Consider the following 72,089-nt stretch of genomic DNA (forward strand, 5'->3'; position numbering starts at 1 on the left):
AGGAAATGTGCCATGCCTGGGTTTGTTAAAAAATTTCTATTGTTCTCAGTCAGGACCAGTGTTAGCTTTGACAAGGTGGTTCCTTAGATTTAGTGGTCTTTTAGTAGTTTGTCTTTGCTGCATTTTGGACTTTTTCGGTGGGTTTGGTGGAGCTCAACAACAAGCAATCATACCATTCCTTGTTTTTGTGTACACAGTACCTGTGCTTGATATACAGTATACTAGAAAAACAAGTAGATTGGGAGTCAATAAAGTGAGTAGTCAAACTGAGGGAGGGCACTATCCAAGGGCAATACTTAAAGGGGTTGGCCATTCCAAATACACAATACACATTTCATCAAGGGCAGATAACGTTTAAGATAAAAATAAAGAAAAATACATACTCACCTTTCCAATGGCCTCCATTACTCAGCCTCACCATTCCGGTCCTTATTGGTCTAATCCTGTTAGTGACTACAGGGGTCATGTGCTGATCATTGACGTGACCACTCAAGCCAACACTGACCTCAGTGGATATGTGCATAAACAGCACATGACCGCTTAGGCTACTGATTGCTTGAGCAGTCATATGAGTGATGAGCAGCATGTAGCCACTGCAGCTGCTTCTGGCGGCGGCAGCACTGGACAGGGTGGGCCCTTGTAAAGGCAAGTGTATGTTTTTTTTCTGTTATTTTATAACATTATCTGCTCTTTGTATGTTTTTTTTTTTAATTTTGGAAAACCTCTTTATATTGTGTACTTAGAGTGGTCAGCCCATTTAAAACTCTTGGGCCTTCCACTTAGCATGTTCTGTTGTGGTGTCTTCTTAAAGAGGTATTGCAAAGATTGGGCAAAATTTTCCACATTTCCACTTATTGCCATCATTTCAAGCATCCATCTAAATTATCAAACTGAACTCCAGCGTGTTCATACTATTCAAGAAAAGTTTTGTTTTCTTCTTTGTGATCTGTACATGGCTATAAGCTTCCACATGTGTTTAGTAGCATCACATACCGTGTTATATTTTTCTCATTCCTCCTGCTAGGTTCTGGAATTAGTTTGACACTGGGAATTTACTGAGAAGACAGAAAAGACAGTAAAGTTTACACCTACTAAAATAGTTCATTATGAGCATTATGGGTTTTTAATTTAAAGCAGACATGCTTTGGTGGTGCCCAAAGTGTTGGTTTCAAAATGTACCCCACCACCCTTGCTCTCAGAAGGTAAGCATGATATCTGTTGAATAGACAATAATTCATTGAATTGCTACTGTTTGACTTATACAGAATTGCTTTTATGCCTCCCCTCTCAATGTTGCCCTACCCAACCTACCAGTCTTCAGACAATTTGAAGAGTACCTATAAAGTAAGAATCCTAATTACCCAAGCAGCTGTCTTTCCTTATAATACCAACTGGATGTCTCCCCATGCTGCCCCTTCTCCCGTCTCACAGCATGCAGACAATTCCTGGAGAACAGAAGTCCCAGAAGACTGGAGAAGGACAAATGTTGTCCCTATATTAAAAAAAAAAAGAAATGAAGTGGATCCAGGACAGATTCAGTTCCCTACCGCAGCTGTCACACATGACAGCTGCAGTAGAGGATCCTGCTGCCGGCTCCCCGTCATTGGATTTCAGGAAAGGGCTTTAAATATAAGCCCTTCCCTGAAAAAGCAGTAAAAGTAGTGTAAAAAACTAAAAAAATACATACTCACCTCACTTCAGCTGCGGGGGCTCAGCCGCGTCTTCTCTGTGCTGTCCCCGACTCTGTAGTGCTGATCTATCAGCAGGTGGGGATTTAAAATCCCTGCCTGCTGAAAGAGCTGATTGTGATTGACTGAGGCGCCTAGCCAATCACAAGCAGCTTTCGACGAATGAATGACAGGTGAGAGCTGCCTGTGATTGGCTGAGCGCCTCAGACAATCACAAACAGCTCTTTCAGCTTAACTGCATTAACGGCATCGGAGTGGTTGATTACATCAAAGGCTGAGGACAGATTGAGAAGAAGGTACACAAAATAATGTTGTGATGTTTTGGCCTTTAGCAGATCATCAGCACGTCTGATTAAGGTGTACCTAACCTTTCAGAATAAGCTATTGTGTATGTACATGAGTAATAGCACAATTTATGAGCATTATATGTAATTTTTCACAAGTTTTTCCCTCTCCAGGCTCTATATATAATTCTCATTCTTTCCTGAGCTGGTTGGTGTAGACTTCTGCTATGATGTTTCTCTACTTCTCTCTTTCACCTGCAGCTCCCTCCTCCTCCATTGCCCTTTCCATAGATGTCTACAGACAGCATGCATGAGCACTAAGCAAAGACCCACCCCACCTCCTGTTATCCATTTTGTTGTCTCTGTTACTAAAGATAGACTTCCCATGAGAACAGGCAAATTACAGAAAATTACAAGGAAGTGAGACGTCTAGTGGTGAGCACTTTAGAGAGTTTTTCTGCTGAAAAATTAATCATTTTGGGTAACTAAGGAGATTTGCAATTTTGCTAGTTATTACATGAGCTATCACATAAGTAGAGGTTTGTTGGAAAGTTAGTGATCATATAAGGCAGTTTTAGCAGAATGCTGGGGATGGAAACCAGGTTGTAGCTGGTCGAAGAGAGTTGAATGAATGGTAGGAGGACATTCGAGGCAGATATGCTGTTCAAGAAGTATTAAGGTAAATTAGAATAATTGGAAGGGGTAAAGAGGATGGTTCGATGGATGGCTTCTTGAAGATGAGTGTGATGGTTGTATGTTTAAGCAAAGATGGTCAGTGAAAGGTTGAGTAGATACTAAGGATGAGCGAGTATACTCGCTAAGGCACTACTCGTTCGAGTAATGTGCCTTAGACGAGTATCTCCCTGCTCGTCCATAAAGATTCGGGGACCGCTGCGGCTGACAGGTGAGTCGCGGCGGGGAGCAGGGGTGAGCGGGCGGGAGAGAGATCTCCCCTCCGTTCCTCCCCGCTCTCCCCCGCAGCTCCCCGCCCGGCGGCGGCCCCCGACTCTTTAAGGACGAGCAGGGAGATACTCGTCTAAGGCACATTACTCGAACGAGTAGTGCCTTAGCGAGTATACTCGCTCATCCCTAGGATACGTTATGGCTGGGATAAACAATGTGGTAAGATTAGGGATGAGGTGGATGGAATTGGGTGAAGTGCACAGGTGGTGGGTGATTTGAAGAGCAGGATGGAAAACTTTTCATTGCTAATGGTTGAGAAACAAACGATGTGGGAAAGGCCTGAGCATCTGAGTAGAGGGGTGGTAGGGGCAGAAAGTTAAAGGTTTGATGGTGTCAATCATGTGTTTAAAATACATGGTAATGTCCTCAACTGAGATAAGCAACATGGGCGAGGGCACTGGAGGATGGGGAAGTAGCTTAAAAGTGTTAAATATTACTTAGGGTTGAGAGGCTGTGAAGCTATGAGAACCGTGACGTATTGCTGTTCTGCCAAAGTTGAGAATTGCTGGTTTGTACCGTTTGTAAGATCTTCCTTGGAATGAGTTTTCTTTTATCATGGCTCTGCAGTCCTGGAAGCTTGCCTCAGTTTTCTTGTCAAATTAGAAAGTCAGGGTTGCTTATTGATTTTTCAATCTCTACTGTGTGTGATGGGTGACTCAGAAGCTAAAGTACTTGTGATGTCGTAGAAAACAGTGGCTGTGTCCGTATCATGAGAAGATACAATAAACACAATCTTATGATTGTAATGACATGGTCAACATAAATGTGTGCCAAAAGCAATCCTATTAGAGCATAGACAACTATGAGACACTTGAGGAACATGTTTTTAAGAAAATAAATTCATCTGAAATTCTGTTATTGTTAAATGTTTTGTTATTTTTTCCCATGCAGTTTTTGCTTTTTTGTGCCCAAATGCCTTGCTTGACCCCTGTAGGAGACATTCATAATACCATTAATCTACCCCAAAACTCTAACTGGAGCTATTTTCCCGATCACAAGAGGCTCCAAAAAAACAATCTGAAACATTCTTGCATCTACCTGCATGAAACAATGACATGACAATGAATTATAGACTGATGGTTGGACCATCCAACCAGAGTATCCTCTAGGGGGCTGAGATTCTGGAACAAAATGGTTACAGAATGGTTCACATCCGTGTCTTGTTTTATGTTTTATTGTTCCGTGCTAAGTGAAGAAAAACAAAAAAAACAAAACCAGATCCAGTAAAAACACTACTGACACTTATTATTTGTTTCAGTTTGTCTGTTCTATTTGGGTCACGCTTTTTGACATCAGTCTTAAGTGCAGGATTTTTTTTAGTCTAAAAGAACAGAAAATGTACAGAATAGAGCTTTGTTTAGTTTTGTTTGGGCTTAATGGATCCGTCAATTTGTACTCCACATGTACAGTTGTAAAAATAAAACTACAAAAGAAGAAAAAAAACATTAAAAATTAATCATTATGCATAGGGAACTGAAGCAGATGGATTCTAACAACCCGTTCTTAATGGATCCATCAAACTATCAGATCTGTTCACTTCCGTTTGTATCATTCTGACATAAGTTTTTTTTAAATTCTGAAAAGGAAAAAAACGTTTCCATTAAGAATGCTTAAAAAACCCCTAGAGTTGCACATAATCTAATGTGTTCTAAAAGTCCAACCAAACAAAGTCCTCCCCCCCACAGCTACGCTATTCTATCCCTTACAAATAACAGAAACTAACAGAAACCTTGTAAACTGAAGCCAAAAGTCGTATTTGCTTGACTAGTGAAAGTGAATGTTTCCCTTCAGGGTATTGTTTGAATATGATTTTTGCCATTTATCATGGAACTCCAAGACAAAAACTCACAGTGTATACACAAACACAATGTGAATTCACCCTAAGGGCCCTTTTAGGCATGCCGATTTATCATTTGAATGAGCGAAATGTCAGAATTCACTGGTTCGCTTGTGCAGCCTGATTATACAGCAAATACGTTGTTGGCTCATTTACATTCGGTGTTTATGTGAATGAAAACAACTAAACAAGCGCTGGTTGAATCGGACGATTAGTGACCGAGCCAACGATGGTTTTTATGCCGGCATAAAATAAACGACAAGCGAAGAGCGAATGATTAACGTTCATCATTCGGTCTTTGGTGCATGTTGAGGTTTAAGGTGTCACGTCAGTGCATTACAACAAGAACTGTGTAATACCCAGTTTCACCTGTGGAGACGTTGCGGGGGCAATGAACACTGACTGCCGGGTTCCCCACAGATAACTAAACAGGTAAGAGCACCTCTAGCAATGATTTCAAAGGCTGTCAAAAAGATAGACAAATGGACCCATTGTAGTTAAAATGATTCATTGGTTCCCTTGATACAAGTGTTTCTTAGACTGGTGTGGCCAAGTTGTTGAGCCCAAACGTATTGTCACCTTGTGGCCAGATTCTTACCTATACAGACATAGAGTCCATTTTCATTCAACATAGCGACAAATCCAGGTTTACAGGCACACGGGAAGGTCTTTCCTTGCACATTACAGAACTCTGGGGGATAAAACATAAGAAAGAGTGAGACAGAAAAATGTGATAGGATTAAAAATAGAGAAAAATACAACAAGATCATTTTTGTTCTTAAAAGGATGTTATTTTGGATCAACTATTTTACATTTAAGGGGTCTCCAACAGACTATACACTGACATGCCAAAAGTCATGGGACAGGCATTAATATCTGTAGGCTCCCCTCTAGCTCTGCAAAGTGCAGTAACTCAACATGGTATTGATTCCACAAGTGGATGGAATAAGTCTGGAGGGGTGTTGACCCATGCAGTCTGGATAGTCACCCATAGCTCTGCGGTATTTGTAGAAGCAGGATCTCTGGTGCGAATAGACTTCCCCACCACATCACATAAATGCTTGATTGGGCTCATAAGAGATTTGGCAGGTCATGGCAGGTCACTCCATTTGTAGGAACTCTACTGGATGCTCATCGAACCAATTACAACTTGGAACGATGGCATGGTTTATTTTCCTGCTGGAGTATTTTATCATTGTGGAGTTACATTAATTCCATGATGGACTGCAAATGGTCACCAAGAAGTGAAACGTAGTGGGCACTGCTCAATGGCTGGTGGATGCAATCCATGCCAGGAGAACACCCACAACAATGTGGAACCACCACTAGCTTGCACAGTGACAATTGGAGTACATGGCTACATGGGGTCTGCACCATGCACAAACCCTACCACCAACCTGAAACAATTGGTATCATGACTTATTGGACCATGCCACATGTTGCCAGTCGACTAGGGTTCAGTTAGCAACCTTATGAGCCCAAGTGAGGCGCTGTGCTTACATACTACTATCCTATGACTTCCGGCATCACAGTGCATAGTGTCAGCTAATCGAGGACAGAGCCAAATTCCACATGTGTGCTCCTGATTGGTTGTCAATGTGCAGTCTACTCCTAGTGGAGGCACAGAATGGATAGGTAGCTGCATGTGCTGTATCAGGGCTCTATATATGGGGGCACTGTGGCTGGCCCAGCTATGGGGCTGTTGGCTATAGCTTGGTATGTGACTAAGGAACTGATTGTATCGTGTAATATTACTAAGGCACAGACTGTGGTTACAAAGGCAGCAATTAAATTTGGGCTCCGCTACCCAATGGTGCCCAAAAGCCCCTCTGCCACATAAGACGACAGCCAGTATTATACATGGCACATGGTAGCTGGGAGTCCTGGAGCACATGGGTATAAGAGTATTTCAGTCACATAAATACTCTGCATGTTTACGTGTCCGAAAATTGTTTCCCCCGCTGCTGCAGGTTTTTGTGCATGCAAATTATGCATAAAGGCCTACGTATTTACAGTGCAAATACGCAGTGAATACAGAGGTTATCTGTGTATTTGTACTGGGCTATTTATTTCAATGACCAATAATACGTAATACGCACCAAAATAGGACATTCCACATATTTTTTCACGCATTCGAATATCATGTGAAGAAACACGCTCATGTGAATGAACCCATTAAAATCACAGAGTACTATTCACTGTCTATTATGTGTGCAAAAAATGGCATACTTAATAAGTGGCACAAATACGCCGGTGGGAACGAGCCCTTAAAGAAAAAAAGAGGTTCCAACTCACTAAACAATGATTGGGCCTTAGAAACAATGCTAATTCAGTGCACACCAATTAAGAGCAGGCATGGGGGTAAGAGGGACCACATTACCAACACACTCTACACCCGGGTACGTGAAGGTCAGCTCGTCCTTGGCATTGTAGAAGTTGGTATGACAGGCACAGTGGAAGCCCTTGTTTGTATTCTTGCAGCAAGAATTAGCTGGACATTGATTCAGAGACGGATCACACTGAGAAAAATGAATCGCTCTGGGAGGCAGGATAAGAATTTCTCCTAGTAGAGAGTATTCAACAAAGTGTTATCTCTAATACCATAGCAAGTATATTGTATATACAGTAGTGGCTGCCTTATAATATCATCTCCCACGTACATAGGCTCATTTTATATTATACCTCTCACATACTGTATTTATACATTGCCTATTTATTACCACCTGCCATCAATCTACGCAATCACTGCCTCTATATTACCTGTCTTTCAGACTATGAACTCCCACTGCCTCTATATTACACCCTCCAGCACTGTATTCATGCACTGCCTCTATATATCACCGCACTTGCATTGTATTCACACACTCTTTATATTATTCCATTTCCCACACTGTATTAATCCACTACATCTTTATACCATCTACAGTGACTGCACTCGTCTCCTCATTGTAATGAATGGAATTAATCATTGGAAGAACTAGAATATCACATTGAGTTGACGATTCTTATGGAATGCCCACCTGGTCGTGGTGCCCTAGATCCTGGTTGAGCGGGAGTTGTCAGCAATGGACTACTGGTGGTAATTGGGGCTTCTGAGAAGAAAGTTTTAGAAAGTCTTAAGTAAGTTCCTTAGGATAGCCCATCAATGTATGATCAGTGAAGGTCTAATCCCTGGGATACCTACCATTCAAAGGAACAAATAGGCAGCAGCATTTTAAAGGACAATGTGGCCCAACTGTCAATTCTGACCGGCATTTAAATCCCCCGAACGATGTTCAGGGGGCCCGTACGGCCCCTTCGCTGTGAGATCGGGGGAGCCGTGCAGGTGTCATGGCAGCCGGAGGCCTTCTGAAAGGCCCTAGGGATGCCTTAGCAGACTGCCTATCAAGCCATCCCCATGGGGTGGCTTGATAGACTGCCTGGCAAAAAACAGTATGACGTAATGCTATAGCATTACGTCATACTGTAGGAGCGATCAAAGCATCGCTGGTTGTGGTTCCCCCTGGGGACTGAAAAAAGTGTAAAAAAAAAAAAACAATAAAGTTTTACTAATTATTTAAAAAAAACAAAGTAATAAAATTAAAAAAGAACCCTTTTGCCATATTTGCAATGAAAAAAATCAAAATAATAAAACCAAAAATACGTGTTTGGTATCGATGCATCCGTAAAAGTCCGATCTATCAAAGTAACACATTATTACCCTGCACGGTGAACGTGGTCCAAAAAAAAAATAAAGAACACCCGAAATGCACTTTTTTGGTCACCCTATCTCTGAGAAAAAATTTAATAAAAAGCGATCAAAAAGTCAATTGTAAGCAAAAATGGTACCAACGGAAACGGCAGGACACACCGCACAAAATAAGCCCTCACATAACTATGTCAATAGAAAAATAAAAAAGTTATTGTGCGCAGAAAATGGACACAGAAAATAATTTTTAAAAATTAAATATCTTAAAAAAAATACAAGTAGTACAGCAAAAAAAAAAACTTTATAAGTTTGGTATCGTAGTAATCGTACTGACCCATAGAATAAAGTTATCGGGTCATTTTTGTTGCAGTTTGTGCGCCGTAGAAACAAGAAGCACTGAAAGATGGCGGAATGTCGTTATTTTTTTTATTTCTCTCCGCTTAGAATTTTTTAAAAGTTTTTCAGTACATTATATGGTACAATAGATAAAACCATTTAAAAAATACAACTCATCCCGCAAAAAGCAAGCCCTCATACAGCGACGTCGATGGATAAATAAAGGAGCTACGATTTTTTTAAAGGGAGGAGGAAAAAACAAAAATGGAAAAAAGCAAAAAAGCTCTGTCACTAAGGGGTTAAACTGCACAGTGAGCGCTCTTAAAAGTAAAGATAAAAAACTTGATTTTGTTAAGCTTACCTCTAGAAAAAAATAGGATTAGAAAGCAATCAAAATGTTATATGTTCCCAAAGATTAGATAACTGAAGACTAGAGATCACCCCACAAAAAACAAACCCTCTTAGAGCTATATCAATGGAAAAATAAAAAATGTTACGGCTCTTGTAATGGAGCGACACAAGAGCAATTCTCTTAAAAATAAGGATTTTTTTGTGTACAAAAGTAGCAAAACATAAAAAAGCTGTATAATCTTGGTATTGTGGGAATCGTGCTGACCCAGAGAATAATGTTATCACATGTTTTATTTTCCACATTGAATACTGGAGAAATGAAATCCATAAAATAAATAGCAGAATTCCTTTTTTTTTTTCTCCAATCCTCCTAAAAAATATTAATAAAAGTAATATAATACACTATATGTACCCCAAAATTATGCCATTAAAAATATAACTTCTCCCGCATAACAGACAAGCCCTCATATGGCTATGTCGACAGGAAAATTACAAAGTCATGGCTCCTGGAATGTGACGATGAAAAAAACTGAAAAAATTAGTTGGTAATTAAGTCACAAACTGGCTTCATCAATTAAATGGTTAAATGGATTACTTATAAGCGGTTAATAAAGGGCTGCTGTAGCCACTAAACCCGGTCACACAGTTCTTTATAAGGCTTCAACAACCCCGTTAGCCATGTAATTCACTGATCCAAGGGTTTCTTACACTGGGGCGGCCAATATTACTGAGGCCAACCTTATTGTCACCTTGTCATGCTTACCTGTACAGACATAGCGTGCATTTTGATTCACCCCAAGGACAAGTCCACCTCTGCAGGCACATGGCGAGATGTTCTCTTTTGCGCTACAAAACTCTAGGGGATAAAACATAAGGATCGGTGAGAGTCGCGGAGAAACATGATGGGATTAAATACACAGAGAAAAACAATAAGATCATTTTTTGTCCTCTTACAGTCTTGCCTCGTAATGTAACTACAGCCCATACCGTGACTGGCCCTGTGATGGGGGTACTGAATGGTAATGGCCATGTTATGGAGTCATTGAGTGCGTCTTGCAATGTTATGAGGGAACTGATTGCGCTTGGCGCGTTTCTTTAAGCCCTTGGTGAGACGTAGGTGTATGTCTCTTGTGAGATGTTGGTTTTATTATGAAGACAGCCTTTCTAGGTATTAAAAAGAAACTAATACCCAAATGTATAATATCTCCTGTAGGGGTGTAAGTCTAGAAGTGCAGAAGTTGAAGTTGCACCTTGGCTCTGCTACCCAAGGATGCCGAAAGATGCCAGTGTTATAAGTGGCACATGGTAAGTGGGAGTTGTCTTACAGCTTTTTCACTATAGCTCAACAAGTGTTCATGGAGACAAAAAGGGGTTCCGAAGCTCCATACAGCGATTGTATCTTAAAAACATCCTAATTCAGTGCAGATGAAATAAATCAAGGCACGGAGTAAGATGGCGCACATTACCAAGACACTGTCCACCCGGGTAAGTGATGGTTGTGTTTTCTATATCGTTGAGGAAGTTGCGGTTACACGCACAGTGATAGCCCTTGTTTGTTTGCAAGCAGACGGAATTGGCTGGACATTCATTCATGGCTGGATCACACCGAGGAAAATTAATGGCTTCAGAAGGCAGGGTAAGAGTTTCTCCTAGTAAAGAGCATTCAACAAAGTGTTATGTATAAATCTATAGTAAGTATATTGTACATACAGTAATGGCCACCTTTATAATATCATCTCCCACATACATAGATCAATTTTATATTAAGTCTCTCCCATACTATACGGTACTTATACATTGCCTATTACCACTTGCCATCAATGTATTCATATGCTGCCTCTATATTATCCCTTATCCACACTGCATGCATCCACTGCCACTATATTACCCATCCTCTACATTGTATTCATCCACTGTCTCTATATTTCCCATTATCTATATTGTATTCATCTACTGCCTCTATATTGCCCCCTCTTGCACTGTGCTCATCCACTCCCTCTATATTGCCCCCCTCCAGCACTGTATTCACACACTCTTTATATTTTTCCATTTCCCACACTGTATTAATCCACTACATCTTTATCTTCATCTACAGTGACTGCACCCATCTTCTCATTCTAATCAAATCTAATCAAATTAATCTTTGGAAGAACTAGAATATCACCTTGAGTTGACGATTTTTATGAAATGCCCACCTGTTCGTGGTGTCCCAGTTGCTGGTTGAGTGGGAGTTGTCAGCAATGGACTAGTGGTGGTAACTGGGGCTTCTGAGAAGAAAGTTTTAGAAAGTCTTAAGTAAGTTCCTTAGGATAGCCCATCAATGTATGATCAGTGGAGGTCCAATCCCTGGGATATCTACCATTTAAAGGAACAAATAGTCGGCAGCATTTTACCGGACAATGTGGCCCAACCATTGTGCTGATTGGTTGGGGGTCTCAGACCTCCACTGATGATGATGGGTTGCATGGTAGCAGTTGATTATATATGTCATGGCAGCTGGATGAGAAATGTAGTTATGAGGGGTATTGACAACAAAATGGAGGTATTAACATACTGATGGTGGTGGACTGGGTTCTCTGGGGAAGTCCGGAGTCAGCTGAATCAATTATTGTCAGATCTATTAGCTCCAGGTGCCCTCGAGGCGGCGAGTGTGTCTGAGGGTAAGTTATGGGCTAACATGGTTGTATTGGTGTTTATGTGATCTCTTGTGGATGGTTGAATGGATTAATATTTACTTATAAGTGGTTAATAACTGGCTGCTGTAGCCATTAAACCCAGCCACGCAGTGGAGTGTTGTTGTTTATAAGGTTTCAACAACCCCGTTGGTCATGCGATTCACTGATCCAAGGGTTTCTTACACTGGGGTGGCCAATATTAATGGACCCAAATTTTTTGTCACCTTGTTATTGTCATTCTTACCTGCACATACATAGCGTCCAATTCCATTCACCCTAAGGACAAGTCCACCTCTGCAGGCACATGGGTAGATGTTCTCTTTTGCACTACAAAACTCTGGAGAATAACACATAAGCATCGGTGAGTCATGGAAAAACATGATAGGATTAAATGTATGGAGAAAAACAATAAGATCTTTTTTTTTTTATCCTCATACAGTCATTGGATTCCAATGCATCAGATCACATGAGCGTATTTGCGAGATGTAAAAAAGGCCAGCCGGCCAATATAGCGCTGGGCGTTTTTACATCGAGCCCAAAACATAGTTCTGGAACTATGTTTGGGCCAGAATACGTCAGGCCGCTGCATGGGCTCCTATGGGAGCCCATGCCAGTGGTCGTAGGTGGGAGGGAGTATAGCAGCGTGGCTGCTAAACTATTTCCCTCTGTTCTCCTCCCCTCTAGGTCTATGCAATGGGAGGGGGCGGGGCCGACCGATGCTTAGCTCCGCCCCCTCCCATTGCACAGACTGAGCAGGGAGGAAGATACGTAAGCCTGCGATGGGGAGGGAGAGGAAATAGGCGATGGCCTGGTGAGGTCGGCGCATTTGTGCTGTCCTCACCAGGCCATATGAACGGGGGCACCAACATTTGATTTGTGCGCCCACTCACCAGGTTTTTCGCCCCCAATGTAGGGTATATAGACCGGCAGTTTTCACGGCTGGCCGATATGCGCTCGTGGGAAAGAATCCTGAAGCACACTCTGTGACTGGCCTTGTGACTGGGGTATTGAATGCTAATGGCTATGTTATGGAGTCACTGAGCGTGCCTTGCAATGTTAAAGGGAACTCATTGTCGTTGGCATGATCTTTAAACCTTGGTGAGACATAGGTGTATGTTTCTTGTAAGACATCATTTTCATAATGAAGAGTTGCTGTAGACATAGTTTCTATATATTAAAAAGAAACTAATCCCTATCGGTGTAAATCTAGAGGTGCAGAATTAGCAGTCGCACCTCGCTCCGCTACCAAATGGTGCCGAAAGATACCAGTATGAAAGTAATCAATTAACTGGGTGAACTTGGTGGAGGCTGCGACGGAGTCAGAGCTTGGGACTGCTCACGTCCTACCCACACCCAGAATAGCAGGTCCTACCTCGGTGCTGATATCTGCAGCATTTTATGCCACCTCCTCCAAACCCTCCGCCTCCTCTGCCACGTCTAACTCTCAATTAAGAAGTGTGAGCACGTTGACAGCAATCAGTAGCGCACGGCAGCACAGCGGTGGGCAAGCGTCAGCAAGCCGTTCTGAAACTAATCAGCTTAAGTGACAAGAGGCACACAGCCCCCGAGCTGTTGCAGTGTCTGACAGAGCAGACCGACCTCTGACTTTCGCCGCTGAGCCTCCAACCGGGCATGGTTGTGTATGACAACGGCCGTAACCTAATGGCGGCTCTGCAGATCAGCAGCCTCACACACATGCCATGCCTGGCCCACGTCTTCAATCTGGTGGTTCAGCGGTTTCTGAAAAACTACCCCCACTTGTCTGACCTGCTCGGCAAGGTGCGCCGCGTCTGCGCACATTTCCGCAAGTCCACCACGGACGCTGCCACCCTGAGGACCCTGCAATGTCGGTATCAGCTGCCAGAGCACTGACTGCTGTGTGACGTGCCCATACGCTGGAATTCTACGCTGCACATGTTGGTTAGGCTGTTCGAGCAGCGTAGAGCAATAGTGGAATACCATCTGCAACATGGGCGGCGGAGTGGTAGTCAGCCTCCGCAATTCTTTACTGAGGAGTGGGCATGGATGGCAGATATCTGCCAGGTCCTCGGAAACTTTAAGGAGTCTACCCAGATGGTGAGCGGCGATGCGGCCATCATTAGCGTTACCAACCTGCTGCATTGCCTGCTGAGAAATTCGCTGCTAAGCATAAAGGCCGACGCTTTGCTGTTGGAACAGGAGAAGGGGGATGACAGTATGTCGCTTGATAGCGAGACCACCCTCATGTCTATATCTCAGCGCATTCTGGAGGGGGAGGGGAAGGAGCAGGAGGAGGAGGGGGAAGAGACAGCTGGCCACACTGCAGAGGGTACCCATGCTGCTTGCCTCTCATCTGTTCAGCGTGTGTGGGCTGAAGAGGACGAGGAGGAGGAGGATCCTGAAAGTCATCTTCCTAGTGAGGACGTGTTGCCTACTGGGACCCTGGCACACATGGCTGACTTCATGTTAGGCTGCCTTTCCCATGACCCTCGCGTTAGGCGCATTCTCGCCAACATGGATTACTGGGTGTACACCCTTCTAGACCCACGGTATAAGGAGAACCTTTCCACTCTCATTCCCGAAGAGGAAAGGGGTTCAAGAGTGATGTAATACCACAGGGCCCTGGTGGAAAAAGGGATGCTAAAGTCCCATCTGACAGCGCTAGTGGCATCAGGCAGCATGTCCAGCGTGTCCAGCGCAGGCAGGGGAACACTCTACAAGGCCTATGCCAGTTTTATGGCTCCCCAGCAAGGCTGTGTCACCACTCCCCAGTCAAGGCTGAGTCGGCGGGAGCACTGTAAAAAGATGGTGAGAGAGTACGCAGCCAATCGTACCACCATCCTCTGTGATGCCTCTGCTCCATAAAATTATTGGGTGTCAAAGCTGGACACGTGGCATGAACCTGCGCTGTATGCCTTGGAGGTGCTAGTCTGCCCTGCCACTAGCATCTTGTCAGAGAGGGTGTTTAGTGCAGCTGGGGGAATCATCACGGATAAGCGTACCTGCCTGTCAACTGACAGCGCCGACATGCTTACACTCATAAAGATGAACAAAGGCTGGATTTCTCTAGACTTCTCTTCTCCACCAGGGGAAAGCAGCAGATCCTAAAGAATCTTTTCGCTCCAACAGGAGAAAAATGCATCCTCTATTACCCCAAAAAAGGAGAATTAGCTTTGTGTATCCCTCTCGGATATTATTACTCCTCCTCCTAAAACAGCATGTCATCACGCTGAACTGCCAATTTCTATGCAGCCCAAAATGCTTTTAAAAGTTTTATCAGTTTTTAAAGTTTTAAAAGTTAAACTTAAACCAATTTTTGTGGAGGGCTGCCTCCAGGCTCTGTTACAAATTAACCAATAATGATTTGTGGGTTTTACTTGCCCTCGCGGTTGAGCAATTTTTCAGGGGTGCAGTAGTACTCTTGGTACACTAATTTTTCAGGCCATAGCCAAAAATGTTAGCAAACTAATTCTTCCAGGCTTCGCCTATACTCTTGCTAAACAAATTTTTACAGGTGTTCGCCTATACTCTTGGTACACCAATGTTACTGGGGTTCGCCTATACTTTTGCTACAGAAATGTTACTGGGGTCCGCCTATACTCTTGCTACAGAAATGTTACTGAGGTCCGCCTATACTTTGGCTACAGAAATGTTACTGGGTACGCCTATACCTTTTCTACTGAATGGTTTGAAGGGTTCGCCTATACTCTTGCTACAGAAAGGTTACTGGGGTTTGCCTATACTTTGGCTACAGAAATGTTACAGGGGTCTGCCTATACTTTTGCTACAGAAATGTTACTGGGGTCCGCCTATACTCTTGCTACAGAAATGTTACTGAGGTCCGCCTATACTTTGGCTACAGAAATGTTACTGGGTACGCCTATACCTTTTCTACTGAATGGTTTGAAGGGTTCGCCTATACTCTTGCTACAGAAAGGTTACTGGGGTTTGCCTATACTTTGGCTACAGAAATGTTACAGGGGTCTGCCTATACTTTTTCTACAGAAATGTTACTGGGGTCCGCCTATACTCTTGCTACAGAAATGTTACTGGGATTTGCCTATACTTTTGCTACAGAAATGTTACTGGGGTCCGCCTATACTTTGGCTACAGAAATGTTTCTAGGGTTCGCCTATACTCTTGCTACAGAAATGTTACTGGGGTTTTCTTATACCTTTTCTACTGAATGGTTTGAGGGGTTCGCCTATACTCTTGCTTCAGAAATGCTACAGGGGTCTGCCTATTCTTTTGCTACAGAAATGTTACTGGGGTCCGCCTATACTCTTGCTACAGAAATGTTACAGGGGTCCGCCTATACTTTGGCTACAGAAATGTTACTAGGGTCTGCCTATACTTCTGCTACAGAAATGTTACTGGGGTCCGCCTATACTCTTGCTACAGAAATGTTACAGGGGTCTGCCTATACCTTTTCTACTGAATGGTGTGAGGGGTTCGCCTATACTTTTGCTACAGAAATGTTACTGGGGTCCACCTATACTTCTGCTACAGACATGTTACTGGGGTCCGCCTATACTTCTGCTACAGAAATGTTACTGGAGTCCGCCTATACTTTGGCTACAGAAAGGTTACTGGGGTTTGCCTATACTTTGGCTACAGAAATGTTACTGGGGTCCGCCTATACTCTTGCTACAGAAATGTTACTGGAATCTGCCTATACTTTTGCTACAGAAATGTTACTGGGGTCCGCCTATACTTTGGCTACAGAAATGTTACTGGGGTCCGCCTATACTTTGGCTACAGAAATGTTTCTAGGGTTCGCCTATACTCTTGCTACAGAAATGTTACTGGGGTTTTCTTATACCTTTTCTACTGAATGGTTTGAGGGGTTCGCCTATACTCTTGCTACAGAAATGCTACAGGGGTCTGCCTATACTTTTGCTACAGAAATGTTACTGGGGTCCGCCTATACTCTTGCTACAGAAATGTTACAGGGGTCTGCCTATACCTTTTCTACTGAATGGTGTGAGGGGTTCGCCTATACTTTTGCTACAGAAATGTTACTGGGGTCCACCTATACTTCTGCTACAGACATGTTACTGGGGTCCGCCTATACTTCTGCTACAGAAATGTTACTGGAGTCCGCCTATACTTTGGCTACAGAAAGGTTACTGGGGTTTGCCTATACTTTGGCTACAGAAATGTTACTGGGGTCCGCCTATACTCTTGCTACAGAAATGTTACTGGAATCTGCCTATACTTTTGCTACAGAAATGTTACTGGGGTCCGCCTATACTTTGGCTACAGAAATGTTACTGGGGTCCGCCTATACTTTGGCTACAGAAATGTTTCTAGGGTTCGCCTATACTCTTGCTACAGAAATGTTACTGGGGTTTTCTTATACCTTTTCTACTGAATGGTTTGAGGGGTTCGCCTATACTCTTGCTACAGAAATGCTACAGGGGTCTGCCTATACTTTTGCTACAGAAATGTTACTGGGGTCCGCCTATACTCTTGCTACAGAAATGTTACTGGGGTCCGCCTATACTTTTGCTACAGAAATGTTACTGGGGTCCACCTATACTTTGGCTACAGAAATGTTACTGGGGTCCGCCTATACTTTGGCTACAGAAATGTTACTGGGGTCCGCCTATACTCTTGCTACAGAAATGTTACAGGGGTTCGCCTATACTCTTACTACAGAAATGTTACTGGGGTTCGCCTATACCTTTGCTATTGAATGGTTTGAGGGGTTTGCCTATACTTTTGCTACAGAAATTTTACTGGGGTCCACCTATACTCTTGCTACAGAAATGATAAAGGGGTCTGCCTATGCTGTGGGTGCACAAAGACTTCCTATCGCAGGGTTTTACCTGGCACAAATACACTAACTTACTAGGGTAGAAATGTGGGCTGAGGTCCTTGGCAGGGTGAAACTCTGCCATGTTTGGGCACTCTGATTTACTCATGTGTAATACCATGTTTGAGTTCCTTGGGCTCGCCTATGCTGTGGGTGCACAAGGACTTCCCATCGCAGTGTTTTACCTGTCTGGCACAAATACACTGACTGAGTAGGGTAGAAATGTGGGCCGAGGCCGAGGTCCTTGGCAGGGTGAAACTCTGCCATGTTTGGGCACTCTGATTTCTTCCTGTGTAATACCATCTTTATGCACCGACAGCATAGGCGAGCCCAAGGAACTCAAAGACTCCCCATTGTGGTGTTGAGCTATCTGACACCTACACGGAATGAATAGTGTGGGGACACATGGATTTCCCATTTCTATGTAAGTCGCGGCACCTTGGGTCACACAAGGTGGAGGCTGGGACCGAGCCTGTCCCTGGGCCCGCTCACGTGCTTCCCACACAGAGTATTGCTGCATTGTAGAGATGTGTAGAAGTGCTGGCATCTGAGTCCCCTTAATGCCCACGTTTGCGGCTTCTGACAATTTTGTGACGGAGGTGGCACGGGATTGGAATGATGATCATATGTCAATTTATCATCAATTCTCAACAGCATTGTGGGCTATCGCCCACACTTTCAAAGAGGGTCGCTGCCTGGCCCTGCCAACCCTCTGCAGTGTGTGCCTCCGGTTCCTGCTCATCCATTACGCACCTATAAATAGACATGAGGGTGGAGTGGCTATGAAGCGAGCGTGTGGCATGAGGACAGCTGAACGCTGCGCAGGGAAAATTTTGTGTGCGCTGTGGTTGCAGGGTCGTCTGGGGGGGTTGGACAGCAATGCCAGCATGTAAGCTAGGAGGAGAGGCAGCGGTGTCACCCGCAGGCAGTGATTGTCCTGGGTTGCAGGTAGTTTGGTGCTTAGCTAAGATGTGCCTTGCTAATGAGGGTTTGTCCCAAGTAAATTGTTACAGGGGTGACGCCAGACTCTTGCCCCTATTTTGGCTTAATAGTGGGACCTGGGAGCCTCAGATGCAGCCATGCATGCTGCCCCTGCCCTTCCCTATCTGTTTCTGTGGTGTTTCCATGACCTTCTGATGTTTTCTGGTGCTTCACAAGTCATCATCTATGCGGAGCATTGGTCCCATACAAAAATGCTCGAGTCGACGATTGACTTCAATGGGGTTCGTTACTCGAAACGAGCTCTCGAGCATTATGAAAAGTTCGACTTGAGCAACGAGCACCTGAGCATTTTGGTGCTCACTTATCTCTAATAATTAAGCCTAATTAATAATGCTATGATACCCGTTGAGTATCACCTAAATCAAGTAATTACCTTAACACCAGTGTTATAAATGCCACATGGTGAGTGGGAGTTCTCTTACAGCTTATGCACTGCACCGCAACAATTGTTTATGGAGACAAAAAGGGGTTCCAACACTCCATACAGCACTTGTGGCCTAGAAACATCTTAGTTCAGTGCAGATTAAATAAAACAAGGCATTGAGTAATATGGCACGAATTACCAAGACACTGTCCACCCGGGTAAGTGATGGTTGTGTTTTCTATATCGTTGAGGAAGTTGCGGTTACACGCACAGTGATAGCCCTTGTTTGTTTGCAAGCAGACGGAATTAGCTGGACATTCATTCATGGCTGGATCACACCGAGGAAAATTAATGGCTTCAGAAGGCAGGGTAAGAATTTCTCCTAGTAAAGAGCATTCAACAAAGTGTTATGTATAAATCTATAGTAAGTATATTGTACATACAGTAATTGCCACATTTATAATATCATCTCCCACATACATAGATTGATTTTATATTATGTCTCTCCCATATTATAATCATACATTGCTTATCTATTACCACCCGCTATCAGTGTATTCATCCACTGCCTCTATATTACCCCTCATCCACACTGTATGCATCCACTACCTCTATTTTACCCCCTCCTGTACTGTGTTTGTACATTTCCTCTATATTTCTCCTATTTCACATAGGCATATATTGGCACAATATTACTCTGGCCCCATGCTGTATTTGTCCTCTGCCCCATATTACCTTTTCCCACACTGTATTCACATATTGCCTCTATTTTGACCACTATAGTCACACACTGGGGTAGATTTAGTATTGAAAATTTGCCAGAAAAATGTCTTACATGATTTGCACCACAGTTGTGTGTTTTGGAGACTTTTTATGACTTATTTGAAAAAGGAACTTCGCTTTGGGAAAAGCGTGGCCTAAATGCAGTATTGTGCGCCAAAAGTTGTGCTGAATTTTAGGCAATTTTTGGAGTAAACTAAGCCAACTCATAGGTAGTATACAGTTACACTAGACAGTCTAAATTTACACCAGATTTAAAATCTCTAATAAACAAGAATAGAAAGTATCTCATGTGTGGGAGCGGTGTAGAAGTTTGCAGGATTCAGTGATTTGAGGTGATGCAGTGTGGTGTCCCAGAGGGCCACTCAGGACACGAGGCCTGCACTGAGGAGCTAGGAGGGTCGAGTTGTCACTTGTCACGGTGGCTCTTACCAGACTCCTCCCCGGAGGGACACACACCACCTTGGCCTAAGTGCCACTAGGCTCTTCCAGACAACCCTGGGACAGGGATGGCCTATAAACATGTGGTGAACTTAGTACTTGTCACGTGACACCACCATTCCTTACTCACTGGAATGAACCTCGGCAGAAAAATGAAGAAAGTCCACACACACAGTAACTTTTTAGTACCTCAGTTCCTGGGAACGGTCAGGAGCTGGCAAAAATTTACTTGCAGCTTTGACAGTATATAGCATAAAACACACCAGTGCAGGTAGAACAGAAGACTTGAGGTCAGGGATATTGGTCCTGCAGTGCAAGTTATCTGTCAGGTACGGTTTCTGGAAGGGGAAACTCTCCTGAAAAGAATGGTGGTAGGGTCATTCCTCAGACACTCACGTGATAAAGACTTGAATCTCTGCATGGTGGACTCTTCACTTCGCTCTCTCTGTCTCACAAATGGTTCCTGGAATTGGGGACCTCAGGACACCTCTCTTTCTCTTTCATCACTCTTCACCACATGAGGGTTGAAGGAACCCCCATGTGGCCGGCACTCTCACTCCTCTCTCTGCCATTGAAGGTGATGGACTTCGATTCCTTGACTGACAAAAAAGCCACACCTTTCTCTCAAACACTCATACTTATAGTCTCTAGCATACCATGTGACAGGACATAAATTGATACTTTTACAGACATATCCCAGCCACAAGCAGACATTAACTCTTCATTTGCTGCAGCTGTGCAATACACATAACAAGAGGCAAGACGGTTTGCACAGTGCATCCACACTAAAGACATGACATGTATGACATTTATGGAGGGACCAGGAATGGGTGTTTCGGGCCACTACAGCAGCATGGAAAGATCCAATAGGGGCTGGTAGCTCTCCATTCCTCACTTATAAAAATGTGTGTCGACAAAGCGGCGGAGATAGAAACCCAGTACAGTGTAGACCCAGAAGATGGTAAGGTAATTATAAAATACTTTATTCCAGCAGATTAAATGTCAGGCTACATGCTTCACTGCCAATGACCGGCGCCTTTGTCAAATATATCATCTTTCAAAAGCAATGTGACAAATCTGACAAAATGTAAGACTGTCTAGTCAAAGTTTGCACTGTCTATTAGATAGTATTAGTAAATCTGACTCAATGTCTATATTTTTCTATTTCCCACACTGTATTCATCCATTGCATCTTTATAATCTTCTTCCACAATGATTGAACCCATCACTTAATTGTTAAAAATGGAAGAACCAGAATCTCACATTCAGTTTATGACTCTTATGAAATGCTCACCTGGTTGTGGTGCCACAGTTCTGGGTTTAGCGCGAGTTGTGGGGAATCTCATGACTGTTGTCAGCAATGGAGTAGTGGTAGGAACCGGGTCTGATGAAGAAGAAGTTTTTAAAAAATAGACATTCCTTATTCCTTAAGGATAGTCCAGCAATATATGATCAGTGTTGGTCAAACCCCCGGGACACCCACCATGCAGCAGAGCAATTGCCTACAGAACTTTTCCTGAAATATGTCACCCCATCATCCTGCTGATCAGTTGCAGTCTTGAGTGTCAGACCTCCACCAATCAGTTGATTATGATTACCAATTATCTTAATTGAAATTGACAGAAAACACCTTAAATTAATATTACAATATTATCATACAGCTGGTTACCTGGACAAACGTCGTCCAATTTCACCAAAGTAATGCAGTTATTTCCTTCCGGTCTACATACTTTACAATAGCATCTTCCCGACGTACAGGTGGCTTCAGAAGGACAATCTGAGTTACTCCTACATGTATCTGCAGAAAAACAATGACAAAATAAATTATGGACTGTTGTGAGTTGTAATTTCACCTGTGATGGTGCTGCAGAAAGAATGAATACTTAGGGCTCCTTGACATTGGCACTGTGATTTTTGGCTGTCCGAATCGCAACTGAAAATCGCTTGAATGAGAGGCAGTCGTGACCAAGTCGTGGCTGCATCTCCGTTTTAACGTCCATTCAGACAGCTGAGCTGCGGTGTATATACACTGTGGCCCAGAATATCATCGGCTGGGGGGGACAGAGAGTTAAGCTGTGCTAAACTCCCTCACCTTATCTGCCTCTTGCCGGCTACCGGCAAAGGGAGAGGGCGGGAGCTTAGCCCAGCTAGTGTGCTATACTCCCTCCTCCTCTGTGCCCCTTGTTGGCTGCCAACAAGAGGAAGGGGTGGGACTGTTTTTTTGACCAAACGCTCGTGTGAATCCAGCCTTATTGCATGATTCCTCACAAATTACCTGGGTGTAACAGCAGTAATATACCCTACAAAATAGGCGTGTTGTCAGGGAGCATTATAAAGGGGTCTTCCAAAAAGAAAAACCCTAACGTTGGCAACTGTCAAGAAGCAACTGCAAGTTAAAGTAGTGAAATATTATGCAAAAGGATAAAATTAGTAAGTGCTAAGAACTCAGAGGGGTACATATCCAAGCTGAACTAAACAGACAGAGGGGCTTTTCTGAAAGGAATAAGATTTTGCCAAAAATTATATTGGAAATCCCATATTGGGTTGTGTTGGCAAATGGGCCCATTTTAAGCCAAGGATTTTCATAGACTGGTGCAGCCAACATTACTGAGCCTGATCTTATTGTCACCTTGTGGCTGGATTCTTACCTCTACATTGATAGAGTCCATTTGCATTTCTCAAAAGGGCAAATCCACGTCTACAGGCACATGGGGAGGCACTTTCTCCCGCACTACAGAGCTCTAGAGAATAAAACATAAGGATGAATGAGGGTCATGGAAAAAAATGACAGAATTAAAGATACACAGAGAAGAACAATAAGAATTTTTGTCCTTTGAGCAACTTCCTCAAATCTAAAGGGTCACCAACAGATTCTTTAATCTGAGAGCAGTACAGACCTGTGATTGGGTAAGTGACAGGCTCTGTATTGGGTCACTATGTATGGGGGCTCTATGGCTGGCCCTGGGATGGGGCATTACATGTTAATGGAAATATTATGGGGATACTGGCTATTACTGGGAATGTTCAAGGATCATTGCTTGTGTCTTGACAATTACTGTGACTGTCCCTATTATGGTGGTATTGAATGTTAATGGCGATGTTATGGGGTCACAGATTGTGTCTTCTAGCGCTATGAGGTAACAGGCGTGCCCTTATCATGAGGTGACCCGAGTCTGATACCTCAGGTAACAGGCTGCAGTACCTCAGAGGGGCAGTGGTGGGTTGCCTCCCAGACAATATATTGGTATGTTACTGGCTAATAAAAAAAGTTGCCAGCTGTAAGCTGGCGGGGCAGCAACCCAACAAGCATTTCATTCACTGGGTCTGTAGCACCACTCCAGCTGCTGCTGTTGTCACCAAGCTGTGACGTCTGACCTTTCCCCCCAGCCTTTGTGTTCCTGTATGCAGTTCAGTTGCTGGGTGGAGAGGTCAGGGGTCACTGACTTATCACAGTAACAGCAGCTGGAGCGGGGCTTCAGATGATGGGAGTAAAACGCTTGTTGGATGGATGCCCAGCTGGAGATCCACTACGAGACACTATTATTACTGGGGCCACCAAAAGGGTCACTGTTACTACTTCGGTCACTAACAAGGTCACTATTACTACTGGGGCCACTAATGAGGACACTATTACTACTGGGGCCACTAACAAGGGTTACTATTAATACAGGGACCACTAACGAGGTCACTATCACTACTGGGACCACTAACAGAGATTCTATTACTACTGGGGCCAATAAGGGGGACACTTACTATTGGGGCCACAACTGGGAGCACTATTACTTTGTCAGTTCAGACAAGACTCAATGGGTCAAATATGTGTTGGATATTTTGTGTATTGGTGTTTTCAATGCCTGTGAAATTAGTTGTTTTTTTTTTGCAGTGGGGGGGGGGTCACCATTTTTCAATGTCTCACTTTGCCTTCGGCAGGAAAAGGGCATTGGACACCCTTGTGAGGAAACTTAATGTGGATGGTATGCTTAAGTCCTAGGTGTGACATAGGTGTATGCCCTGTGTGAGACATTTTCATCCTGATGAGTTTCTTTAGGCAATATTTCTAAAGATTAAAAAGAAACTCAGCACGGGCAGTTATAATGTCTCTTGTAGGGGTGTAAATGCAGAGATTTATAGTATTCTCACTTGGGCACTGCTATCCAAGTGTATGGGGGTACAGTAGTGGTCTGCTATTTTCTGGATGCATCTAATAAGAATGTCTTGTTAATGTGTTGGTGAAACAAACTTTTTTTTTTTAAAGGTTGAGGGAGCGAGGAGCAGCTCTCTGAGCAGGAACCGTATGGGAAGTCAGAGAGGAGTTAATCAGTGCAGTGCAGCTATGCTGCCGTGGAAGGAGCTGGGATACTCCCTGGAAGTAAATGGCTTGGTGTGGCTGTAGCCCTACTGGCTGGTGCTTCTGATGCAGAACTAAGAGCCTACTGAAGTGCTACACAGTGTTGAATATAGAGACACACCGAACCTGTGTTAAAGGAGATTCAGAGACAGAAAGCTGCTACACCTCACTCTCCTCCTATTGATCTGACAACAGTGACAGAGACTGCTGATACAGAGTGAGCCAGACTTGATGCCCGGGTAAGAGACATAAAAGACTAACCTTTGGTTCCGGTCAGCCTGACTTGTTGTGACCAAACAACAGGCTGTAACTAAATAGACAGAGTGCCCCAACCAACGGCCAAGGACTGTAACCCATATCTCCCAACTTGTGAACAACAAAAAAAAGGGTCAACTGCAGCGGCACTCATAGCACACCATGGTGAAATTTTTTGACAGGCCACACCCCTTTTACATAAAACCGCACACTCTATATCCCATAATAGTGTCTTTTACTGACCCACTCACAGTACTAATGTCCCTCTGTGATCCCCTTGCAGTAATAGTTACACCCTTGCAGTAATAGTGATCCCCTCAATGGCCCCAGTAGTAACAGGGACCTTGTTAGTGGGCTAAGTAGTAATACTGACCCTCACAGTGGTGTCAGTAGTAATAAAGATCCCCATATTAGCCCTAATAGGTACAGTGACCCTGCTAGTGGCCAAAGTAGTAACAGTGACCCCCATAGTAGCTCCATAAGTAATAATGATGCCCATAGTGTCCTCCATTACGGCCCCAGTAGTATTAATGACCCCTTACAAACAAGCTAATTCAGTGCATATGTAATAAAAGAAGGCACGGGGCAAGACGCCACACATTACCAAGACACTCTCCACCCGGGTAAGTGATGGTTGTCTTCCCCTTGACGCTGATGAATCTGTGTTTACATGCACAATAGTAGCCTTTGGTTGTTTCCTCGCAGGCGGAATTGGCTGGACATTCATACCGAGATGGAATACACTTAGGAAAATGAGCGGCTTCAGGAGGCAGGTAACGAAGTCCTAGTAAAGAACATTCAACAAAGAGTTATCTGTAAAACCACAGGAAGTACATTATATATACAGTAATGGCCGCCTTTATATCATCTTGCCCATTCATACATGGATTCTGTTTTACCCATCCTCAATACTGTATTCACACGCTGCCTCTATTTGTCCCCCTGCCACACTCCTGCAGATGGAGACTGTCCAGGTGAGTATATGTTACCGTTACTCCTCTTGGTAATGTATGAGTAACTTTACAACCATTCCCTTTGCAATTCCACTTGTATTATACAGCAGACCGCTGCCTGCAATAGCCGGAATAGGACAAAACTCCAATCGCACTTATTTAGTCCCTTAGATGCCACACTCATTAGTAAACCGCAACATCTAACCAGTCAGACAGAGGTAGGGGTCCCTGAGGAGTTTGCAGGGCAGCCAAGTGAAGCCTCCCAGGCTTTAGTATTACAATTACTCATTCTAGAGGCAGGGCTTAATAGAATAACATATACTACATAGGAGAACAGGATATTGTGATGTTTTATACAAGAGACTGTTTGTATAATATAGCACAATGTCCTATTCTCCTGTACCCTAGTGATAATAGAAAAAAAAATGGTTAAATAACATTTTTAAAAAATATTTCTAAAAAAACAAATATTAGAAGGGCAAAAAAAGACTCCCAAAACAAGTTTGCCAAAACTTGCAACTACTGGATTGAGTTTCTAAACTCACAGGAATACAAAAATCTACATTGTCAGTGACCTTTTTGATCCATTGCTTGGGACCCATGTACAGGTTGAATGGATCTTTCACTCCACTCCCCCCCACCCCAACCCAACTAGGCAAAAGGGGTTGGGGCTGTGGGGTTGTCTTGGTCTTCTGTCCACCCCCCCCCCCTTTTTTTTCTTCTTCTTTCCTCGCTTCTGTTTTGCTTTTTTCTCATGTTTTCCCGTGTACCCCTATGCCTCCTGCACCTCCCCTTTATCCACACCCATCCTTGTCACCCTCTCCCTGTCCACCAACCCTCCCAGGTTTAAGTGGACCAACAGTTAATTTTCAAAGTGTTGGAATTCCAGGCACAACATTTCTGTTTGGGAATGGGTTCAATCTCGTTCACCCCCTACAGCAACTTAACCCATATCCTGTTCCTAACGTTTCTTGTTGATAAGGACAAGTTTTTGAAAATATGTGAACCTGTACATCATCGTTGTATTTAACAATGTTAAATTTTAATTAGATTCTTGAAAAAGAAATAAATACAAAAATAAAAAATCAGACAAACACAGTGGCTCAATGGTTTGCAGTGTTGCCTTGCAGCGCAGGGGTCCTAGTTTCAACCTGAAAAGGGTTTGTATGTTCTCTCTGCATGTGTGCAGGTTTCTTCTGTGTACTCTTGTTTCCTCCCACACTCCAAAAACTTACAAATAGATGAATATAGCTTGTGAACCCCAATGGGGACAGAACCCGTAATACCAAGTGATATAAAGTGATGGAAAGTGTTGCATAATATGTATGCACCATATAAGGATAAAAGCCCTTACGTGATGTAAAAAATAAACAGAATCACTATAACTAGAGATGAGCAAGCATCAAAATGCTCGGGTCCGCGTTATTCGAGTCGAGCTTTTCGTAAAATTCGAGAGCTCTACTCGAGTAACGAACCCCATTGACTACAATGGGAGACTTGAGCATTTTTGTATGTAAGACGCAGGGTCACGAGCTTTTTTTTTTTTTTTTTTCTTGGTTCGTGTTCTGTGTTCTCTCACTCTCTCCTTCCAGACCAAAAATTTGCCAATGACGCGCGCTGTGTCGCGGCGGGGAGGGGCTAAAACACACACGTCACAGTGGGGAGGAGCCAAAAGCTGGGGCGGGGTCGAACATGATTTGATGCTCGTTCGAGTAACGAGCACCATCGTGTACACTAATACTCGCACGAGCATCAAGCTCGGCAGAGTATGTTCGCTCAACTCAAGCTATAACCCCTATAATCCAATCTATTATAATATCACTTCATCCCAAATGGTCAATGTCTAAAAGTAAAAAAAAAAAAAACATTGGCAGAATTACTTTTTCGCCATGTCGCTTCCCTAATAAAGCGAAATTAAAATTGATCAGAGAGTCAAATATACCGCACAATAGCACCAATCAATAAAAACTCCAGCTCACTCTGCAAAGAAACAAGGAATCTTACAGCTCCGGTGATGGGAAAAAAGTAATGGCAAGCGAAAGTAAAGGTATTTTCTTTAGCAAAAACATAAAAACGCCGTGACTTTGGTTCTGTATTGCTTTATTCCCTCTGGCCTGTAGAATATGGTAGCATGTCATTTTTTACTCATTCTGTGGACATTGTGAAAATAAAACCGCCAAAATATTGGAATTGCTTTCTTTCTATTCCCATTTCCTTTCCACCACACAAAGTTTTAAAAAAAAATTTTAATACATTTTATGGTACATTAAAAGATGTCCTTAAAAACATTTAACACACACACACAACAAAAACAAGACCTTATAGGGCTAAATTGCTGGAAAACAAAAATTAAACCTGGCTGCAGCGTTGAAGAGCTATGGAGACCTATGGAGACCACATTCCTGTGCAGGTGTGGTCCACCCTATAAAGTGAGGATGATATGAACCTGGAATGGACTCCCTCTCTGCAGGGCCCCCTTAGACGAAGGGATGGTGCAATCACAGCTGGGGCCCCCTCTTTCCAGTTGCATGGTCTGCCTCTATGGTACTTACGCTCTTGATCCAGAGTCACTCCTTATTTATTACTCCATGCACATCCAGTCAACAAATCACCCCCTCCCTCACTTGTGACTTACCTCTCACTGTACAGCAGCTCAAGAATAAGCAGAGACCTGAGGAAGAAACAATCTGTTACATAAGGGTTTCATGTCTCAACAAGCAACCCTCAAGAAATTTTGTCTTTTAGGATAGAGTCAAACATAACGTTTTTAAGAAAAACTCCACTTATTTTGCTGTGCTTTTACTCGCATTTTTTGCTTTTTTTTCCCAAAAAAAGGCCATGGTCACATTAGCTGGAAGTAAAAAGGGAGATATTAAAGAGTTTTTTTTTTTACATTTTGTTTCTACTCTCAATGCTTAAAATTAATAACCAATCGTACTCTCACCTTTCCTGGCTCCTGCGTCGAAGTTCCGGTCTCTCCTCTGATGCTGTTTTGACAAGCTGTAGTCATTCTTTGGGGGGGGACTTTAAAAGATTGCTGCTGCCAATCACAGACCTTTAGCTTTCAAGTACTAAGGCCTGTGATTGGCGACAGCAGTCTGTGGCATCCCATGAACAGACTGACTGTAGGGAGCCACACACGGTCGGCGCAGAGAATGGAACCACAGCGGTAGAGATGAATACATGGTACTGTGGGGGAAACTTGTGATGGTAAGACATGGCTTTAGGGGTTAGATAGATTGTGATGGGGGAGGATGTGGGTCTGTGGGGTAGGGGGCAAATTGGTATGGGAGAGAAATGTCTCTCTGTTGGGGGCAAACATGGCTCCTGGAGGGGAGATTGGGATGAGGAGACATGGTTCTGTAGGGTAAATCTGGGTCCGTACGGAGGTAGATCATGATACAGGAGGATATAGATCAGTGGTGGAAAGATAGTGATGGGGAGACATGGTTTTAGAGGGGGATGAGGTAAAGGGAGTTGATATCCAAAATACTAAAGCAGAGGAAGATGATGCCTCTGAAGAAGAGAGGAAAATGATACTGAGTGGGGCGTAAATACATGGACGTAGCAATTATTAACATGACTGGCACATTGTGAGGTCTTTATATACAGCATTGTGGTTATTGTGACACATTAAATGTCAAGTCACTTGCTATGTCTGTACATTCCCTAAAGTGGCGCTATTAAATATAATAATAACATGAGTAGACTATTAGTGCTTACATTTTATTGCGATCGCTTAACACCTTCCCACTGCAGGATGTAGACATCCGTACTGGCTGGGAAGGAGTTCCCACGAATGGATATAAAATTATGTCCTATGGATGGCGTGGGCTCACACCTTCCACAATGGGTACTGGGTGTGACTGACAAAATACCACTTTTAATGACTACTGCAGTCTTGGAATTAACCAACCCTCTGAATAGAATCGCTCATAAGAGCACACATTTTCAAACCAGGCATTATCTCAAGCACACATGATGCAACTAATCAAGGGCTTCATCAGTTGCATCAGGTGTGCTTGAAATAAAACACATCATATACCTGGACTGGCTAGGGCTTTGTTGACTGTGATGTTTGATTGCTTGTTAGAAATATGGCTAAATCAAGAAAGTGGTGCAAAATAAGTTAAGGGAAGACATAATCACTTTGTACAAACAAAGAGAATGATGCAAGAATATAGCAAAGGCACTGAATGCTTCTAGAGATACAACATAATTCACAAGTTCAAATGTATAGAAACACTGACTACATACATTACCCGGACGTGGCAGAAAGGGGAATCTATAACCATCTGCCATCAGATTCCTGAGGAGGCAGGTGTTCAAATATTCTCGAGTGACTACGAAAGACTTGCAGCAAGATTTTTGGCAGCAGACACATACTAAATGCTGAAGGTCTTACTGTCCGAACTCAAAGACATACACATGTAGTGATCAAAAAGCGCAAGAAAAGTTGTTTCCAATGTGCTCAAAACCATATAAATGAGCTACAGAGGCTTTGGTAGTCCGTTCTGTGGAGCAATGAAACAAAACTGGAACTTTTTAGGCCTATGGGTCAGGAATATGTCTGGAGGAGGAAGAATGAAGCATACACTTAAAGAACACCCTGCCTACAGTGAAGCATTGGTGGCGGCATGGTTATGCTCTGGGGCTGCTTTGCTTCCTCTGCCACTAGTAACCAGCAGAGTGTGGAGGGTAAGATGCATTCAATAAAATATCAAGAATCCTTGGAATTAATGTCTGTCATGACTTCTGTGAGAAAGCTGAAGTTTTGGTGTCATTGGACCTTCCAGCAGGACAGTGATCCCAAGCATACCTCAAAGTTCACTGAAGCTTGGTTTCAGAAGATCTGAGAGATTCTGCAATGGCCGTCACAGTCACCTGACCTGAACCTCATAGAAAATCTTTGGTGGGATTCAAAGGAGATGGAAGGAGTTTTGCATCACGCGAACCAAATAATATTAATGAACTGAAGGTCATCATGAGCAATGGGCTAAGATTCCTCAGGAACGCTGTCAGAAGTTGGTGTTTGGCTATGCAAATATTTGCAGCAGGTCACAATAGGAAAAGGGTCTCCGATAAGTACTAAAGATACTGGTCATGAAAGGGTTGAATAGTTCTGAGACTGCAGCAGCCATTCAATTTGCAATTTGTGGTGAATTGGGAGAAACCACTTGCTATATTAGTTGTCTTGAGCCATCTAAATTGTTCCAGTTTAACTGTTTTTATGAAAACAGCTGAAAGTTTGTAAGTTTGGCAAATAAGCTTACTTTGCAATGAGGGGTGAACAAAGTGGATAGAAAGTGTACATTTAGCAATTTGCTAATATATAGGGAATTGCAGGGAACCCACTGTGCGTGGGTCAAAGTCTCCCAAATCTGTATTTGCCGCCCTCGTTTTTGAAAAAAAAACCAAATGATCCCAATTACTCACCACACAACAGGAGTCTTCCTGAGGTCTGCATTGTGGGCAGAGATGTGTAGAAGTGAAAGTGCCAAACAGAAGTGTTCTCTACACCCATCTCAAGCCTGGTAATAACATCTTGGATTACACAATATGTCCACAGTGTGAAAGCCAATGACTCATAATTAAAAAGAAATTTTATATTGCCAATAGAGGTTTGATTGACATGCATGGCCGGATCACGGCTTAAATGACTTTTCCCACCATATCATTTATCATCTATCCACAGGAACAATGATGAACAGAACAATGATGTGCATGTATGGCCACTGGTCTATTCAATTCCATGGAACTCATCTCATCTCTTGGCCATCTCAGTCATCCCCATAGAAGTGAATGCAACTGTGGCCATGCATGCACACTGCTGCTTCATTCACCAGCACTGTCTTTAAGATTCCTGGGGGCCCTAGCAGTCAAACCCGATCAATCACTTACCATCTAGCCTGTGGATAGGTAATAATTGATTTTGGTGGGATAAAATTGAAGGGGCAAATGCCTAGGGAAGGGGGGAATCACAATGTTCCTTTAAAACTCAGTAAATTATATAGCTCTCCTCATGATCATGGAGACATTGTGATGGGCATTGAGGAGCGCTGTTCTAAGGTAGTAGCCCATCTTCTTATACTAGCTCTATACTAGTATAAACCAGGTTGAATATATACCAGTTTATATATTCTGTATCATGAATTAATTATGGGTATGTAAACTAGTGCTGTTATATGATAACTGGGGCTAATACCAGAGGTAGAATTACACTTGGCCAAGAACATTAGAGGGAGTCCAAGCTCCATTATGGCCATGTTCACATCTTCACTAGAGACTCATTTTGGATATTTTGGCATAGATTGGCACAAAACCCCAGATAAAATAATGTAGCATGCTGTGCCATTTCATTTGGGAAGTTGTCAAGTGGCATGCCAGAAGCCAGACAGACCCATAATAGTCAATTGAGTCCATCTGACGCCCAGCACGTTGGGTCCAGCACGTCCTGTGTCCATAACAGAGCTGAACAGTGAAAATTTTACTGTAGTACTATGGCCGAATGCCCACGGACAGATAATCGCTGCGGGATTCGCGGTCAGAAACCTGCAGCGAATCCCGCAGGAATTGCGGTACATAGACAAGCTATGTTTTGCAGATTCCCCCTGACCGCAAGCGGAAATCAACTATGATTTTCCGCTCGTGGGGGAGAATCGCAGCATGTTCTATTCATCGTGGAAAATCGCATTTTAGTCAATGGAAGCCATCCATTCCACGATACTCCGCACTGTGAGCACAGCAGAAGTATCTCGGGAAATCGTGTCACTGCTCAGCCCGGCGCGCCATGCGCTGCACTGCGCATGCGCGTCGGCTCGTCGACAGAGACTCCCACTGCAGATCCAGAGTGGCAAGTATGGCACAGGGTGGAGGCATCAGTGCATTGACTGGCACAGGGTTGGGGTATTGATGTAGTGACCGGCACAGGGTGGGGGTGTTGGTATAATGACTAGCACAGGGTGAAGGCATCAGTGTAGTGGTGGGATAAAAAGAGTAGTCTGGCTGATGAATTTAGGACAGACTAGAATGGAATGTTTGGAGAGGGGTAGATCAATCAGTAATAGGTTACAGTAGTCAAGAGTGGTCAGAGAGGTAGGACAAAAACCCAGAGAGCTGTGTCCTGAATCCAACACAGTGGAGCATACTGAGAATATCTGCACTATCAAATGCCGCAGAGAGATCCAAGAGAATCAGTAGGATTTTAATGCTGTTAAATTTGGCGCCAGACCCCAACTGATTAGACTTATCTATCCTGTGGATAAGTAATAAACATTGATGCTCATACAACTTCTTTAGCCCCTTAATACTCCAGGATACATTCTCTCTTCTTCCTCCTGTAATATATGTAAAGGTTTCCACAATGTCCTCCTCTCCAATCTCTCCTCCTGTAACATATATAAAGGTTTGCATCATGTGTCCCCTCTCCTTTCTCTCTTCCTGTAACATATATAAAGGTTTCCATCATGTCCCCCTCTCCTCTCCTGTAAAATATATACAGGTTTCCATCATGTCCCTCCTCTCCTCCTGTAACATATATAAAGGTTTCCATTATGCCCTCCTCTCCCTTCTCTCCTCCTGTAACATATATACAGGTTTCCATCATGTCCCTCCTCTCCTCCTGTAACATATATAAAGGTTTCCATCATGTCCTCCTCTCCCTTCTCTCCTCCTGTAACATATATAAAGGTTTCCATCATGTCCCCCTCTCTCTTCTCTCCTCCTGTAACATATATACAGGTTTCCATCATGTCCCTCTCTCCCTTCTTTCCTCTATAAAAATTAAATTCTTTCTTTTCCTGACAAGTTTTGTTCTGGAGACCTTCCATCATTTTTGTAGTCAATATTTGGGCTTGTTCTATTTTATCAATGTATTCTTGTAGAAGAGGTTCCAGAACATAGTATTGCAGATGTGGTCTCACCAGAGCTTTATAGAGTGGGATCACAATCTCCCTCTTTCGACTGGTTATACCTCTCGTTATGCAGCTGAGCATCCTACTTGCTTTCTTTGCTGTCTGACCGCAGTGTGGACTCATTTTGAGGTTGTCAAAAGTCAAAACCTCTAAATCCTTCTCTTCTGAAGTCCCAGATAACACAGAACAGCCAATATGATACTCAGTCCAATAATTTCTTCTCCACAAGTGCATTATTTCACATTTGGAAACATTGAACTGCAGTTTCCATTGTTTTGACCATTTATCCATTACGACTAAATGATTCTCCATGTTCAAGACCCCTCAGGAGTATCAACCCTATTGTACACTTTTGTGTCATCAACAAACAGACAGACCTTACCTGCTTAACCTTCTCATATGTTACTTAGCAAATATTAAAAAGAATAGACCCTTGTGGTCACTACTTGTAACTTGTCCCTGTTCACAATACACTATGTTAACATCAACAATCTGATATTTATCCTTTAAATAACTGCAAATCCACCGAACCATCAAAGCATTAAGTCAAATGTTAAATAACTTATGTATAAGCTCTTTATATGGAACTGTATTAAAGGCTTTATTGAACTCCAGACAGACAATACCCATGGGCACCACATTAATCCACCACTTTTGTGACATAGTCAAAGAAATCATTGAGGTTAGTGTGACATGATCTGACCTCAGTAAAGCCATGTAATAATAAATAGACTGAGGCGTGATTCTGCAAGGGTTATTAAGTAGACTGTGTTGCCAACTGGCAAGCCATTACTGCCAAAGTACTGAAACTGTGAAGCAACATCCTAAAACTCTATGCCAACTTAGATTGAATATGCGTCTGATTCAGCTTCCGTGTAAAGACTATTATTGTTTATTGCAATGTGTGCTCCATCTCTCTTTATCGCTGCTTTCATAAATACCTCGGGGGGTTCATTTTCCTGCTCCGTTATAGGAGCAGAAAAGAGGAATCTTCTCGTCAAACAGATCCGTCTTATGATGGAACCGAACAGCACCGAAGTACCCCATTGACTATAATAGGGTCCATTTGGTTAACGCTGAGCTGTCTGGCATTTTTACGGACGAAAAAGCGTAATTGTGGTGGATATTTGACAAAACCTCTGAACATTCGTTCCAACACAGATGTGAAAGCCGCTTTAATCCACCTGTACTATAGGAAAACACCCTCACTCACTGGTGGCAAAAAATTGTGCCATTCTCTCAATAGTGGGCACGTGGGAATGAGAAGGGGAAGTAAGAGTAGGAAACATGGTGGCAATGGGAGAAGAACAGCAGCAGCATCAACACAAACCGTGAGGGCATAGTATGGGTCTTGCAGAAACTTTAGCACCATAGCTCTTAATTTTGCTCTTGACATATTTTTGTTTTTGGGAGGAGAACAAGAAGAAGGGGAAATAAGAGGAAGAGGAGGAGAAAGCATGGTGGAAGTAGGAGAAGAACAGCACCACCACCACCATCTTGAGCACACAGTGGGGTCTTTGATATAAATCTAAGCTCAGTCATATAGAAGTAAAAATTGCCAACGTGCTAACTAATCAGTGGAATCTGCCATGGTGGTGGCGAAGTCAGGTGAAATCCACACCTGGTTCTTTCTCCTAAATGTCAGGTGATTCACATTGTCCGTGGACAGGCAGATGAGTCAGTCAGTTATCACCCCCACCCCGCTATGCTGAACACCCTTTCTGGCAGCCGGACAGGTATGGCACACTGCAAGCCGGACAGGCACGTACCTCCAAAGCTTGTTGTGCAAGCTCCATCCACTTGTCCAGCTTACACACCCAGAAGTCAAAGGAGCCAATGCCATGTCTGAGTGTATCCACGAGGGAACTGACAAACTCTTGGATCATCATGAATAAGTGCTGCCTGTGATTATCAGTCTAACACTGTACTTTTGCTGCAGGCTGCAATGGGCTCAATAAACTATACCACAGTCTGGTAGACTTTCCCTGCCATCAGTGGTGGTGCTGCTGCGACGGCTTCTGGCATATCTACCATGAGCCACAGAGATGCGATCCATTGCGGATGCATCCCCGTGACCATGGGGGAATGCTCTGCTCAAGATGCTTAACAGCTTGTTCTGATAGTTTTGCATTTTGAGATCCTTCTGCACTGCCGGCACCCCACAGGCAGGTACCCAACGTATACAGCAACATAATAGACCTGACTTGCACCTTTGAAAAATAAGTGATGCCAGAAACGGAGAGCTGCAATATCCCCCACACTATGGCGCAGTTTGTCTATCAGCTGGTATATAGTGTTTGACACCAGCAGAAACATACACTCTACAGAGTAATTCTCCCAAAGCACAGATCACTTTTTCTATAGGCACGTAAACTTTATGCAACTTCAATGTATCTTTGCTGCAACTTTTCTGTCTTGTGCTGAGCTGTAAAACGGCCACTGGTAACACACTGTCTATATTATATACTAGTTGATATACCCGTCTTCACCCAAGTTAATTTGGTACAAGTGTTGACCTGTTGTTCACATGGATAATTTTTTGAAGTCGTGGTTACTTCAGAGGAAGCAATGAATAAAATATGTATACACATAGAGGAGTGTTAGATTCCCCTCAGACTCTATGTACCAATGTCCTTCTGCAGAATGGGCCACTCTCCTCACTTTTTACCCTTGAAATTAACACACGTTTGTATTCAAATTTACCCCCAGAGGTTGCAGCCCCTTTATAGCCTTAAAGGCATGCTCCATCCCTGCTGTCCATGGCCGCTTCTTTATGTACTTTACAACCTTTCAGTATATGCACAATGAGGTCAGTTATATTCTCCTCAGTATATACACATAGAGGTGAGTTAGATTGTTCTCAGTATATACACACAGAGATCAGTTATATTCTCCTCAGAATATGTACACAGAGGTAGGTTAGATTCTCCTTAGTATATACACATATCGGTAAGGTAGATTCTCCTCAGTATATACACATAGTGGAGTTTTAGATTCTACTCACTATATACTCACAGAGGTGAGGTAGATTCTCCTCAGTATATATACACAGAGGTGAGGTAGAGTCTCCTCAGTATATACATACAGAGGTGAGGTAGATTCTCCTCAGTATATACACACAGGGGTGCGGTAGAGTCTCCTCAGTATATACACAGGGGTGAGGTAGATTCTCCTCAGTATATACACATAGTGGAGTTTTAGATTCTACTCACTATATACACACAGAGGTGAGGTAGATTCTCCTCAGTATATATACACAGAGGTGAGGTAGAGTCTCCTCAGTATATACATACAGAGGTGAGGTAGACTCTCCTCACTATATACACACAGAGGTGAGGTAGATTTTCATCAGTATATACACAGAGGTGAGGTAGATTTTCCTCAGTATATACACAAAGAGGAGTGTTAGATTCTCCTTAGTATATACACACAGAGGTGAGGTAGATTCTCTTCAGTATAAATACACAGAGGTGAGGTAGAGTCTCCTTAGTATATACACTCACAGAGGTGAGGTAGATTCTCCTCACTATATATACACAGAGGTGAGGTAGAGTCTCCTCAGTATATGCACACAGAGGTGAGGTAGAGTCTCATCAGTATATACACAGAGGTGAGGTAGAGTCTCCTCAGTATATACACACAGAGCTGAGGTAGAGTCTTTTAGTATATACACACAGAGCTGAGGTAGAGTCTCCTCAGTATATACACACAGAGGTGAGGTAGATTCTCCTCAGTATATACACAGAGTTGAGGTAGATTCTCCTCAGTATATACACATAGAGGAATGTTAGATTCTCCTCAGTATATACACATAGAGGAGTGTTAGATTCTCCTCAGTATATGCACATGGAAGTCAGTTAGATTCTCCTCAGTATATACACACAGAGGTGAGGCAGATTCTCTGCAGTATATACACATATAGGTGAGGTAGATTCTCCTCCGTATACAAATCATTTCCCTAGGCATTATGGTTTCTGAGAAAACAACTATGCCATGTATCACGGATTTTCATATTTTTCACGCTTAGAATTAAATATTGAAGTTGCAACTCATTTACTTTTTCTATTAGGCCGTAAAGAATGGCTGCAGCAGATTTCATGTTTGTGTACTACAGATGTGTGTTATTAGTTACATAACGTAGGGGGTCACTTAATTTTGCACCTAGAATTGAATACATCAAGTTGCAACCCCTTTACTTTTCCTATTTAGTACCTAAAGAACGGTCGTGCCAAATTTCATGTTTGTACAACATCAGGAAGTTACATAATTCAGGGGTCCACTTACTTTTGCACTTAGAATTGTATAATCAAGTTGCAACCCCTTTACTTTTCCTATTTAGCACATATAGAACACTCTTGCCAAATCTCAAGTTTGTAGGACATCAGGAAGTTAGAGAACTAGATTAGTTACTTTACATAGGGGTGCCATTACTTTTGCAATTAGTATTGAATAATCAAGTTGTGACCCCCTTTACTTTTCCTATTTAGGACCTAAATAATGCTCCTGCCAAATTTCAAGTTTGTATGACACCGGGAAGTTATAGAATTTGATTAGGTACATTTTATAGGGGTTCACTTGCTTTCGCACTTAGCACTGAGTAATCGAGTTATGAACCCTTTACTTTTCCTAGTTAGGACCTAAAGAACGGGCATGCCAAATTTCACATTTGTACGACTTCAGGAAGTTAGAGAATTAGTGGCGAGTCAGTCAGTAAGTCATTGAGGGCTTTCATTTTTATACATAGACAGCTGGATCATGTCATGTTGGCGTCTAATCAAAATGCTTCCCATATGCCGAATGGGGTCACTTTTGGTGACATCAAGGTGCCATAGAATGGTAGAGTTAGAAGGGACCTCCAGGGTTATTGGGTCCGACCCGCTGCTCAGTGCACGATTTACTAAATCATCCCAGACAGATATTTGTCCAGCCTTTATTTGAACACTTCCATTGAAGGAGAACTCACCACCTCCTGTGGTAACCTGTTCCACTCATTGATCACCCTCACTGTCAGAAAGTTTTTTTCTAATATCTAATTTGTGTCTCCTCCCTTTCAGTTTCATCCCATTGCTTCTAGTCTTTCCTTGTGCAAATGAGAATAGGGCTGATCCCTCTGCAGTGTGACAGCCCTTCAGATATTTGTAGACCCCTATTAAGTCTCCTCTCAGCCTTCTTTTTTGCAAGCTAAACATTCCCAGATCCTTTAACCGTTCTTCATAGGACATGATTTGCAGACTGCTTACCATCCTGGTAACTCTTCTCTGAACTTGCTCCAGTTTGTCTATGTCTTTTTTAAAGTGGGGTGCCCAGAACTGGACACAGTATTCCAGATGAGGTCTAACTAAGGAAGAGTAGAGGGGAATAATTACCTCACGTGATCTAGACTCTATGCTTCTTTTAATGCATCCCAGAAATATGTTTGCCTTTTTGGCTGCTGCATCACATTGTTGACTCATGTTCAGTCTATGATCTATTAGTATATCCAAGTCTTTTTCACATGTGCTGCTGCTTAGCCCAATTCCTCCCATTCTGTATGTGCTTTCTTCATTTTTCTTGCCCAGATGTAGGACTTTGCATTTCTCCTTGTTAAATACCATTCTATTAGTCGCTGCCCACTGTTCAAGCTTTTCTAGATCTTTTTGAATATTCGCTCTCTCTTCCCTAGTGCTAGCTATCCCTACTAGCTTTGTGTCATCATCAAATTTGATCAGTTTCCCATCAATTCCCTTCTCCAGATCATTTATAAAAATGTTGAACAACACTGGGCCTAGGACAGAGCCTTGCGGTACCCCACTTAATACATTCTTCCACTTGGATGTGCAGCCACTTATGACCACTCTTTGAGTACGATCACTCAGCCAGTTCTGAATCCAACTTACAATTGCCTTGTCAATCCCATATTTGGTCATTTTTTCAATAAGTATAGTATGAGATACTTTACTTGCTGTGCCTGCTGATTGGCTGCATGCTGACCTGCTTTAGCATGCATTATGGGAAAGTCAATTTTCCCATGATTTTCGCCAAAAATCAAGTTGGGCTGACCTGATCCGATTTTGTGAAAAGTGGTTGGATTTTATTGCCTGGCCAATCATGATGAGCAACACTACTCAGAACGCTGACCAATCTGCTGTTGTGGTGCCTATTGCCACTGGCAAAATATACAGGGTTCAAAATGAAAGCGGATGCTCCAACCCCTGTGTAGTGGGCAATAGTGGCAATAACAGGCACAGCTCCCATTAAAATCAATGACAATGGGCCTATAATTACTAACGCCAATCACGGTAGTAGTGTAGTATGTCTTCACCGGACTTGGGTTGGCCAGGCTGAGCCACAAGTCACACCCACAGCTGCCGATTCTCCTGCACACACACTATCCAGATTCCTATGCTCATGTTTGAGCCCCAAGCTGATCATCTCCCCAGGAACTGTGTGATCTGCAGAGCATCCTCTGTGGACAGAACATCTGTGTGACGGCAGTGGTGAGCTGGCAGTGTACAGCCTCCATCCTCCTCCTCCCTGGTCCTGTGTCTTCCGCCGGAAGAGGGAGCAGCCCCAGCTGACACATGATGTTCACTGACCTTCGAGTGCAGCTCGGTGAAAGGGAGCCAGCAGGGAGAGTAGACTACCGCCCGGAGAGGGGCATGGCCTGGATGGTGAGAATGGTGGCGGCGGGGGACAGGAGCGGAGATGTGTGTGAAACACCCCAAGGGGGTGACTCTCGCACCTGACTAACGTGAAGAGCTGGGAGAGATAAGTGCTGACATGTCACGGTAGCACTTACCATGCTCTGGTCCTGTAGGGATGACACGCAAGGCCAGTGTAGTTTGCAAGCCAAGCTTCGATACTCCTTTGGCAGGGAGTGCCAATAAAGAGGATGAGGGGAGTTTTAGTCGATATTACTCGTGACGCCACCGTTCCCACACAATGTTATTATATGTGGCGGAGTAATAATCACAGAGACTTGTGTGTAGTACCTCGGGTCCCTAAGAATGGTTACGGCCCGGTATAACTTTTACTTGAAATGAACTTGAATAGCAGGTAATTACAGGTACAATTCACGTGCAGTAGTTACAGGCTATAACTCAGAGGTAGGGAGGATACATAGGATCAATACAGCCCTATAGTCCAAGTTATCTATATGTCACCAGTCCTGGATTGGGAGCACTCCGGAGGAGGAAAGGGGGTAGGGGTGACTCCGCATACACTCTGGTAAGAAACACTTATTCAAGAAGTCTTAGCCAATAAAGTACGTTTGTGCAGTGATCCTAATGACAGACGGCCGCACGGGAAAATGCCTGTGGTGTGAACAGGTACCTAGTTTAGAAACTAGGGTAGCACCCGCTCTCACTGTGTTATTGGGACTCACTCCTCTTACATCCACTCTCCAGATGCTACAGGATGTCGCTCTTTTTCCTCCATGTTTACCTACATGGAAGCTAAAGGTGCTTCCATGCGGCTCAGTGTTAGCACATGCAGTTAGACAATATGGAATTCCTTTCCCGCTCTCAGACACTCACATTTATAACCTCATCTGTACCACATGACACAGTAGGAAAGATACATTCAGCAGACAGAGCTGACAGGCAATGATTTTATCACAGTTACTCTTCAGATGCCGCAGCTGTGCAACACATATACAGAAAATGACATGACAGCTTTGCACAGTGCATCCACATAAGGCAATACATGTATGACAATTATGGAGAGGACCAGGATGATGTTCTGGGCCACTACATGTGAGCGGTCAGGAGGATGGCCTGGTACGTGGGGAGAGAGGAGACTACAGCCCAGACAGGGGTGCAGCCTGGATGGTGAGAGCGGGGCTGTCAGGGGATGGGAGCAGAGACGTGTGAGCTGTCAAGTGATGGTTGGTACATGTGTGTATAGGGAGATGTGTACAAGATGTTTGGATGTTGGCGTGGGAATCTGTGAAGGTGTGTGTGCAGGAGCCAAATCGGCAGCTGTGGGCAAGACCTGGGTGTTTCCTGTAGCTCAGCCTGGTCAACCTATGTCTTCTGGTGGAGACATATTACACTAGTACTGCCAACCACTACGCAGGGGTAGGAGCATCAGCTTCTGTGCTGTAACCTGTGTACTTTGCTGGTGACAGCGGGCCTCAGAACAGCTGAGGGTAGGGTTATCAAAAGTATTTACTTGGAAAACCCCTTTAACCCCATTTTTATAGTATAATAAGGGATACTAGTACAGAAGCCATACAATGACACTAGAATACTGCAACAGTGTGAACACAGGATACGAATTAAAGGCTCTCAATGAAGGTATTATTATAGTGTAAAATGGATTAGGATTGCTTCAAAGTTAATTGACTTACGAAACCAACAAGTTGTTAGTCATATAATACTGCGTTTTCCTTGAAGACCAAAACAAATATACTTATTCTTATGGTTTCATATAGTGCAAATACGGAAGGGTTCACAATAATCCCCGGGGGCGATAAGTGATTACACAGTTTCTGTTTGCAAAGGGATAATAAATACACTTATGGGTTATTTGATTTTCCAAATCCAATGACCATATCAGAGAAAGAGAGGATCGCGTTCTGCTGGAGAGAGAACCTAGAGCAAATAGAAAGTACACCAAATTCCTTATTTAGTGGATTTAGGAGAAACCATGCATAGGAAGGGAGGGATTAAGAAGGGCTGCTGTTAGGGGACTTTTACACGTAGCGATCATTCACTAGAGTGAATGTAAAAACTATGTCAGTTTGCTCATTTGCTCGGGCGGTCAGTTTAAACAGAAAGATAATTTTTATTTATTTTTTTTAACAGAATTGATCAGTTCGCTGTACCAGTGAATGAGCGCTGCTTAAACCCAATGATTAAGGAATGGGCCAAGGATGATTTTTATGCTTGCACAAAATGAACGATAAGCGAATGAATAACCATCTTTCATCGTTCAATCGTTAGCTGTGTTTTCACTAAATGATTGGTCAAATATTAACAATCCAGAGATTTTTTTTTTATCGCCTCGCGTAAGATCCCCCTTAGGAATAAAACCTCACTGCTTGTAAGGCTTTCCTCTCAGCTGTGTGTTAACCCAACTCCAGAATGGAAAGACATCAACAATAATCTTAGAGAAACAACTGTTGCTGCCCATCAATCTAAGAAGATTACCAAAAACACAGAAGCCACACAGAGAAGCAAACATGATATAGAAAATATAAAACCAGAAGAATACAAAAAGCACAAATTATAAATAACCTATACACAAGTAAGTAATCATGAGAAAGTGTTACTTTTCGTCTTCTAAATTAAGCAAGATAAACTTTACACCCATTACACATTGCGACCATTGTTTCCGTTCACTTAGAAGAACTGTATATTGCATATCCATTTAAGGTATATACGTTTGGCTGCAAGCCTTGTTCATCGCTGGCACAGCCTGGCAGAGGTGGGTATTCCTACATATCATCAGATATTGACAGATCATTGGTCTAGGTCTAGAGCAGAGTTTCCCAACCTTTTCAGCCTTGAGGCACCCCAGGGAATTTTTTTTTACTATGGGGCACCCCTACCAAAAAGGAGGGGTATTCATGGGTCATGACTAAGGGCGTGGCTTATCATAACATATGATTTTATCTCCAATATTTCAGGCACCTGGTGTGCTCTAGTGAACGGAGCGCCGCTGGCTATTTTGGCTTCACCTGACCAATGGTGCTGCACTCCCTAGAGGATGCCGGTTTCTCGGTGAAGAAGGCATTGAAAGCACAAAGATTTTGGAGGGGGAGGGAGTGCGGTATCTTCTGGAATCAGCTACAGAAGCGCAGCTGCTTTAGAGTCAAAATCCCCACCCATCATGTGTATTTTGACTCTCTGTCTTCTACTACGTCTAAACATACCCTAAGACTGGGACCACACAGGGCTGATTTGCTGCGGAATGCCCACAGCGAAATTCTGCACCAGAACAGCAGTGGAAAGTTTGTCTTAAAATCTGCACCATTTGGTTTTGGAATTCAGCCCTTCATTGATAAGAAGTGAATACTGCAGTTGAAACAAGAATAAAATTGACATGCTGCGGAATTAAATTCCACACTTCAAGTCAATTTTCACATGTGTTTTGTATGGATTTTTTCCACAGCTTGTAAACGAGATTTTCAAAATCTCATCCACTTCGCTGCTACTGTAATTGCGGCAGAATCTCTATGCTGAGGGTCTGCATGAAAATTACGCTGCAAATCTGTCCTGTGTGGACCTAACCTAAAGGGGCTCTTCAGGCAGTGGCCGCCAGGATATGCAAGTTTCGGAGTGGATTAAGTGAGAGCTGCACTTGCAATTACAAGCGCCAGCCGCTGCACATGGGTTGGAGCAGCGCTTCTGCTAGTAGCAGATGCCAATGCTATAAATGCCAGGTATTTGTTGACATTTTGGCCAAAATATGGAAGCTAGCGGGCCACATCACAGCTCCCGGCAATACCACTAGTCCCTGCACTAACCAGGAGTCCAGCAACATAACCAAACAAAACCACAAGACACAAACCTTTCTTGCAACCACCACACATAGAACCTGCTCACACCTGGGAAGACTGAACACAGGTGAACAGAGAAAGCTGAACACACCCACACCTGGGAAGACAGCTTTATGTGTACTGACCTAACGTAATTGGCTTACTGGAGACACACCCACACCTGGGAAGACAGCTTTTATGGGTACTGACTTAGAGAGATTGGCTGACTGGAGACACACACACGCCCATCCAGCATAATCCCCTAAACCTTAGCAGGAAAGTTCCAGAGAACCTGTAGTACAACAGAACTCAAGAGACAGATGTGACACAGAGGCATCCTAATGGTAAAGAGTATTCATGTTACAGTGCTGCTACTTAATCCAAGTTTTGTATTGATCTGGTGTTTGGAAAATCACTCATTCTTAGTAATTTGAATGATATAAATTCTGCACAAAAAGGTATCTCGGATCATTTGCTGTTGGTCCTAAAACTACTTCCTGTTGCCTCTCAAAGGAAATCAGGCATGTGCATTCTGGACCAACTTATTGTTTTCCTTGCTGAATATGGATAATTTCATGGTAAATAATGGGGGCTACCCTGGTTGTTTAAAATCCACCATTTCATGTATTAAACGTGAATCCTCTAGACATGAGCAGGAACTTGCAGATCAGTGTTGAGGCTTGGAGGCGGTGTATATTGCTAATCCTAGTGACAACTCCTTACGTGATTGGCAAACAATGCTTCATACATCTGCAGGACAAACCACAAAGACATTTATTTTTCTTGAAACAGATCCACATTGAGTTGAGAAATCAGTCTTGTAAACTCCTAGCACATACTAAACAGAATCAGGCCTCACCTGCAGTGCAGAGCATTAATTCTGAGAGTGAGCCTCTATAGGACTCTCGAGTAGTGATGAGCGATTACTGGAATAATGGGGTCAAAAGTAATTAGCCCAATTTTCCAAAAATAAATCGGGAATCAGGACGACCAGATCCCAATTCCCATTAAAGTCAATGGGAGTATAAATGAGTTTATTTAATTTGTCCTCCAGAAGGTCCCTACTGCAGCCAAATGTCCTAAATTGCAAGGCAATACAGCAACACATCTGGGGAACATTGTGCTCATGAGCAAAATTGGGGTCACTTGGAGCACAGGGGTTTTACTGAAAACCAAGAAGGCCCACGTAGGCTCTCCCTGATCAAAAATTACACCAAAGGAAGACAAAAAGCGTGCTGCTTATTTACAACAAATGTATTTTTAAAATAATTATACCAAGTGAAGACCCAAACACGGACTTTCTCCAAGGAAAGACAATAGTGCAACAACTCTATATTGTGCTTTTTAAATGTTTTTGTTTTAAGGGAAAGAGAAGAGGAAAGGGCAAGTAGGAGGAGGAAACATGGTGGAAGTAGGAGAATGACAGCAGCAGCACCACCACCACCCCCTTGAGGGCAGATTGTGCTATGCTCAGTCATATGTGACTAAAACTTTGCAGCATGCTAACTATTAAGTGGAATCTGTCATGGGGGTGCAGAAGTCAAGGAAATCCATGCCGGGTAGATTTTTAGAAATATCAGGCAATCTACATTGTCTGTGAACAGGCGGCTGCGTCTGTCAGTTATCACCCTAGCTGTGCTCAACAACCTTTCTGATAGCACGCTGGCAGCAAGGCATGTTGGGCAAGCTCCAGCCACCCATCCCGCTTAGACATCCAAAAGTCAACTGGACTAACATCATGTCTGAGTACATGCATGCGGCAGCTGACATACTGTGGTCTTGAACCATTGTGGACCGGAGCTACCTGTGACTACGAGTCCTATCCTGTTGCTGCAGACTACGACCGGCTGAAAAAACCATGAAGAGGGGACAGATGAATGTTCTGCAAGACTTGAGGGTACCATAAAATGAGAGTTACCCATTTTAGCTTCCTGCCCTAACTACAGTACACAGAACCAGTGTGCTGTTAAATATATAAAAACACCCCTGGCCATGCTTGCTGGACCATGTATGAGTGATCAGGTGCACCCAGTCACTGACAGCCTTCTGAAGTGCCAGGGACTCCTTACTCAAATGGCAGGGACAGCTTTTTTGGCCCCAAAAAATTGTCATTGGGCATCTTGTACTGTGAGTTAGCACAGGCTAGTATGTTGCGGAAGGCATCTGTGTCCACTAACCTGGTGGTGCCAACTCCACATCTGCTCTCAGTTCCCCATTCTTGGCAGTGAAGCTTGCAACCTGGTCATCAGTGCGGGGAAGAGGCCTGAACTACCCCTGCTGTTGCCAATAGCCTCTCTGTGCTCAATGAAGGGTTTCACAGTAGCAGGATAAACACCTAGATGTCAATCTTATTTGTCACAGGAAGGGTTTAGCTTATCCCTCTTAAAACGTAACCTTTATTTCAAATAAAAAACTAAAAAGGATTTTACGGTAAATCCTGAAAAAGACACAGACATACAAAAATATCTAGAACCTTGTCACAGGATTAGCTTGATATGTGTGAGCCAGACGAACATAAATTCATGGGAATAAGGTTTGCGAAAACACTGTATTGGGTATGTCGACCCTATTTCCCAGCACCCATCAAATGTTCGAAAAATGGCTGTGACCACTTCAGGGGGCAGTATTCTTTAAAAAGATGGTGTTCCTAACTTATATAGATTTTCTATCAGTAGGCAGAAAAAATAGTAAGTGCTCCAAAAACCTTGGTGCACTAATCACTCTATGAGAAAATGCTGTCTTTATTGTGTCACGGACCATAGGCATGCCACCATAACTGAGGACTCATGTCTCAGACCAATATGCATATGCAACATGCAGATGAGAGGTAGAGCTGCCGTGGTAGGTGACAGAGGGTCACAAAATGCCACTAGGGTCAGAAGTAGAGATGAGCGAGCACCAAAATGCTCGGGTGCTCGTTACTCGGGACGAACTTTTCGCGATGCTCGAGGGTTCGTTTCGAGTAACGAACCCCATTGAAGTCAATGGGCGACCCGAGCATTTTTGTATATCGGCGATACTCGCTAAGGTTTGTGAAAATCTGGGCAATTCAAGAAAGTGATGGGAACGACACAGAAACGGATAGGGCAGGCGAGGGGCTACATGTTGGGCTGCATCTCAAGTTCCCAGGTCCCACTATTAAGCCACAATAGCGGCAAGAGTGCCCCCACCCCCCCCCCTCTTAACAACTTTTACTTCTGAAAAGCCCTCATTAGCAATGCATACCTTATCAAAGCACCACACTACCTCCAACAAAGCACAATCACTGCCTGCATGACACTCCGCTGCCACTTCTCCTGGGTTACATGCTGACCAACCCCCCCCCCCACGACCCAGTGTCCACAGCGCACACCAAACTGTCCCTGCCCAGCCTTCAGCTGCCCTCATGCCACGCCACCCTCATGTCTATTTATAAGTGCGTCTGCCAGAGGAACCGCAGGCACACACTGCAGAGGGTTGGCACGGCTAGGCAGCGACCCTCTTAAAAAGGGGCGGGGCGATAGTCCACAATGCTGTACAGAAGCAATGAGAAATCCAATCCTGTGCCACCTCCATCTGGAGCTGCACACGTGGGCATAGCAATGGGGAACCTATGTGTCACACACGATTCATTCTGTCAAGGTGTCTGCATGCCCCAGTCAGACCGCGGTTTTTTATAAATAGTCACAGGCAGCTACAACTCCGCAATGGGAATTCCATGTGCACCCACAGCATGGGTGGCTCCCTGGAACCCACCGGCTGTACATAAATGTATCCCATTGCAGTGCCCATCACAGCTGAGGTAATAATGTCATGTTTAATGCAGGTGGGCTTCGGCCCACACTGCATGCCCCAGTCAGACTGGGATTCTTTAGAAGTGGACACATGCAGTTACAACTCCCTGTGGACCGACAGCATGGGTGGGTGCCAGGAAGCCACCGGCGGTACATAAATATATCCCATTGCATTGACCATCACAGCTGAGGTAATAATGTCATGTTTAATGCAGGTGGGCTTCGGCCCACACTGCATGCCCCAGTCAGAAGGGGGTTCTTTAGAAGTGGACACATGCAGTTACAACTACCTTTTGACCCACAGCATGGGTGGCTCCCTGGAACCCACCGGCGGTACATAAATATATCCCATTGCATTGCCCATCACAGCTGAGGTTATAATGTCATGTTTAATGCAGGTGGGCTTCGGCCCACACTGCATGCCCCAGTCAGACTGGGGTTCTTTAGAAGTGGACACATGCAGTTACAACTCCCTGTGGACCCACAGCATGGGTGGGTGCCAGGAAGCCACCGGCGGTACATAATCATATCCCATTGCATTGCCCATCACAGCTGAGGTAATAATGTCATGTTTAATGCAGGTGGGCTTCGGCCCACACTGCATGCCCCAGTCATACTGGGGTTCTTTAGAAGTGGACACATGCAGTTACAACTACCTGTGGACCCACAGCATGGGTGGCTCCCTGGAACCCACCGGCGGTACATAAATAAATCCCATTGCAGTGCCCAACACAGCTGATGTAACGTCAGCTGTAATGCAGGTGGGCTAAAAATTAATTTGATTACACTGTAGGCGAGGGCCCCCAAAAATTGGTGTACCAACAGTACTAATGTACCTGAGAAAAATTGCCCATGCCCAACCAAGAGGGCAGGTGAAACCCATTAATCGCTTTGGTTAATGTGGCTTAATTGGTAACTAGGCCTGGAGGCAGCCCAGTTAAAATAAAAATTGGTTCAGGTGCAAGTTTCAACGCTTTAATGAGCATTGAAACGTCTAAAAATTGATTAGAAAAATTATATGACTGAGCCTTGTGGGCCTAAGAAAAATTGCCCGTTCGGCATGATTATGTGAGGTTTCAGGAGGAGGAGCAGGAGGAGGAGGAGGAATATTATACACAGATTGATGAAGCAAAAAGGTCCCCGTTTTTGATGGGAATAGAGAACAATGCTTCCATCCGCGGGTGCAGCCTACGTATTGCTTAGGTATCGCTACTGTCCGCTGGTGGAGAAGAGAAGTCTGGGGAAATCCAGGCTTTGTTCATCTTGATGAGTGTAAGCCTGTCGGCACTGTCGGTTGACAGGCGGGTACGCTTATCTGTGATGATTCCCCCAGCCGCACTAAACACCCTCTCTGACAAGACGCTAGCCGCAGGACAAGCATGCACCTCCAGGGCATACAGCTCGAGTTCAGGCCACGTGTCCAGCTTCGACACCCAGTAGTTGTAGGGGGCAGAGGCGTCACGGAGGACGGTCGTGCGATCGGCTACGTACTCCCTCACCATCCTTATACAGTGCTCCCGCCGACTCAGCCTTGACTGGGGAGTGGTGACACAGTCTTTCTGGGGAGCCATAAAGCTGTCAAGGGCCTTAGAGAGTGTTGCCCTGCCTGTGCTGTACATGCTGCCTGATCTGCGCGCCTCCCCTGCTACCTGGCCCTCGGAACTGCGCCTTCGGCCACTAGCGCTGTCGGATGGGAATTTTACCATCAGTTTGTCCGCCAGGGTCCTGTGGTATAGCATCACTCTCGAACCCCTTTCCTCTTCGGGTATGAGAGTGGAAAGGTTCTCCTTATACCGTGGGTCAAGCAGTGTGTACACCCAGTAATCCATAGTGGCCAGAATGCGTGTAACGCGAGGGTCACGAGAAAGGCATCCTAACATGAAGTCAGCCATGTGTGCCAGGGTACCTGTACGCAGCACATGGCTGTCCTCACTAGGAAGATCACTTTCAGGATCCTCCTCCTCCTCCTCAGGCCATACACGCTGAAAGGATGACAGGCAAGCAGCATGTGTACCCTCAGCAGTGGGCCAAGCTGTCTCTTCCCCCTCCTCCTCATCTTCCTCCTCCTCCTCCTCCTCCTCACCGCGCTGAGATATAGACAGGAGGGTGCTCTGACTATCCAGCGACATACTGTCTTCCCCCGGCTCTGTTTCCGAGCGCAAAGCGTCTGCCTTTATGCTTTGCAGGGAACTTCTCAAGAGGCATAGCAGAGGAATGGTGACGCTAATGATTGCAGCATCGCCGCTCACCACCTGGGTAGACTCCTCAAACTTTCCAAGGACCTGGCAGATGTCTGCCAACCAGGCCCACTCTTCTAAAAAAGAATTGAGGAGGCTGACTCCCACTGCGCCGCCCATGTTGGAGTTGGTATTCCACTATAGCTCTACGCTGCTCATAGAGCCTGGCCAACATGTGGAGTGTAGAGTTCCACCGTGTGGGCACGTCGCACAGCAGTCGGTGCACTGGCAGATTAAACCGATGTTGCAGGGTGCGCAGGGTGGCAGCGTCCGTGTGGGACTTGCGGAAATGTGCGCTGAGCCGGCGCACCTTTCCGAGCAGGTCTGACAAGCTTCGGTAGCTTTTCAGAAAGCGCTGAACCACCAAATTAAAGACGTGGGCCAGGCATGGCACGTGCATGAGGCTGCCGAGCTGCAGAGCCGCCACCAGGTTACGGCCGTTGTCACACACGACCATGCCCGGTTGGAGGCTCAGCGGCGCAAGCCAGCGGTCGGTCTGCTCTGTCAGACCCTGCAGCAGTTCGTGGGCCGTGTGCCTCTTGTCTCCTAAGCTGAGTAGTTTCAGCACGGCCTGCTGACGCTTGCCTACCGCTGTGCTGCCACGCCGCGCGACACCGACTGCTGGCGACGTGCTGCTGCTGCTGCTGACACATCTTGATTGCGAGACAGAGGTTGCATTGGAGGAGGAGCAGGAGGAGGGTGCTTTAGTGGAGGAAGCATACACCGCCGCAGATATCAGCACCGAGCTGGGGCCCGCAATTCTGGGGGTGGGTAGGACGTGAGCGGTCCCAGGCTCTGACTCGGTCCCAGCCTCCACTAAATTCACCCAATGTGCCGTCAGGGAGATATAGTGGCCCTGCCCGCCTGTGCTTGTCCACGTGTCCGTTGTTAAGTGGACCTTGGCAGTAACCGCGTTGGTGAGGGCGCGTACAATGTTGCGGGAGACGTGGTCGTGCAGGGCTGGGACGGCACATCGGGAAAAGTAGTGGCGACTGGGAACTGAGTAGCGCGGGGCCACCGCCGCCATCATACTTTTGAAGGACTCCGTTTCCACAACCCTATACGGCAGCATCTCCAGGCTGATAAATTTGGCTATGTGCACATTTAACGCTTGAGCGTGCGAGTGCGTGGCGGCGTACTTGCGCTTGCGCTCAAACACTTGCGCTAGCGACGGCTGGACGGTGCACTGACAGACATTGTTGGATGGGGCCGAGGACAGCGGAGGTGAGGGTGTGGGTGCAGGCCAGGAGACGGTAGTGCCTGTGTCCTCAGAGCGGGTTTGGATCTCAGTGGCAGGTTGGGGCACAGGGGGAGAGGCAGCGGTGCAAACCGGAGGCGGTGAACGGCCTTCGTCCCACCTTGTGGGGTGCTTGGCCATCATATGTCTGCGCATGCTGGTGGTGGTCAGGCTGGTGGTGGTGGCTCCCCGGCTGATCTTGGCGCGACAAAGGTTGCACACCACTGTTCGTCGGTCGTCTGCACTCTCAGTGAAAAACTGCCAGACCTTTGAGCACCTCGGCCTCTGCAGGGTGGCATGGCGCGAGGGGGCGCTTTGGGAAGCACTTTCTGCCATCCACGACAGGACCTGCTCACACTGCTCATTTTCTAATAAAGGTCTACCGCGTGGACCCATTAATTGTGCGATGAATGTGGGGACGCCAGAAACGTGCCTCTCTCCTAATCCCGCAGCAGTCGGCTGCGATACACCTGGATCAGGAGCTCGGCCTGTGCCCACACCCTGACTTGGGCCTCCGCGTCCTCGGCCGCGCCCACGTCCTCTAGGCCTACCCCTACCCCTCAGCATGCTATATTACCAGTAATGCAGAAACAGAACGCTGTAATTAAATGTGCCGCTTATTGGCCTGTGGTTGGAGGCTGACTTCGCTTACGGAACGCCAGGAAATAATTTTGCGCAAGCCTGCTGTAACACTTAGCTGGCTGCGTATGAATTTGGAGAACTACTACACCCAGCACAGACCCAGAACACTGAGGACAGTCACAGGCAGGCCAAATAGATTTTTTTCCCCAAATTTTTTTGCAATGCCCACTGCCTATATTCAATCAATAATCAATATGTCTTCTGTCCCTGCCTAAGCGCTTCTGGCCCTGGAGTATGTCACAGAACTGCAGAGTGTTGCACTGTGCACTGCAATACAGCGGTGATTTCACAGCCCAGACAGAGCCAGGAAATAATTTTGCGCAAGCCTGCTGTAACACTTAGCTGGCTGCGTATGAATTTGGAGAACTACTACACCCAGCACAGACCCAGAACACTGAGGACACTCACAGGCAGCCCAAATAGATTTTTTTCCCCAAAGTTTTTTGCAAAGGCCCACTGCCTATATTCAATCAATATGTCTTCTGTCCCTGCCTAAGCGCTTCTGGCCCTGGAGTATTACTGCAGGGCGCAATGCTCTGCACGGCCGATATACCAAAAAAAAAAATGTGCAACACTGCAAAAAGCAGCCTCCACAGTACTGCACACGGTTAGATGTGGCCCTAAGAAGCACCGTTGGGGTTCTTGAAGCCTAAAATACTCCTAACACTCTCCCTATAGCAGCTCCAACAAGATAGCACTTTCCCTCCTCTATGTCAGAACGCATCTGTGGCGAGCCGCGGGTGGGGCCGATTTTTATACTCGGGTGACACCTGATCTCGCCAGCCACTCACTGCAGGGGGGTGGTATAGGGCTTGAACGTCGCAGGGGGAAGTTGTAATGCCTTCCATGTCTTTCAATTGGCCAGAAAAGCGCACTAACGTCTCAGAGATGAAAGTGAAAGTAACCCGAACATCGCGTGGTACTCGTTACGAGTAACGAGCATCTCGAACACGCTAATACTCGAACGAGTATCAAGCTCGGACGAGTACGTTCGCTCATCTCTAGTAGCCTTCAATAAAATGAGTTTAAAAATAAAGTTGAAAAACTTTTTCTCACCTTAGCTGATGCTCTGGGATCCCTAATGATGAGAAGTGAAGAAGGTTTCATGTTCAAATCAGATTAGGGTCACCAAAAAAAATATTGATTCTTTCAAGCAAAGATACCAGACAAAATGATTGCTGATGGACACTCTTTGTCTAAAAAAAAAAATCAAGCCCCTAGAAGGAGTTGTTGTTTTGCTGCAAAACTCGTCCTGCAGTTCCATCTCGGTTCCATCTCAGGCAAATATACAAATGATTAGAGTTGTGGTATGATTAGATGAACGGTCTTGTCACCTGAAGCCCTAAAAGTGGCTCCACCCTTGACCTATATAAAAAGACTTTCAGAGGCTCCATGTGTGTTGTTTCACCTGTTTTTTTGCTTGCATAGAGCTTGTTGATCACTAGATGCCTCTACAACGCAATTTAGGAGACTTTACCCAGTTAACAGAGTTTGTATCGATGAATTGCCTGCCAAGGTGGGCTGTTCTGACCAGACTATTAGGAGGTGTTAAGACTAGTACATATGTGAAGGCTCGCACACATGGCCAGCAGGCTCAGAATGCCTTTAACAGACCACCAGTCTGATTGTCCGACAAGTATGAGTAGCTCCAACTGTTTCATTGTCCACCATCCGGTGACACGTGAGATCATTGTTACACCCTGTGTCTGTCTGAACCATTTCCAGGGGCTTGGCTGAAGGACACTTGGTCTCACAGCCCTAATTACATGTACTGCCTTTGACACCCACCCACCGTTGCCTCTGTTTGCATTGGTGTTGGGAACAATAAAACTGGACTGCTATAAAGTGGACACAGGTTGTCTTCAGCGCCGAATCCAGGTTTAGTTTGAGTACCTGTTTGTTTCTGGAAACCTAGGGTTGAGCATCTCAATCCTGCCTTTGCTGTGGGGCGGCACACTGCCCCCCTGCTGGTGTGATGGTCTTGGGAGCTATGGCATACGACAGTCAGTCACCCCTAGTAGTGGTATGAGGGACAATGACAGCTCAGCGATAAGTTCAGGACATCCTGCAGCCACATGTGTTCCTCTCATGGCAGCTTCCAAGAGGACTCCAGCAGGATAATGCTCGGCCACACACAGCAAGGGGGTCAGGGGAAGCCCCCACAACATTTCCAGATGCCAGATTTATCGCCAACAGAAATGTATGGGACCATCTGGGATGCCAACTTTGACAGTCTATGAGTTTGCACAATCTAGAGGCTGAGTTACAGCAAATATGGAGAGATATGCTGCAGGATACCATACAGAACCTGTATGTCTCCATGCTCGCCCGTATCATATCTTGTAAGTTAAATCAAGCCACACAGGGTACTAGAGTCTCCCTTCAAGTGTTCAGTTTTCCATAATAAGTTATCTTTTTGCTCTGATATTGTAATCACTTATTTATATCAGTGTTACACTCACACCTAGAAAGTTTCACTTGATTCTGACAACTTCTTCTAGGGAAGAGATTTTTTTGACAATGATTTGTTTATGGTTTACTGAACAATGAATGCATTCAATGAATCACAACACCACAAGAGGTTTAGTGCAAAGTGACTATATCATTGAGTAAAAAGTGATATCTTATACACAAATGTTCAGCACAGTACCAACAACTTGGGCACAAAGTACAATGAGCTATTGATGTCTGGACAAAAACTCAGAGTTATGGCGACAGGTCACCAGTAGAGATGAGCGAGCACCAAAATGCTCGGGTGCTCGTTACTCGAGTCGAACTTTCAGTGATGCTCGAGGGTTCGTTTCGAGTAACGAACCCCATTGAAGTCAATGGGTCACTCGAGCATTTTTGTATATGACTGGTGCTCCGCTAAGGTTTTCATTTGTGAAAATCTTAGGAAATCACCAAAGTCATGTAAAAAACACAGAAATGGATAGGGCAGGCGAGGAGCAACATGCAGGGCTGCATTTCGGGCTCCGAGGTCTCACTATTAAGCCACAATAGTGAATTCATGAATGGGTGAGTGAGAGCTGCCTTTGATTGGTGAGGCTGTGACCAATCAGAGGCAGCTCATTCAGCAGGCGGGGATTTTAAATCCCCGGCTGCTGAATCATACTCACAGCTGTTCAGGAGAACTGCCGGCCAGACGCGGCTGAACTCCGGCTGCAGCGGAAAGGTGAGTATACATTTTTTTTTTTTTTTTTACACATTTTAGGATGATTTTCAGGTAAGGGCTAATATTTATAAGCCCTTCCCGAAAATTCATCCTGCGCTCGCCGGCAGCCCATTGTTTTTTTAATGGAGCTGGCTGTATTGCCGGCTCCATTGAATTCAATGGGCTAACATCGTTCTGCCGGGACAAGGTGAGTATATTTTTTTTTTACTTTTTACACATTTGTGGATGAATTTCAGGGAAGGGCTTATATTTTTAAGCCCTTCCCGAAAATTCATCCCGCGCTCGCCGGCAGCCCATTGCTTTCAGTGGAACCTGCTGTATTGCCGGCTCCATTGAATTCAATGGTCAGTGCTCGTTTAATCGAGACGAGTACCGCGTGGTGCTCGTGTCGAGTAACGAGCATCTCGAGCACCCTATTACTCGAACGAGCATCAAGCTCGGACGAGTATGCTCGCTCATCTCTAGTCACCAGGAAGGAGGAAGCGTGTTCTCTTTACAGAATATAAAGTGACCCTCTTTGCTTCAGCACAAACTTCTGTCCTGGGACTGGAGGGTGGAGGAGTATATTACCTGTACTTGATTTCCTTGCCTGTCCCTACTTCCTGCCAGTTCCAGGTTGTGTTTTTGGGTGACTAAGAGGGTTGCTGCCATTTTGTAACTACATTATGCACTGCCCTGTGATTGGCCAGTGCTGATGCCAAGAACAGCCAAGCCAATCACAGAGCAGGTACAGTGCATGGGTAGTCTTAACACTACCGATGCATTATAAGCAATCAGGTAGTTTAAAGATGGCAACGGCCATCTTGGCCATCAGAGAACGGACGTTGGAACCAACAGAACGAAGAGATCGGTGAGAAAATCAAGTACAACTTATATAACCCCCTACAGTCCTGTGACAGAATTGTGTCTCAAAAAACACAGGGTTGCTTAAAAGCAAATCTGGTGTTATAAAAACTTACACTATTTAGTCTGAAAACTGTAAATTTGTTTTATAAGGAAACCTACATGGTAACTTTAGAATATACTTTCATATTGTAGGTTATGCTTAGGGTAATTTCACATCTGTGTTGGGGATTCTGCTTCCTGCTCTGTTTGGGGAGCAGTTAAGGAGAATCTCCGTGGCCGACCAGCTCCATCTCTCGACGGAACCAAGCAGCACTGGATGGACCCTATCGACTATAATAGGGTCCGCTCGCTTTCTGCCCAACTTTTGGATGGAAGAAAAAGCACTGCATGCAGCACTTTTCCCTCCGGTATTTGGAGCAGCATCTCTGACTGAACCTCCAGCCGGAGGTTCCAACACAGATGTGAAACTGTCCTGAGGCCATGAAATTATAAAAGAGGTTATATAAGGACTATATGTGGCATGGATACATAAAGAACGATTAACATTGATAGCTTGTTTTATAACAGGATATGTTTAAATGTCTTCAACAAGTCGGTTGATCACTGGAATCTGGAGACTGGAAGTCCTTCATGCAAACATAGGTCTTCATTTTGCAGCTTTACTTTTCACGGATATGCTGCTGTGTCTCCTTTGTTCACATTTCATGTCAGCAATGGATTAGTGGTGATACTTGGGTCTAATGAAAAAGTTTTAAGAAAGTGAGTTTGTTTTTTTGCTTAAGAATAGCCATTCAATATATGATCAGTAGTGGTCAAACCCCCGTTCAGTAGAACTGTACCGAACAATGTGGCCCCATTGTATCGTTGATCGGTTGGGGCCCTGGGTGTCAGACCTCCACTGATCATGTGATAATAGGTTATTCTAAGGATAAGCCATTGATTGATAATTCTAGAAAAGTGCTTTGATATTAGAATATTATCATGCAGCTGGTTACCTGGACAAGCATCATCCAATTTCACCAAAGTAATGCAGTTATTTCCTCGGCGTTTACAAACTTTACAATAGCATCTTCCCGCAGTACAAGTGGCTTCAGAAGGACAGTCTGAGTTATTCCTACATTTATCTGCAAAAAAACACGAGAAATCGAATTATGAACTGTTTAAAAGTTGAACTGACCCACTACAGTACCAGATTCTGACACAATACCAGATTCTGGTTCCAAAAGCTCCAGCAGAAGAAAACCCTACTTGGACTTAAATTAGTGCCGTTTCTCTGAAAAGTTTTTTAATAAAATTGAAAACTGGGTATACCAGGTGGAGGGCAGAGGGGAATGCCTACACACCGTGACAGTGTCCAGTCAGTGACGACTGTCAGATAGTGAAGAGATACGCCCATTTTCATAATGGGAATGGTAACACCCGGTTGCCAGTTTAGCAATAATTTTTTGGGAGGAACAGCAAAGGAACGGCACAACACAGTAAAGATGCCACAGAATTCTTATTTCATAGGGAATGCAGGTATTTAGTAAAACAGACATCAGTAGAGATAACAGGTCCTCTTTGAAAAGACTGTCTGGTTTAGAAAACCTATTTTAATTCCCCTATTAGATGATCAGACATAGTAAAAACAGGAGTAGAGTTATTCCAGTGGAGGTGAGGGGAAGTCCGAATACGTTTATCCGTGTCCGAGTTGGATGTCTTGAAGGTAAACTAGCAAGGTAGGTAGATGTGTACAGCATGGAATGGTGTGGACTGAAATACTAGGAATAAGGTGCGACAATTTGATGAAGGGTATCGAGTGCTGCCTGCAGATGGGTTACACTTATTTTACCCTCTTCCCATGATCTATTTCATCAGTTGAAACAGCCCCCCTCCATGGTACCACAGCTGCAGGCAGCGCTTTGTTTCTACACTAACAGTCATCTCCTCACTCGCTGATGTTCAGCAGCCTTTGACAGCTCTAATTCCACACGCATGTGCGGTCTGACAGTATTGGGATGCCACGCTCCTCCCCTCTCCCTGATGCGGGGAAGAGCGCATGCGCTTCTCCTTCCTGTGCATGCACTCCCTTTCCCGCGCATATTAGCCTTTTACTCTGCACTTCTACAGGAGCCAACCTAAACAACCAATCACCGTGAATGAGGCAACTCAAATAACCAATCACCATGAATGAGGCAATCCAAATAACCAATCACCATGAATGAGGCAATCCAAATAACCAATCACTGGGAATGAGTAAATCCAAACAACCAGTCAGGTGGTGAATGGTGTGGATTTGCGGAGTAATATAGATATATGCTTCCCGCGCATAAAACAGCTTAAATCCCCAACCCTGCTTCTGCAGTTCCTACCTCAGCAATTTCTCCTGCACACACCTCCTGCCCCTTACCTGACTCCAACAGCAGTAAGTTCACTCAGCTTTCTTTACACCTCCCGCCCGAGCCACATTCGTATTACATGCACTTCCTTTATGCCGCACCAGTGGGACAAATCTACCCAAGAACTTCCATACATAATCTGTGAACAAAGCTTCCAGACCACTACATTTTCATTAGGACCATTCATCACATCTGCCCCAACTCCACACCGTTCACCTAGCAGCCCTCTCATTTTTACCATTTTGTATTACTGTTTCTGCCCAAGGTACTTTTTTACATTTGTATCTATTTATTTTAACATACTATTAAAGATGCCTTCTGAATACCCATCAACTGCCTTTTATTTATGTTTTGTCTCCTATTTTTACTGTCTATTTGAGGTTTAAGTATATTGTAGATTTCCTTGCTGTCGGAATTCACTTGGTCTCTTTTATACATTGAATCTGTTTTTATCAGTAATGTGTTATTATTTACTTTTTATTCCAATAATCTGTTAGCCACTAGAAAATAATCTGACGATACAGGTGTATGTTCATAAAAAATTTGCGCCTTATCCCCAGTTTTTTAGTCTACACCATTCCATGCAATTACCCTATTAGGAAATTCTGAGTTAGTAGATGGGGCTTATTCAGGACACTCATCTATTAGAGCAGCTACAAAGTGACCTATCCCTTTGGAGGACCCAACATCATGGTGCAGGAACTTTGTAATACCGAATTTCACCTGTGGTGGTGCTGCAGGGACAATGAATACCTACTGCACGGTTCTCCACAAATTATTTGGGGGTCACAGCAGCAATGTGATGGGATTGTTGTCTGGGACCCCTTTAAGTTGCAACTATCAAAGAAGTAGTTACAAGTTAAATAAGCGAGACATTATGCAAAAGGCATAAAACCACTAAGGGCTAAAAACTCGGAGGGGTCCGTAGCTCAGCTGGACAGACAGAGGGGATTTTTATCAAAGAATTACAATTTTGATATTGGAAATCCCATATTGGGCCGTGTTGGAGGCTTGTAATGTGCTTCATTGTTGTACCCGATCTAAGAGATTCTTAGACTTCCTGTACAAACTTATAGTCACCTTCTGGCTGGATACTTACCTATACATACATAGAGTCCATTTTCATTGACCTTAAGGACAGATCCCCGTCTACAGGCACATGGGGAGGTGTTCTCTCTTCTACTACAAAGTTCTGGAGGATAAAGCATAAGGATCGGTGAGGCATGGAGAATGTGACAGGAATGAAGATCATTTTCCCCTTAAAGGGGATGGCTTTTTGACCCACATCTTTATATAGGAAAGCTCCACAAGAGACTGTATAATGCAGGTCATCTGAATAGGAGGACAAAGCCGAATTCAACATGGTCAAATGTCTCTATGATGCCTGTTCCTCCTATTTACACGGAACGATATCGTTCAGACGAGTGTAAGTGAAGGATAACCATTGAGTGTAAACGCAGCCAACAACTGAATGGCAAACAATATCATTCACTTCTTGTACGTCTATTTTATGCAGCATAAAAACCATTGTCGGCGCGTTCACTTATCGTTCAGTGTAAATACCGATAGTTCAGTAGTCGTCAGTCACGTATACAGCGAATGTGAATGACTTGTATGAATGAGCCAATGATGTATCTGGTTGTATAAACAGGCCACATGAGAGAACGCTGACATCACTCATTCAATGGATAATCTTTTGGTGTAAAGTGCGTATTTCGTATGCAATTCGCAGAGAATGGAACCCGTTGATTTCAATGGGTTCGTTCACACTTCGGTATTTTGCACACGCATTTCAGTTATGTTAAAACAAAAATGCAGCATGCTCTACTTTTTGCGCATTTCTGCACTAAGTATGTCCATAGAAGTCAATAAGGGGTGCGCAAATGCAATATACAAGGAGATGCGCGATACACTGTGCGCAAATGATCATGCCCTGCAGGCGGAAAAAGGATAGTAAAATATGCAGATTTGCGCAAAAAAAAAAGCACTGAGGCTCGCGCGAATGCATATACACTCATGTGAAGAAGCCCTAAAGCAGAACTTTCTTCAATGTTAAAAGACACTGATAAGAAAGTCATATGTGGACTTCTGATTGGTCGTTCACATGATCTTACTGCTGGGGAAGGAGGGGAAAGCAGCACAGGGTGCTGTATGTATGTTGACTTTGTGGCTCACCGTTATGGGGGCACTACATGTTAGTGGAATGTTATGGTGGTAACGGCTACTGCTGGGAATGTTCAGGGATCATCAATAATGTCCTGTAATGTAACTAATACACATGCTATGACAGGTCCTGTTATGGGGGCACTGACTGCTAATAGAGATGGTATGGAGTCATCGGGGCTTATTTATCAAGCCTTTTCCATCAGATTTGTGGCATAATATTTTCAAATGATTTGCACTAAAAAATAAAAATGAGAAGTTTTGAAGGTCTCTGCCATTTTTTTCCTCTTACGAATGTGGGCGTGGCCTCTGTGTGTTGGAGGTTTCCAACACATTTATGAAGCTGAATGTCAGAAAATAGGAGTAAAAAGTGAGAGCAGATAAAACTTGGTCTACATAGCATAGGCACTGGCGTACCGCTAGGGGTTGTAATTGCAACCCCGGCTCCTTAGCAAACGGATGTGGGTGGCAGCCAGGGAGGGAAGGAACTGTTACCTGGGGAGCCGGCAGACCATTACAGGCTGTAGACTTCCCCGGCGTGAGGCTGTCTTTTCCACTGAAACACAGTTGGTCACAGCGGCAGCCAGTCAGTGCACTGCCGGCCATGTGATTGGTCTGGTCAGGGGTGCATTCAAAGGGAAAGTGAGAGCAAAGGAGCAGTACATGCGGTAAAACCAGGTATGTACCGCATGTAATCTTATGTATAGCAGTACACATATATATATATATATATATATATATATTTTTTTTTTTTTTTTTTATATAAGTACAGCTGGTACAAGGTATATATTCTGTATGTAGTGATAATATATAGTAGATACCCTGGTTACACCAGCATTCTTCGTTAAACTATTAACAACGAACTGTCCGCCTGTGTGTGTGAGTGGGTTTGTGAGCGACGTACATGCTAAGCCCTTGATCACATGACTGTAAGATCAAAGGTCCTTCATCCTTAGTGAGGGAGTTACATGCTCTGCCCCTGATCACATGATGGTGATGTCATGACAGGTCTTGTAAGCACATGGCTGCTATCCAGCTAGGTGTTTGTTAGTATTCCATAGCAACTGAGACCTTAGGGGGTTTGTAGGGGATGTAGTCCGCCCGTAATCTGCACAGGGATGATGTCACCATCATGTGATCAAGGGCGGAGCATGTAACTCACTCAAGATGTAGGACCTGTGGTGACATCACTGGAGGTCTGGGGACAGAGTTACATCAGGCACATATCCTTGGTGGAAGCAGGCCAGATGAGATCCACATACTCCCAGACTGATTCTGGACTGATGAAGCCTTTACTTGTGATCATCTTTGGTAATTCCTGACAAAGATGAGTGGTATAGCCAGAAACTTGCATTGCAAGTGATCCCCTGAATGGCCCCAGTAGTAACAGGGACCTTGTTAGTGGCCCAAGTAGTAATACTGACCCTCACAGTGGCGTCAGTAGTAATAATGATCCCCATATTAGCCCCAATAGGTACAGTGACCCTGCTAGTGGCCAAAGTAGTAACAGTGACTCCAATAGTAACTCCATAAGTAATAATGATGCCCATAGTGTCCTCCATTACGGCCCCAGTGGTATTAATGACCCCTTACAAACAAGCTAATTCAGTGCATATGTAATAAAAGAAGGCACGGGGTAAGACGGTGCACATTACCAAGACACTCTCCACCCGGGTAAGTGATGATCATCTTCTCCTTGACGTTGATGAATCTGTGTTTACATGCACAATAGTAGCCTTTGCTTGTTTCCTCGCAGGCGGAATTGGCTGGACATTCATTCAGAGATGGATCACACTTAGGAAAATGAACGGCTTCAGGAGGCAGGAAACGAATTCCTAGTAAAGAGCATTCAACAGAGTTATCTGTAAAACCACAGGAAGTACATTGTATATACAGTAATGGCCGCCTTTATATCATCTTGCACATTCATACATGGATTCTGTTTTACCCATCCTCAATACTGTATTCACACGCTGCCTCTATTTGTCCGCCTCCCAAGCTACTGCTGGTGGAGACTGTCCAGGTGAGTATATGTTACCGTTACTCCTCTTGGTAATGTATGAGTAACTTAACAACCATTCCCTTTGCAATTCCACTTGTATTATACAGCAGACCGCTGCCTGCAATAGCCGGAATAGGACAAAACTGCAATCGCACTTATTTATTCTCTTAGATGCCACACTCATTAGTAAACCACAACATCTAACCAGTCAGACAGAGGTAGGGGTCCCTGAGGAGTTTGCAGGGCAGCCAAGTGAAGCCTCCCAGGCTTTAGTATTACAATTACTCATTCTAGAGGCAGGGCTTAATAGAATAACATATACTACATAGGAGAACAGGATATTGTGGTGTTTTATACAAGAGACTGCTTGTATAATATAGCACAATGTCCTATTCTCCTGTACCCTAGTGATAATAGAAAAAAAAGGTTAAATAACATTTTTTTAAAATATTTCTAAAAAAAGAAATATTAGAAGGGAAAAAAAAAGACTCCCAAAACAAGTTTGCCAAAACTTGCAACTACTGGATTGAGTTTCTAAACTCACAGGAATACAAAAATCTACATTGTCAGTGACCTTTCTGATCCATTGCTTGGGACCCATGTACAGGTTGAATGGATCTTTCACTCCACTCCCCCCACCCCAACCCAACTAGGCAAAAGGGGTTGGGGCTGTGGGGTTGTCTTGGTCTTCTGTCCACCCCCCCCCCTTCCTTTTTTTTCTTCTTCTTTCCTCGCTTCTGTTTTGCTTTTTTCTCATGTTTTCCCGTGTACCCCTATGCCTCCTGCACCTCCCCTTTATCCACACCCATCCTTCTCACCCTCCCCCTGTCCACCAACTCTCCTAGGTTTAAGTGGACCAACAGTTAATTTCCAAAGTGTTGGAATTCCAGGCACAACATTTCTGTTTGGGAATGGGTTCAATCTCGTTCACCCCCTACAGCAACTTAACCCATATCCTGTTTCTAACGTTTCTTGTTGATAAGGACAAGTTTTTGAAAATATGTGAACCTGTACATCACCGTTGTATTTACAATGTTAAATTTTAATTAGATTCTGGAAAAAGAAATAAATACAAAAATAAAAAATCAAACAAACACAGTGGCTCAATGGTTTGCAGTGTTGCCTTGCAGCGCAGGGGTCCTAGTTTCAACCTGAAAAGGGTTTGTATGTTCTCTCTGCATGTGTGCAGGTTTCTTCTGTATACTCTTGTTTCCTCCCATACTCCAAAAACTTACAAATAGATGAATATAGCTTGTGAACCCCAATGGGGACAGATCCCGTAATACCAAGTGATATAAAGTGATGGAAAGTGCTGCATAATATGTATGCACCATATAAAGATAAAAGCTCTTATGTGATGTAAAAAATAAACAGAATCACTATAATTAGAGATAAGCGAGCACCCAAATGCTCGGGTCCGCGTTATTCGAGTCGAGCTTTTCGTAAAATTCGAGAGCTCTACTCGAGTAACGAACCCCATTGTCTACAAGGGGAGACTCGAGCATTTTTGTATGTAAGACGCCGGGTCACGAGCTTTTTTTTTTTTTTTTCTTGGTTCGTGTTCTGTGTTCTCTCACTCTCTCCTTCCAGACAAAGAATTTGCCAATGACGCGCGCTGTGTCGCGGCGGGGAGGGGCTAAAACAGGCACGTCACAGCGGGGAGGAGACAACAGCTGGGGCGGGGTCGAACATGATTTGATGCTCGTTCGACTAACGAGCACCATCGTGTACACTAATACTCGAACGAGCATCAAGCTCGGCAGAATATGTTCGCTCAACTCTGGCTATAGCCCCTATAATCCAATCTATTATAATATCACTTCATCCCAAATGGTCAATGTCTAAAAGTAAAAAAAAAAAAACATTGGCAGAATTACTTTTTTGGTCATGTCACTTCCCTCAAAAAGCGGAATTAAAATTGATCAGAGAGTCAAATATACTGCACAATAGCACCAATCAATAAAAACTCCAGCTCACTCTGCAAAGAAACAAGGAATCTTACAGCTCCGGTGATGGGAAAAAAGTAATGGCAAGCGAAAGTAAAGGTATTTTCTTTAGCAAAAACATAAAAACGCCGTGACTTTGGTTCTGTATTGCTTTATTCCCTCTGGCCTGTAGAATATGGTAGCATGTCATTTTTTACTCATTCTGTGGACATTGTGAAAATAAACCCCCCAAAATATTGGAATTGCTTTCTTTCTATTCCCATTTCCTTTCCACCACACAAAGTTTTAAAAAAGTTTTTTAATACATTTTATGGTACATTAAATGATGTCCTTAAAAAAATTTAACACACACACAACAAAAACAAGACCTTATAGGGCTAAATTGCTGGAAAAATAAAAAAGTTCTGACTCTTAAAAGGTGATGATGGAAAAAACAACAACAAAAATTAAAACTGGCTGCAGCGTTGAAGAGCTATGGAGACCTATGGAGACCACATTCCTGTGCAGGTGTGGTCCACCCTATAAAGTGAGGATGATATGAACCTGGAATGGACTCCCTCTCTGCAGGGCCCCCTTAGACGGAGGGATGGTGCAATCACAGCTGGGGCCCCCTCTTTCCAGCTGCATGGTCTGCCTCTATGGTACTTACGCTCTTGATCCAGAGTCACTCCTTATTTATTACTCCATGCACATCCAGTCAACAAATCACCCCCTCCCTCACTTGTGACTTACCTCTCACTGTACAGCAGCTCAAGAATAAGCAGAGACCTGAGGAAGAAACAATCTGTTACATAAGGGTTTCATGTCTCAACAAGCAACCCTCAAGAAATTTTGTCTTTTAGGATAGAGTCAAACATAACGTTTTTAAGAAAAACTCCACTTATTTTGCTGTGCTTTTTCTCGCATTTTTTGCTTTTTTTCCCAAAAAAAGGCCATGGTCACATTAGCTGGAAGTAAAAAGGGAGATATTAAAGAGTTTTTTTTTTTAAATTTTGTTTCTACTCTCAATGCTTAAAATTAATAACCAATCGTACTCTCACCTTTCCTGGCTCCTGCGTCGAAGTTCCGGTCTCTCCTCTGATGCTGTTTTGACAAGCTGTAGTCATTCTTTGGGGGGGACTTTAAAAGATTGCTGCTGCCAATCACAGACCTTTAGCTTTCAAGTACTAAGGCCTGTGATTGGCGACAGCAGTCTGTGGCATACCATGAACAGGCTGACTGTAGGGTGCCATACAGGGTCGGCGCAGAGAATGGAACCACAGCGGTAGAGATGAATACATGGTACTGTGGGGGAAACTTGTGATGGTAAGACATGGCTTTAGGGGTTAGATAGATTGTGATGGGGGAGGATGTTGGTCTGTGGGGTAGGGGGCAAATTGGTATGGGAGAGAAATGCCTCTCTGTTGGGGGCAAACATGGCTCCTGGAGGGGAGATTGGGATGAGGAGACATGGTTCTGTAGGGTAAATCTGGGTCCGTAGGGAGGTAGATCATGATACAGGAGGATATAGATCAGTGGTGGAAAGATAGTGATGGGGAGACATGGTTTTAGACGGGGGTGAGGTAAAGGGAGTTGATATCCAAAATACTAAAGCAGAGGAAGATGATGCCTCTGAAGAAGAGAGGAAAATGATACTGAGTGGGCCGTAAACACATGGACGTAGCAATTATTGACATGACTGGCACATTGTGAGGTCTTTATATACAGCATTGTGGTTATTGTGACACATTAAATGTCAAGTCACTTGCTATGTCTGTACATTCCCTAAAGTGGCGCTATTAAATATAATAATAACATGAGTAGACTATTAGTGCTTACATTTTATTGTGATCACTTAACACCTTCCCACCGCAGGGCGTAGACATCCGTACTGGCTGGGAAGGAGTTCCCGCGAATGGATATAAAATTATGTCCTATGGATGGCGTGGGCTCACACCTTCCACAGTGGGTACTGGGTGTGACTGACAAAATACCACTTTTAATGACTACTGCAGTCTTGGAATTAACCAACCCTCTGAATAGAATCGCTCATAAGAGCACACATTTTCAAATCAGGCATTATCTCAAGCACACATGATGCAACTAATCAAGGGCTTCATCAGTTGCATCAGGTATGCTTGAAATAAAACACATCATATACCTGGACTGGCTAGAGCTTTGTTGACTGTGATGTTTGATTGCTTGTTAGAAATATGGCTAAATCAAGAAAGTGGTGCAAAATAAGTTAAGGGAAGACATAATCACTTTGTACAAACAAAGAGAATGATGCAAGAATATAGCAAAGGCACTGAATGCTTCTAGAGATACAGTTAGAAACATAATTCACAAGTTCAAATGTATAGAAACACTGACTACATACATTACCCGGACGTGGCAGAAAGGGGAATCTATAACCATCTGCCATCAGATTCCTGAGGAGGCAGGTGTTCAAATATTCTCGAGTGACTACGAAAGACTTGCAGCAAGATTTTTGGCAGCAGACACATACTAAATGCTGAAGGTCTTACTATCCGAACTCAAAGACATACACATGTAGTGATCAAAAAGTGCAAGAAAAGTTGGTTCCAATGTACTCAAAACCATATAAATGAGCTACAGAGGTTCTGGTAGTCCGTTCTGTGGAGCAATGAAACAAAACTGGAACTTTTCAGGCCTATGGGTCAGGAATATGTCTGGAGGAGGAAGAATGAAGCATACACTTAAAGAACACCCTGTCTACAGTGAAGCATTGGTGGCGGCATGGTTATGCTCTGGGGCTGCTTTGCTTCCTCTGCCACTAGTAACCAGCAGAGTGTGGAGGGTAAGATGCATTCAATAAAATATCAAGAATCCTTGGAATTAATGTCTGTCATGCCTTCTGTGAGAAAGCTGAAGTTTTGGTGTCATTGGACCTTCCAGCAGGACAGTGATCCCAAGCATACCTCAAAGTTCACCGAAGCTTGGTTTCAGAAGATCTGAGAGATTCTGCAATGGCCATCACAGTCACCTGACCTGAACCTCATAGAAAATCTTTGGTGGGATTCAAAGGAGATGGAAGGAGTTTTGCATCACGCGAACCAAAGAATATTAATGAACTGAAGGTCATCATGAGGAATGGGCTAAGATTCCTCAGGAACGCTGTCAGAAGTTGGTGTTTGGCTATGCAAATATTTGCAGCAGGTCACAATAGGAAAAGGGTCTCCGATAAGTACTAAAGATACTGGTCATGAAAGGGTTAAATAGTTCTGAGACTACAGCAGCCATTCAATTTGCAATTTGTGGTGAATTGGGAGAAACCACATATTAGTTGTCTTGAGCCATCTAAATTGTTCCAGTTTAACTGTTTTTATGAAAACAGCTGAAAGTTTGTAAGTTTGGCAAATATGCTTACTTTGCAATGAGGGATGAACAAAGTGGATAGAAAGTGTACATTTAGCAATTTGCTAATATATAGGGAATTGCAGGGAACCCACTGTGCGTGGGTCAAAGTCTCCCAAATCTGTATTTGCCGCCCTCGTTTTTGAAAAAAAAACAAATGATCCCAATTACTCACCACACAACAGGAGTCTTCCTGAGGTCTGCATTGTGGGCAGAGATGTGTAGAAGTGAAAGTGCCAAACAGAAGTGTTCTCTACACCCATCTCAAGCCTGGTAATAACATCTTGGATTACACAATATGTCCACAGTGTGAAAGCCAATGACTCATAATTAAAAAGAAATTTTATATTGCCAATAGAGGTTTGATTGACATGCATGGCCGGATCACGGCTTAAATGACTTTTCCCACCATATCATTTATCATCTATCCACAGGAACAATGATGAACAGAACAATGATGTGCATGTATGGCCACTGGTCTATTCAATTCCATGGAACTCATCTCATCTCTTGGCCATCTCAGTCATCCCCATAGAAGTGAATGCAACTGTGGCCATGCATGCACACTGCTGCTTCATTCACCAGCACTGTCTTTAAGATTCCTGGGGGCCCTAGCAGTCAAACCCGATCAATCACTTACCATCTAGCCTGTGGATAGGTAATAATTGATTGATGGGCATTGAGGAGCGCTGTTCTAAGGTAGTAGCCCATCTTCTTGTACTAGCTCTATACTAGTATAAACCAGGTTGAATATATACCAGTTTATATATTCTGTATCATGAATTAATTATGGGTATGTAAACTAGTGCTGTTATATGATAACTGGGGCTAATACCAGAGGTAGAATTACACTTGGCCAAGAACATTAGAGGGAGTCCAAGCTCCATTATGGCCATGTTCACATCTTCACTAGAGACTCATTTTGGATATTTTGGCATAGATTGGCACAAAACCCCAGATAAAATAATGTAGCATGCTGTGCCATTTCATTTGGGAAATTGTCAAGTGGCATGCCAGAAGCCAGACAGACCCATAATAGTCAATTGAGTCCATCTGACGCCCAGCACGTTGGGTCCAGCACGTCCGGTGTCCATAACAGAGCTGAACGGTGAAAATTTTACTGTAGTACTATGGCCGAATGCCCACGGACAGATAATCGCTGCGGGATTCGCGGTCAGAAACCTGCAGCGAATCCCGCAGGAATTGCGGTACATAGACAAGCTATGTTTTGCAGATTCCCCCTGACCGCAAGCGGAAATCAACTATGATTTTCCGCTCGTGGGGGAGAATCGCAGCATGTTCTATTCATCGTGGAAAATCGCATTTTAGTCAATGGAAGCCATCCATTCCACGATACTCCGCACTGTGAGCACAGCAGAAGTATCTCGGGAAATCGTGTCACTGCTCAGCCCGGCGCGCCATGCGCTGCACTGCGCATGCGCGTCGGCTCGTCGACAGAGACTCCCACTGCAGATCCAGAGTGGCAAGTATGGCACAGGGTGGAGGCATCAGTGCATTGACTGGCACAGGGTTGGGGTATTGATGTAGTGACCGGCACAGGGTGGGGGTGTTGGTATAATGACTAGCACAGGGTGAAGGCATCAGTGTAGTGGTGGGATAAAAAGAGTAGTCTGGCTGATGAATTTAGGACAGACTAGAATGGAATGTTTGGAGAGGGGTAGATCAATCAGTAATAGGTTACAGTAGTCAAGAGTGGTCAGAGAGGTAGGACAAAAACCAAGAGAGCTGTGTCCTGAATCCAACACAGTGGAGCATACTGAGAATATCTGCACTATCAAATGCCGCAGAGAGATCCAAGAGAATCAGTAGGATTTTAATGCTGTTAAATTTGGCGCCAGACCCCAACTGATTAGACTTATCTATCCTGTGGATAAGTAATAAACATTGATGCTCATACAACTTCTTTAGCCCCTTAACACTCCAGGATACATTCTCTCTTCTTCCTCCTGTAATATATGTAAAGGTTTCCACAATGTCCTCCTCTCCAATCTCTCCTCCTGTAACATATATAAAGGTTTGCATCATGTGTCCCCTCTCCTTTCTCTCTTCCTGTAACATATATAAAGGTTTCCATCATGTCCCCCTCTCCTCTCCTGTAAAATATATACAGGTTTCCATCATGTCCCTCCTCTCCTCCTGTAACATATATAAAGGTTTCCATCATGTCCCCCTCTCCCTTCTCTCCTCCTGTAACATATATAAAGGTTTCCATCATGCCCTCCTCTCCCTTCTCTCCTCCTGTAACATATATACAGGTTTCCATCATGTCCCTCCTCTCCTCCTGTAACATATATAAAGGTTTCCATCATGTCCTCCTCTCCCTTCTCTCCTCCTGTAACATATATAAAGGTTTCCATCATGTCCTCCTCTCCCTTCTCTCCTCCTGTAACATATATAAAGGTTTCCATCATTTCTCCCCTCTCCCTTCTCTCCTCCTGTAACATATATACAGGTTTTCATCATGTCCTCCTCTCCCTTCTTTCCTCTATAAAAATTTAATTCTTTCTTTTCCTGACAAGTTTTGTTCTGGAGACCTTCCATCATTTTTGTAGTCAATATTTGGGCTTGTTCTATTTTATCAATGTCTTCTTGTAGAAGAGGTTCCAGAACATAGTATTGCAGATGTGGTCTCACCAGAGCTTTATAGAGTGGGATCACAATCTCCCTCTTTCGACTGGTTATACCTCTCGTTATGCAGGTGAGCATCCTACTTGCTTCCTTCGCTGTCTGACCGCAGTGTGGACTCATTTTGAGGTTGTCAAAAGTCAAAACCTCTAAATCCTTCTCTTCTGAAGTCCCAGATAACACAGAACAGCCAATATGATACTCAGTCCAATAATTTCTTCTCCACAAGTGCATTATTTCACATTTGGAAACATTGAACTGCAGTTTCCATTGTTTTGACCATTTATCCATTACGACTAAATGATTCTCCATGTTCAAGACCCCTCAGGAGTATCAACCCTATTGTACACTTTTGTGCCATCAACAAACAGACAGACTTTACCTGCTTAACCTTCTCATATGTCACTTAGCAAATATTAAAAAGAATAGACCCTTGTGGTCACTACTTGTAACTTGTCCCTGTTCACAATACACTATGTTAACATCAACAATCTGATATTTATCCTTTAAATAACTGCAAATCCACCGAACCATCAAAGCATTAAGTCAAATGTTAAATAACTTATGTATAAGCTCTTTATATGGAACTGTATTAAAGGCTTTATTGAACTCCAGACAGACAATACCCATGGGCACCACATTAATCTACCACTTTTGTGACATAGTCAAAGAAATCATTGAGGTTAGTGTGACATGATCTGACCTCAGTAAAGCCATGTAATAATAAATAGACTGAGGCGTGATTCTGCAAGGGTTATTAAGTAGACTGTGTTGTCAACTGGCAAGCCATCACTGCCAAAGTACTGAAACTGTGAAGCAACATCCTAAAACTCTATGCCAACTTAGATTGAATATGCCTCTGATTCAGCTTCCATGTATAGACTATTATTGTTTATTGCAATGTGTGCTCCATCTCTCTTTATCGATGCTTTCATATATACCTCGGGGGGTTCATTTTCCTGCTCCGTTATAGGAGCAGAAAAGAGGAATCTTCTGGTCAAATGGATCCGTCTTATGATGGAACCAAACAGCACCGAAGTACCCCATTGACTATAATAGGGTCCATTTGGTTAATGCTGAGCTGTCTGGCATTTTTACGGACGAAAAAGCGTCATTGTGGTGGATATTTGACAAAACCTCTGAACATTCATTCCAACACAGATGTGAAAGCCGCTTTAATCCACCTGTACTATAGGAAAACACCCTCACTCACTAGTGGCAAAAAATTGTGCCGTTCTTTCAATAGTGGGCACGTGGGAATGAGAAGGGGAAGTAAGAGTAGGAAACATGGTGGCAATGGGAGAAGAACAGCAGCAGCATCAACACAAACCGTGAAGGCATAGTGTGGGTCTTGTAGAAACTTTAGCGCTATAGCTCTTAATTTTGCTCTTGACGTATTTTTGTTTTTGGGAGGAGGATGAGGAGAAGGGGAAATAAGAGGAAGAGGAGGAGAAAGCATGGTGGAAGTAGGAGAAGAACAGCACCACCACCACCATCTTGAGCACACAGTGGGGTCTTTGATATAAATCTAAGCTCAGTCCTGCAGAAGT

The 72,089-nt window shown here is 44.0% G+C and overlaps 1 protein-coding gene and 1 long non-coding RNA gene across 2 annotated transcripts; both read right to left on the reverse strand.

The window, feature by feature from the left end:
- Positions 1-991: 991 nt before the first annotated feature.
- Positions 992-7,280, reverse strand: LOC136612698 (uncharacterized). Its single transcript, XR_010790412.1, has 3 exons — positions 7,153-7,280; positions 5,371-5,463; positions 992-1,055 (listed from the first exon to the last, which is right to left on the reverse strand). It is a non-coding gene; the product is annotated as an uncharacterized lncRNA (long non-coding RNA).
- A 3,976-nt stretch (positions 7,281-11,256) lies between these two features.
- Positions 11,257-31,250, reverse strand: LOC136610831 (adhesion G protein-coupled receptor E1-like). Its single transcript, XM_066590029.1, has 9 exons — positions 31,199-31,250; positions 28,398-28,433; positions 25,414-25,593; positions 22,855-22,947; positions 21,876-22,004; positions 21,501-21,590; positions 19,185-19,367; positions 12,067-12,159; positions 11,257-11,414 (listed from the first exon to the last, which is right to left on the reverse strand). Exons 1-9 carry the CDS (start codon positions 31,227-31,229, stop codon positions 11,308-11,310), a joined length of 942 nt encoding a protein of 313 aa, XP_066446126.1. The 5' UTR covers positions 31,230-31,250; the 3' UTR covers positions 11,257-11,307.
- Positions 31,251-72,089: the final 40,839 nt, after the last annotated feature.

The sequence above is a fragment of the Eleutherodactylus coqui genome, chromosome 2 (genome assembly GCF_035609145.1).
Source record: "Eleutherodactylus coqui strain aEleCoq1 chromosome 2, aEleCoq1.hap1, whole genome shotgun sequence".
NCBI lineage: Eukaryota > Metazoa > Chordata > Amphibia > Anura > Eleutherodactylidae > Eleutherodactylus > Eleutherodactylus coqui.

What these genes read in the sequence shown, in the direction of transcription:
- LOC136610831 (XM_066590029.1), bottom strand. Translation starts at nt 31,229, where the DNA reads ATGCAGACCTCAGGAAGACTCCTGTTGTGTG. An exon ending in AGGAAGACTCCTGTTGTGTG is followed by an intron (nt 28,434 to 31,198) that starts GTGAGTAATTGG and finishes TTTCTTCCTCAG; the next exon opens with GTCTCTGCTTATTCTTGAGC. An exon ending in AACTGTGGCACCACAACCAG is followed by an intron (nt 19,368 to 21,500) that starts GTGAGCATTTCA and finishes GCTCTTTACTAG; the next exon opens with GAGAAATTCTTACCCTGCCT.